At 38.9% G+C, this 72,089-nt stretch overlaps 3 protein-coding genes across 3 annotated transcripts; all 3 read left to right on the top strand.

Annotated features, from left to right (window-relative positions):
• Positions 1-36,044: 36,044 nt before the first annotated feature.
• On the top strand, positions 36,045-36,872 carry LOC148563929 (uncharacterized). The gene is made up of 3 exons (XM_088487578.1): positions 36,045-36,341; positions 36,483-36,582; positions 36,664-36,872. Exons 1-3 carry the CDS (start codon positions 36,045-36,047, stop codon positions 36,870-36,872), a joined length of 606 nt encoding a protein of 201 aa, XP_088343704.1.
• Positions 36,873-43,447: 6,575 nt separating this feature from the next.
• On the top strand, positions 43,448-44,275 carry LOC148563928 (uncharacterized). The gene is made up of 3 exons (XM_088487579.1): positions 43,448-43,744; positions 43,886-43,985; positions 44,067-44,275. The coding sequence occupies exons 1-3, from the start codon at positions 43,448-43,450 to the stop codon at positions 44,273-44,275; spliced, it is 606 nt and encodes a 201-aa protein (XP_088343705.1).
• Positions 44,276-51,003: 6,728 nt separating this feature from the next.
• On the top strand, positions 51,004-51,831 carry LOC148563927 (uncharacterized). The gene is made up of 3 exons (XM_088487663.1): positions 51,004-51,300; positions 51,442-51,541; positions 51,623-51,831. The coding sequence occupies exons 1-3, from the start codon at positions 51,004-51,006 to the stop codon at positions 51,829-51,831; spliced, it is 606 nt and encodes a 201-aa protein (XP_088343789.1).
• The last annotated feature ends 20,258 nt before the right edge of the window (positions 51,832-72,089 follow it).

Genomic DNA, 72,089 nt, shown 5'->3' with positions numbered 1-72,089 from the left:
CCACGCGTACGCGTCACTTGAAACTAGCGCTAACCACGCGTCCGCGTCGCATGCGACGCACAGTTTAACTAGACCTGCGCCAGAATTCCTATCTTTTCTTCCCTAATCCTAATTTTTTCTTTTCCTTTCTTAATTCTTTCTTCCTTCTTCTTTCTTCTTTATTCCTTTTCACTTTTTACTTTCTTCCTCCTTATTTTTCACATCCATTATCAAGGTTCTTTTCTTTTCTTCTTTCCTTTTTACTTTTCTATTATTATTTTTAATTATGTTTTCTTCTTCTTTTTCTTTTTACTTTCATTATCTATGTTTCCTTTTTCTTTCTTTTTCTTTTTACATTATTTTACTTGGTGTTAGAAATTTAATTGGGTGATTATTTTCTTCTATATTTTCTTGTGGATTATTAAGTAATTGTTTGACAATTATTATTAATTATCTTAGGGTTGCTTGCATGTTCAAATTTAATACTTTCAATAACATATTTACCATGCATGCTAAGTGTTTGTGAAAAAGCCCGTATGGCATTGTGCATATTTAAATACTCTATTCTTCTACTCTAATACCTGTTTTTTCACAAAACCCCTTTTTATATATTATTCATTGAATATAATTGTCAATACAAACAGATTGTTAGTTTGAAACACTTGATAATCAAATTGGGCATTTAATGCTTGATCTATGCTACTCATGCCTTTGCCAGCATGCCAATAAATATCTTGCATCTAATTTCCAGAATATGCACTTGCTATATTTCCATTGATGAACTTTTCACATATATTCGCGACCATGTGTTAACGACATCCTTCTTAACCGTGCATTGATTATCACTTGTACCATCCTCTTCCTTGCTCTATATAACGACCCAACTCCCAGTATGCCATGGTCATACAAGAAGCCAAGTGTTACCAACTTGTTCTTCCTATCTATTAACTATTACTTAATATATGAGCCTGTTCCTTGTTAGAACGTTGCCAATTTTACAAGTAACTTTTTTTTAACTTATATCGTTGCGAGCAAGGAAGTAAAATAAATAAGCACACACTGATAGAAATAATAAGGAAGCATAAAGAAACATAGAAACACAACTGATAATATACATCATGTACACTATAACAAAATATGTAGCGTTCACAAAAGATCAAGTCAGTTTACATCCTCGTCATCCTAGGTAGTTAATATATATACGACACTCCCAGGGCCTGGCCCATACAAAAAGCCGCTAAACTGGCGCACAGGCTAGCCAAACCACTATATAGCTCCTAGCTCTCAGGTGTACTAACATAAGTGAGAGACTAACTAATAGATAATATCAGACTAGAGTGTCATCAAAAGAGTACCGCTACGGCTGTCAAACTATATCTACACATGGCCGTTCAGAAGATCATCGTGAGGCTCGCCCATCTCTTCATTCTGCTCTATCTCTATCTCAGGGATCCTCCTCCTCCTCATCGTCTGCGGCTACAGCTATACGCTCAGATCCACTAGAAACACTGCTGTCACTATGTACAAAACCATTCGCGAGCACAGGTCCGTTCGCGTATATCGGAGCTACCCCATCATCCGGTAGTGCCGACTCAGTAGGCTGTGGAAAGTCTAAGATTGGCTCAGGGGAAAGGTCCCACTCTGGTAGAATCACATGTACGTACTCTCCAACTATCTCGGGCTCATCAGAAATGATAGGCTCAGGTGCCACCTTATTCAAGGGTTGAGCTGGTATAGAGTGTCCGTGATCATCGGGAAAATGATGTCCAGGTGCATCAGGGTGTAACCAGGATAAGGGAAAGTCGTAGGGATCATCAGGATCAAAAAGCGGACTATACAAAGGATGTTGGAAGGGACGGTTTTGTAACGCGTAACGTCTCATATGAAGCTCCGCACTCAGAATGTAGTAACCATAGTACACTGGATCCTCGTAAATGTGTTGGTCGTCGACTTCATAGAATATCACGCCCGTTTCCATCTGAAGGGGAGAAAGGGAGAGAAGGGGGTAATAACTGGGGAGTCCTTAGTAGGGTCGGGGTTATTAGTTACGTTGATTTATTTGGGGTCGTTTAGTAGAAAAATAATAGAATATAACGAAGCAGTAAACAAAAGATAAAGATAGAAAGAGAAAGTAGAGACAATAGAAAGCAGAACACAAACAAAAGAATACAAAAAAATAAAACATAGAAATAGCATACAAGCAGACAAACATAAAGAAATAGATCACACACAAAAAGAAATACAACAGAGAATGATGCGCAGACAAGAATGATGCATGTCTAGCCCTAGTGCAGGTAATGAGCTCATCTATCGGTTTCTACCCGCTCCCGACGTAACTCGAAGCAACTGAAACGAGTATGGCTTTCCAGTTTGGCTATACCCCTGTGTATAGGAAATAACCCCTCTGCCACTACAAGGTCCACTGCATGCAGGAAATAACACATCTGCCATTGCAGGGATGTATGTCGATACACCTTCTGTATACAAGAAATAACCCCTCTGCCACTACAGAAATGGAACAGGTGGTCACGGTACTTCTGTAGCAGGAAATAACACCTCTGCCTTACAAAAATGAAATATGGATCTGTACCGCAGGAAAGCATTCTCAGTGGTCGCACCACTATTTATCTGACTGCCTCAATGCAGCAGATGAACAAACAAATAACTCTGGAATTGCCTTAATGCAACAAATGAACAAACAAGCATCTCTTGGGTTGCTTCAAGCAACAAATGACCCTTCAACAGGTCCTCTGTTTTTTATCATACTACTGTTTTCTCATTGTTTCTTTACTCTGCTCTGATTACTCTCTTCTCTGTATCTCTTTACTTTTATCTGATTACTCTGCTTAACGTATGTATTTAAAGCTTATGTGAATTTCGGTATCAATAGTTAGCCTATCCCAAGTATAGGTTCATTAAATCTATACTGAGATATTTTAACTTTTCATATAATACCTAACTCTAGTCGCAACTCAAGGACTAACTATGTTGCCCTAGTTCGTTCATTAGTCTCTGTCTGTTTTTCTGTCATTAAAACTTTACAGACTTTTCTTCGATTTTTATGTTTGCTTCAACTTTTTATATTTATTTTATCTTTGCCTCACTAATATGTTCTTACCACTCCCTAAGTGTTTTATGAAGGTAATTATGAGATTCTGCACTTAAAGTTGTCTTTCTAAAGCTTTTACAGAAAACTGCCTTTTCTGCATTATTTTATTATTTTCATTAAAATATTATTTTTAATTAAATATTATTATTTAATATTTTATTATTATTTATTATTTTATTATTAAATTTTTGAAAATTAACTTTACTTTAACCTTTAACCTTTAAAATTCACTTTTTACCACCCGTAACTTTTAATATTTCTACTTTAACCACCCTAACTTTTAGAAATTACCAAATAACCCCTCAAACACCAAAATATTTACTTCCTTGCCCTCTCTAAGATCTAAAAGGTGTTCTTCAATGTTCTTCATCACACTCAAAGTGTTCTTCGTGTTCTTCATAAATTCTTCAGATTCTTTCTTTGTTTTTACCCGTTTTTCAATCTTTTCAGCAACCGATTTTTACCAAAATTCAAAATAAATTTCCAGCCACTAAAACCCCATCTTTTCTACATGTTTTAAACATAAATTGAACCCCAATTTAAGGATTAGGGTTCGTTTTTCCAGCTCCACTCAAGAACATGTTTCATAGCTTGAATATCATCAAATTTCATCAAATTTTCACCAAAATTTCAACAAGAATCACTCATATAAATCATCAATTTCAAGAACAGCCAAACCATATCATAATCACACAACTAAAACACAATCAATCAAGATTAAATTCGTCACACCCTACCTTGATTTGCTGCTCCAAATCCGGTTACTCTTTGAAGTGTTCTTAAAGCACTTTTTCCTCCTAAAACACATCAAGAACAACTTTAAAACTCTAAACCATCAACTAAACGAACTTCAGCAGCATCTTAGGAAGGTTATCCTCACCTTAAACGTGCAGAAAATCAAAGATCTTTGGCCCACAAGTCAAGCTAAGCAAGAGATCTAAGGAAGAACATCAAGAAAACACTTGTTTAAGCATGTTTCCTTGAAAATCGAATTCAAATGGGAAAGGGACAGCCATCTAACCTTATTTCCAGCCTTGATAAGTTACATGGTTATGTAGGGAAAGAAGAGAGGATCATTTTGGTGAAATCGGAGTTTTGATTTGAGTTTTAGTTCAGAAGAAATCAAGCTTTGAATATTAAGTGTTCATGAAAGTTTCTCTCTTTTCTCTCTTGTTATTTTCGTCCAAAATGTAGAAATGAGACAGCCTTGGAGTGTCTTGGTGGTGTAGGGTGAGTTGTGATTGGTTGGCTTGGAGGTGGATTAAAATAATATTAAAATATCTCAGGTGTATAACTACTAAAACTAGGTGTATCGGAACACTTATAAAAATATCTCTAAAAATTATTTTCTGAGCTACTAGCATAAATGACACTAGTAACATATTTATTATGAGAATAAAACATGTATAATGAGGCCTTAGCATTGCTAAAGTCATCAGAGAGTGCTGGGGCTAAGCTGCACCAGTAAACTGTGAACCCAGTTAAACCGATTTTCTATTTTTAACTAAAACTGACCAGGTAACCTTATAATATCATTCAAGAAGCTTCTAATACTAATATAATGATAATATCATTCTATTATCTCTCTTCTCTCATAAATCGAGTCCGGTTTGTCAAACTGAGACTATTTACGAAAAACCGAATCAAAACTCCTAACCGATACGGTTCAAAAACTAGGTTTTTCATGACCGCGTTATCGAGCTTGCCTCGGAAAAGGTTCTAGCTTAAAGATAACATAATGACAATGAGGATTGAGATGCTTGATGATATAGTAGAGGTTCTCCCCTTAATGATCTTCCGGAGAAATCCATACTTTCAGAAAAGATCTCACGTACCTGAAAATCAGGGTTGTTACACTCTAACCCTTAGCTTTAAAAGTTACTTTCTTTTTCCCTTTTCAGGATGGCCACCAAGAAAGGTAAAGAGAAAGCTACTGCCAAACCACCGGCAAGAAAAGGAACAAAAACAGCACTAGCTGCGGAGCCATCCTCAACAGCAGTAAAGCCCTCAACAAAGCGAGTCAAGAGGATCATTAAGGTCGATGAAAATGAGAAAGCCTTTCCAACAAAGGACACTGTGCGGTTCATTAACCGCTACTGTGAGCAGATGTTCCCCATCCTGGCTGAGCGGAACTATAATAATGAGTACCTTCTCATCCTCTCGACCAACATTGTTGAATTTTTTGAGCCCCGAATTGAACGAAGACAATGGGGATTCCTATGAAGACAGCTACGGCAGGTCAATCTTTCATGGGTAGTTGAATTCTACTCAAACTTTCACATGCCAACCTTGCAGTCTGTCTATGTCCATCAGAAGCAAGTCCCCATAACTGAAGAAGCCATTCAGCGAGCTTTAAATCTTCCGCCTGCTCCAGAAGGATTGGATGCATTCCAAAAAGCCTCTTTCAAGCGCTAGACATACCAATTTGACTGGGACGCTGTTCTCAGAATTATAGCACAACCTGGCAGCAGATGGATCTATGGATACCATCGATCCCGACCTAAGGGAATATTGGCTTCAGCACCCACCTTGGAGGCTCGAGTATGGGCATAGATTATGTCCCATTACGTCTTTTCAAGCACTCACGAGTCCTCCTTCACTGCAGATATGGCTGTTCTACTCTGGTGTATCCTTACAGACCAGCCTCTCAATTTACCAAGACACCTTCAGCATGCTATGGGACACGTACAGATTGCGGGCAACCTACCTTTTCCCACTTTGGTTTTAGATCTAGTCTCAGCAGCCAGAGTCTCCTACAGAGCTGGGGACACCAAGACCATGATTCTACGGGATGATCAGATCGTCCCTAACGGGAAGTACATCAGACCAACAGCAACCCCTACCAGCAGGACTGCAGAATCAGCCGAAGATATTCCTTTTCCTTCCACATCACAAACACCTTCAACAAATCAGCTACTACTACAGATAATTCAGAGGTTAGACCGGCTTGACCGGCAGGGAAAGCAAAGAGAGCGTCGTAACAAGCGCTGATTTACATACCTCAAGGAGCTGCTTGTTGGTAACCACCCACCTGAAGAAGACCCAGACACCCCGAACTCCACTTCATTTACCAGCACAGGGAGCCATGACGGTCCCGAATATGGAGATGCTGCTACCAGCCCTCCTTTGTTCCTGACTGATGGCGCCGAGGACGGTGCCAAGCTTTAAGTGTGGAGAGGTCGGTCAGTACCTGACTTCCGGAGGTAATTTCTCTTTCTTAGCGCCAATAAATTATTTATTTTTCTTTTGTTTAGGATAGGATAGATTGCATAGTAATAGGTATTTGCATGCATGTTCTAATTGGTTGAAAAATAATAAGTTTTCTTTTCAAGACTCTATTTTGAAAATTTTCACTAATTTAAATCAAAACCTTTGTGTTAAAACCTGTTTGAAGACTATAAATTGGAACATAAATGATAGCAAAGAACACACAACCTGTGAGACTTGAGCTTAATTACATGGTTACATTATTTAACCATAATATTTTATTCTTGTGTGTTTGTTTCTCTATAATTGTAAACTATATTTTGTTCCATCCTATATGTCCAATGTTTAATGTGTTATATGCATGCATATGATTGAGGCTATTATTTGATTATTATCTCACTTATCCCAAATAGCTTACCCTTTTATGTCACCTTTGTTAGCCACTTTGAGCCTTTTAATCCTCATTTGTTCTATATTTTACCACATCACCAGCCTTAAGTGGAAAAACAAATTAAATACCCCAATTGAATCTTTGGTTAGCTTAAGATAGAGATTGTGTGTTAACTAAGTGTGGAAAAACTGTGGAAACATGGGTTAAAAAGGGAATATGTTATGTTTTACAATTGATAAAATATTAGGAATTTGGGTACCTACTCATGTAAGACCAGAAAAATTAAAAATCCATATGCATTGATAACGTTATGTTTATTTTTATGCTTCAAAAAAATATTAAATAAATAAGTAAATAAATAAGGGGACAAAATTACCCCAATACAATGTTAAGTTAATGAAAATATCAATGCATATGTGATAAAAATTAAAAGAAGAGTTGATGCATGAGTATGTAATGCAAAAGTGGGAATTTTGGGTAGCTAGGCATGAATTTAAAAGTATGTAGAGTATGTATAGGTGAAGGCTTAGGTTGATCAAGGATTCAATTTATAGCTCACTTAGCCATATATATACCATCACCCTTACCTTGGCCCCATTACAACCTTGAAAAGACCTCATGATGTTTGCATTGGTACATTAAATACTTGTTGATTGGGTAGGTGAAGAACAAAATTTAGAAAGCATGACTAGGGAAGAGTAGAGTGCTTACCCTATACACTTGAGTGATTAGAGTGCACATATACTTTCAGTAAGGGTTCAATGCTTGATTCTATGTTCCCTGCTTTCATGAGCTGTCTTCTTACAAGTTTACTTATTTTTACTGTATGATTTTAATTGGTGATATTTGATTTATATTTGTGTTGATGAACTTATTTACTTTTAAACCAAGTAGGCAAAATCATCTTAGCATATAGTTGCATTCATACATAGGTTGCATTGCATTGCATGAGTCTTACTTTTCCCTACTCATTTATTTTATCTCCTTGAGCTAAGCATGAGGACATGCTAATGTTTAAGTGTGGGGAGGTTGATAAACCACTATTTTATGGTTTATCTTGTGTTTAATTGAGTGGTTTCATCAAGTCTTTACCTACTTATTCATATGATTTGCATGATTTTACAATCCTTTCCTAGTTTTGTTTTATGGTTGAAAACTTGCTTCCTAGAGATCTTTAATTAGTATATTTTAATTCTCCTTTATACCATTCGATGTCGTGATCCGTGTGTTAAGTGTTTCAGGCTTTATAGGACAGGAATAGCTTAAAGAATGGAGAGGAAGCTTGAAAAAATGGAAGGAACACAAGAAACTAAGGAGATAACTAGCGAGCATCGATGCGCACGCATGGCTCACGCGAGAGCGCGGAATGGAGAAATTTGCAGTGACGCGTGCATGTGCCTGACGCGTACGCGTGGATTGGAGTTCTGCAAGATGACGCGTACGCGTGGATTGGAGTTCTGCAAGATGATGCGTGCGCGTGCCTGACGCGTACGCGTGACAAGAAAATTCGCCAAATGACGCACACGCGTGACTGACGCGTACGCGTGACATGCGCGATCTGCAGAAATAACAGAAAATGCTGGGGGCGATTTCGGGCCGAGTTTTGACCCAGTTTTCGACCTAGAAACACAAACTAGAGCCAGGGAACCTGTAGAGACTCAGGAGACATTCTTATTAGCATAGTTTTAGGTTTTTAGATCTGAATCTAGAAGAAAAATTACTCTTCCTCTAGGTTTTCTTTACATTTATAGTTTATTAGTTTTATGCTTTTGCTTTTGGATATTGAAGAGTCATCACCTTCGTTGAAGATACTATTCTAGTTTGTTTCCTTACTCTTTTATTTATTCCATATTCTTATTTCTTGTTTAAAGTTACAATTGGATTATTTTCATGGATTGTTAATGAAGAGGATTACTTTTAGTTTTAATTAAATTGAAGTTATTGTCTATCATGTCTTCCTTTTATTCCCTTTTTAATTCTATGCAAGTAATTTTCATGTCAATGGGGTAGATTCCCAACTTGACATGGGGGTTGATTAAAAGGAGACACTTGAGTTGGAATGCTTAAGTGATTAGTTAAATTGGAAGTTGTTGGCTAATTTTGTATTTACTAACGCTAGACCTTTCCAAGGGAGAGGACTAGGATTTGTGAATAAGAGTTAGCTCAATCATTTAACTTTCCTTTATTTAGTGAGGGTTAACTAAGTGAAAACAACAACCTCTTTATACTATACTTGAGAAAATTCCAACAAGGATAGAACTTCCAATTAATCATTCCTCCAGTCAAGGCTTTTTAATTAGAATATATATGTCTCTTTTAAATTACAATTATTTATTTTCTGTCATTCAACTCTCAAAATCCTCGGAAAACTCCTGATTAATAACTTAGCACCCTTTCTAGCAACTCGTTGGGAGACGACCTGGGACTCATACTCCCATTATTTTTATTCTAAACTTTTGTGACAACCTTTCTAAATTGATGAGGCAGATTTTTGCTGGTTAAGAGCTATACTCACAACGCTGTTCTTATATTATAATCTCTTAATTGGTCTAATTTCTGCCACACATCACTCATGCATTAGCATAGAACTCTTGTACCATTACGATCCCAACCTCTTGGATGGGATTGGTTAGGACTTCCCAACCTCTTCTCCAAATTTCATGTCGGATCTCTGGATACTCATTCTTCTTAAGCCTAAAAGGGACCTCATAGATCACCTTTTTCTTTGCCACTACTTCATAGAAGTGGTCTTGGTGGGCTTTGGTAATGAATCTCTCCATCTCCCAAGATTCGGAGGTGGTAGCTACGGCCTTTCGTTTCCTCTTTCTAGAGGGTTTTCCGACCCTGGCTGCCATAAGTGGTAATGGAAAGCAAAAAGCAAGGCTTTTCCAACACCAAACTTAAAACTTTGTTCGTCCTTGAGAAAAAATAAACAAAAGAGAAGAATGGAGTAGAAGAAGAAGAAAATAGATGGAGATGGAGGGAGAAGAGCAATTCGGCCAAGTGAGGGCTTAAAGGTGTATGAGTAGTGAGTGGGATAAGTGGTATGAGGGAGGTATTTATAGGGAGGCAATGGGTAGGGTTTGGAATGAATGGGGGGGGGGATATGGGTGGAAAAGTTTGAATATTAGTGGGTGGGGTTTGGTGGTAGTTATGATGGTTTGGGGAAGAGGTATGGATGTAATTAGTTGAGGGTTTATAGGGTAGAGTGTGTGGGGAAGTGTGAAAAAGAGAGAGAAGAAAGTGGGGTAGGTGAAGATGCTGTGGGACCCACTGGTCCTGAGATTAGGGAATTCAAATTCCCTGCCCCCTTATGGGCGTTGAACGCCCAGCTTATGCTCCATACCTAGTATTCAACGCCAGCTTGCTGGTTGGTAGCACGAATTGCGAATCACACTTTTCACAACTCGTACCACTAACCAGCAAGTGCACTGGGTCGTCCAAGTAATACCTTACGTGAGTAAGGGTCGAATCCCACGGAGATTGTTGGTTTGAAGCAATCTATGGTTATCTTGTAAATCTTAGTCAGGAAGTCAATTATGTTTATCAATTGAATTGTGAGTAACCAGTAGAGCATAAATTAAAAGTTACTTGTTGTGCAGTAATGGAGAATAGGTTGGAGTTTTGGAGATGCTTTGTCCTCTGAATCTCTGCTTTCCTCTGTCTTCAGATTCACGCACGCACGTCCTCCTATGGCAAGCTGTGTGTTGGTGGATCACCGTTGTCAATGGCTACCTTCCATCCTTCTAGTGAAAACTACGCTCACGCGCTCTGTCACAGCACGGCTAATCACCGGTTGGTTCTCAATTCGGTTGGAATAGGATTTACTATCCTTTTGCGTCTGTCACTAACGCCCAGCCTTCATGAGTTTGAAGCTCGTCACAGTCATTCAATCTTTGAATCCTACTCGGAATACCACAGACAAGGTTTAGACTTTCCGGATTCTCATGAATGCTGCCATCAGTTCTAGCTTATACCACGGAGATTCTGATTAAAGAATCTAAGAGATACTCATTCAATCGGATGTAGAACGGAGGTGGTTGTCAGGCACATGTTCATGGTTTGAGGAAGGTGATGAATGTCACGGGTCATCACCTTCATCACAGTTAAGCGCGAATGAACATCTTAGATAGGAACAAGCATGTTTGAATGGAAAACAGAAATACTTGCATTAATTCATTGAGACACAGCAGAGTTCCTCACCCCCAACAATGGGGTTTAGAGACTCATGCCGTCAGAGAATACAAAGTTTAGATCTGAAATGTCATGAGATGCAAAATAAGTCTCTAAAAGTTGTTTAAATACTAAACTAGTAGCCTAGGGTTACAAAATATGAGTGGACTATGATGGATGATGCAGAGATCCACTTCTGGGGCCCACTTGGTGTGCTGGGGCCCACTTGGTGTGTGCTGGGGCTGAGATTTTAAGCAATTCACGTGCAGAGGCCATTTGTGGAGTTGAACGCCAGTTTTTGTGCCAGTTTGGGCGTTCAACTCCAGTTTTTGATCCTTTTCTGGCGCTGGACGCCAGAATTGGGTAGAGAACTGGCGTTGAACGCCAGTTTACATCATCTATACTTGTGCAAGGTATGGACTATTATATATTGATGGAAAGCCCGGGATGTCTACTTTCCAACGCAATTGGAAGCATGCCATTTCGAGTTCTGTAGCTCCAGAAAATCCACTTTGAGTGCAGGGAGGTCAGAATCCAACAGCATCAGCAGTCCTTTTTCAGCCTGAATCAGATTTTTGCTCAGCTCCTTCAATTTCAGCCAGAAAAATACCTGAAATTACAGAAAAACACACAACTCATAGTAAAGTCCAGAAATATGAATTTTTCCTAAAAACTACTAGAAATAGACTAAAAACTAACTAAAACATACTCAAAACTATATGAAATTATCCCCAAAAAGCGTATAAAATATCCGCTCATCACAACACCAAACTTAAACTGTTGCTTGTCCTCAAGCAACTAGACAAATAAAATAGAAGACTAATAGGTTGAGAAGCAATAATATCTCAGAGTTTTTGATTGAAGCTCAGATTCTAATTAGCTGAGCGGGACTAGTAGCTTTTTGCTTCTGAACAGTTTTGGCATCTCGCTTTATCCATTGAAGCTCAGAGTGATTGGCATCTATAGGAACTCAGAATTCCGATAGTGTTATTGATTCTCTTAGTTCAGTGTGATGATTCTTGAACACAGCTTCTTTATGAGTCTTGGCCGTGGCCCTAAGCACTTTGTTTTCTAGTATTACTACCGGATACATAAATGCCACAGACACTTAACTGGGTGAACCTTTTCAGATTGTGACTCAGCTTTGCTAAAGTCCCCAATTAGAGGTGTCCAGGGTTCTTAAGCACACTCTTCTTTTTCCTTTGGACCTTGACTTTAACCGCTCAGTCTCAAGTTTTCACTTGACACCTGCACGCCACAAGAACATGGTTAGGGACAGCTTGGTTTAGCCGCTTAGACCAGGATTTCAGTCCTTTAGGCCCTCCTATCCACTGATGCTCAAAGCCTTGGGATCCTTTTTATTACCCTTGCCTTTTGGTTTTAAGGGCTTTGGCTTTTTCTGCTTGCTTTCTCTTTTTTCTTTTTTCTTTTTTTTTTTTTCTGCAAGCTTTGTTCTTTGCTGCTTTTTCTTGCTTCAAGAATCATTTTTATGATTTTTCAGATTCTCAATAACATGTCTCATGTTCATCATTCTTTCAAGAGCCAACATATTTAACAGTCTTAAACAACAAATTCAAAAGATATATGCACTGTTCAAGCATTCATTCAGAAGACAGAAAGCATTGCCACCACATTTAACTAATTAGAATTTCTCTTATTAAAACTCAAAATTTTATTGCTTCTTATTCAAAAGATCTACTACTTTATTCATGTTTGCTGATGATGAGAAAAATAAACTATAGCTTAATTGGAGATAAAATCAAAATAGATACTAATTACTACTACATGTCTCCTAAGGTAAAATTAAAATAAGAACAGTTATCACAGAGTTAAGGCTAAGATTAGAACTCAACGACCTTGAGGTTTGGGAAGTGGATGTTCCTCTAGTCTGTGAGGTGCTTGGTCCTTCAAGAGAGAATTTCTGGCGCTTCAGTTCCTTTAAATCATGCCCTTGCTCCTCTTGGAGTGGGTTGTTTTCCTTTAGGGGCCATGATCTTAGTGATCACGGATAAGCACACCAAACTTAGAGCTTTGCTTGTCCTCAAGCAAAAGAAAAAGAAGGAGATGGGTAGAAGGAGAGCTCCTCCCCACCATCCTGGCGTTTGAACGCCCAAACACTGCCTGTTTTGGGCGTTCAACGCCCAGATGTTGCTCTCCTGGGCGTTCAACGCCCAGTTGTTGCCCTTTTCTGGCGTTGAATGCCAGATAGCTATCCTTACTGGCGTTCAGTGCCCATAATGGCCTTCACTGGCGTTTTCTTGCCAGTAAGCTCCCTATCTCTGTTTTGTGTGTAGATTCCTTCTGTAACCCTGTAAACTTATGCAAATGATTCTTTACCTTAGTGTCAGTGAACTTTATATAAACAAATAAAAATAAAAATAAGGCAAAATGCTTAGAGGATTGTTGCCCCATGGCTGGGTTGCCCCAATCCTTTCTACGGGTACTTACTGTCCGTTCCAGGATTCTCTTTAATTCTCTATTAGAGACTTCAGCTTGCCCATTGGTTTGTGGATGATATGGAGTGGCCACTTTGTGGCGAATTCCATACCGAACCATGGCAGAGTAAAGCTGTTTGTTGCAGAAGTGAGTGCCCCCATCACTGATTAACACTCTAGGGACACCAAACCTGCTAAAGATATGTTTCTGGAGGAACTTCAGCACTGTTTTAGTATCATTGGTGGGTGTGGCAATAGCCTCAACCCATTTTGATACATAGTCAACTGCCACCAGAATATAAGTGTTTGAGTATGATGGTGGGAAAGGTCCCATGAAGTCAATTCCCCATACATCAAACAACTCTATTTCCAAGATTCCTTGTTGAGGCATGGCGTAACCATGAGGCAGATTACCAGCTCTTTGGCAACTGTCACAATTACGTACAAACTCTCGGGAATCTTTATAGAGTGTAGGCCAATAGAAGCCGCATTGGAGGACCTTGGTGGCTGTTCGCTCACCTCCGAAATGGCCTCCATATTGAGATCCATGGCAATGCCATAAGATTCTCTGTGCTTCCTCTATGGGGACACACCTACGGATAATTCCGTCTGCACATCTCTTAAAGAGATAGGGCTCATCCCACAAGTAGTACTTTGCATCAGTAATTAGTTTCTTTTTTTGTATTCTATTGTACTCCTTGGGTATGATCCTTGCAGCTTTATAGTTTGCAATATCGGCAAACCATGGTGCTTCCTGAATGGCAAATAGATGCTCATCAGGGAATGTCTCAGAGATCTCAAGGAAGGGGAGGGACGTCCCTTCCACTGGCTCTATCCGGGACAGATGATCAGCCACTTGGTTCTCTGTCCCTTTTCTGTCTCTTATTTCTATATCAAACTCTTGCAGAAGCAATACCCATCTGATGAGCCTGGGTTTTGAATCCTGCTTTGTGAGTAGATATTTAAGAGCAGCATGGTCAGTATACACAATCACTTTTGATCCTACTAAGTATGATCTGAACTTGTCAATGGCGTAAACCACTGCAAGTAGTTCTTTTTCTGTGGTTGTGTAATTTTTCTGGGCATCATTTAGAACGCGACTGGCATAATAAATGACATGCAGAAGCTTGTCATGCCTCTGTCCCAATACTGCACCAATGGCATGATCACTGGCATCACACATTAACTCAAATGGCAATGTCCAGTCTGGTGCATAAATGACTGGTGCTGTGACCAGCTTAGCTTTCAGCGTTTCAAACGCCTGCAGGCATGCTGTATCAAACACGAATGGCGTGTCAGCAGCTAGCAGATTGCTTAGAGGTTTTGCGATTTTTGAAAAATCCTTTATAAACCTCCTATAGAATCCTGCATGCCCCAGAAAGCTTCTGATTGCCTTAACATTGGCAGGTGGTGGTAATTTTTCAATTACCTCTATTTTTGCTTGATCCACCTCTATTCCCTTGTTTGAGATCTTATGCCCAAGAACAATTCCTTCAGTCACCATGAAGTGACACTTTTCCCAGTTTAAAACTAGGTTGGTTTCTTGGCATCTTTTCAGAACAAGTTTCAGGTGATCAAGACAGGAGCTGAATGAGTCTCCATATACTGAGAAGTCATCCATGAAGACTTCCAGAAATTTTTCCACCATGTCAGAGAAAATAGAGAGCATGCATCTCTGGAAGGTTGCAGGTGCATTGCATAGCCCAAAGGGCATCCTTCTATAAGCAAACACTCCAGATGGACATGTGAATGCTGTTTTCTCTTGATCCTGCAGATCTACTGCAATCTGGTTATAGCCTGAGTAGCCATCCAAAAAGCAGTAATAATCATGACCTGCTAGTCTCTCTAGCATCTGGTCTATGAATGGTAAAGGAAAATGATCCTTTCTGGTGGCTGTATTGAGCCTTCTGTAGTCAATACACATGCGCCACCCTGTAACTGTTCTTGTAGGAACCAGTTCATTTTTTTCATTATGAATCACTGTCATGCCTCCCTTTTTTGGGACGACTTGAACAGGGCTCACCCAGGGGCTATCAGAAATGGGATAAATAATCCCAGCCTCTAGTAATTTGGTGACCTCTTTCTGCACCACTTCCTTCATGGCTGGATTTAGCCGCCTCTGTGGTTGAACCACTGGTTTGGCATTATCCTCCAGTAGGATTTTGTGCATGCATCTAGCTGGGCTTATGCCCTTAAGGTCACCTATGGACCACCCAAGAGCTGTCTTGTGTGTCCTTAGCACTTGAATAAGTGCTTCCTCTTCCTGTGAATTTAAAGCAGAGCTTATGATCACTGAAAAAGTGTCACCTTCTCCTAGAAATGCATATTTCAAGGATGGTGGCAGTGGCTTGAGCTCTGGTTTAGGAGGTTTTTCCTCTTTCAGCAGAAAGTTCAGAGGCTCTTTCATGTCCCCTGAATCCTCCAAATCAGGCTGAACATCTTTAAAGATGTTTTCCAACTCTGATTCGAGACTCTCAGCCATGTTGATCTCTTCTACCAAAGAGTCAATAAGGTCAACTTTCATGCAGTCTGTTGATGTGTCTGGATGCTGCATGGCTTTGACAGCGTTCAACTTGAACTCGTCATCGTTGACTCTCAGGGTTATTTCCCCTTGCTGGACGTCAATGAGGGATCGTCCAGTTGCTAGGAAGGGTCTTCCTAGAATGAGAGTAGCACTCTTGTGCTCCTCCATTTCCAGCACAACAAAGTCAGTGGGAAAGGCGAATGGCCCAACTCTGACAATCATGTCCTCAATCACGCCTGATGGGTATTTAGTGGAACCATCAGCAAGTTGGAGACATATCTGGGTTGGTTTAACTTCTTCAGTTAAGCCAAGCTTCCTGATAGTGGATGCAGGTATTAGGTTGATGCTTGCCCCAAGATCGCATAAAGCTGTCTTGGTGCAATCACCTTCTAATGTGCATGGTATCAGAAAACTCCCAGGGTCTTTAAGCTTTTTAGGAAAGCTTTTCAGAATGACTGCACTGCATTCTTCAGTGAGGAGAACTCTTTCTGTTTCTCTCCACTCCTTTTTATGACTCAAGATCTCTTTCATGAACTTGGCATAAGAAGGTATTTGCTCAAGTGCCTCTGCAAATGGAATCTTTATTTCAAGAGTCCTTAGATAATCTGCAAAGCGAGCAAATTGCTTATCCTGCTCCTCTTTCCGGAGTTTTTGAGGATAAGGTATCTTGGCTTTATATTCCTCAACCTTAGTGGTTAAAGAAGCCTTTTTAGAGGGGTTGTTATCAGCACTTGTTTGTGTCTGATCCCTCACTGGCAATTGAATGCCAGAGTCAGAAGCTGGAGTGACGTTAGACGCCAGCTCACTGTCTGTTCCTGGCGCCTGAACGCCAGAAATGTGCCCCTGTTGGGCGTTCAACGCCAGATTCTTGCCCATTTCTGGCGTTGAACGCCAATCCTGCCTTGTTTCTGGCGCTGAACGCCAGTTTCGGGCATGGTCTGGGCATTCAGCGCCAGCCTTCCACCCATTTTCTGGCGTTTTAGTGCCAGAATTATTTTTCCCTGGGCTCTTACTGTCCTCAGGGGAATCTTTGGTGGGTCGCTCATTTCTTGAATTTTTGATGCCTTGAGGTGGGGTATTTAATGTTTTCCCACTTCTTAATTGAACTGCTTGGCATTCTTCTGCTATTTGCTTTGATAGCTGCTGCTTTGTTTGCTTAAACTGTTCTTCCATATGTATATTAGCTATCCTTGTCTCCTGTAACCTGTCTTTGAATTCAGCTAACTGCTTTGTTAGAAAATCTAATTGCTGATTGAATTCAGCAGCTTGTTTTACAGTACTGAATTGTAAGGCCCACATCGGTTGGAGAGGGGAACGAAGCATGCCTTATAAGGGTGTGGATACCTCTCCCTAGCATGACGCGTTTTGACGAGTGAGTGTGGGGGGCTTAGGCTATCATCCCTATCGTCAAAGACAAAACCGTGAGGCCTTGTGTGTGCCAAAGCGGACAATATCGTGCTAGCGGGTGGTCTGGGCTGTTACAGATGGTATCAGAGCCAGAACCCGGATCGATGTGCCAGCGAGGGCGCTGGGCTCCCTTAGGGGGGTGGATTGTAAGGCCCACATCGGTTGGAGAGGGGAACGAAGCATGCCTTATAAGGGTGTGGATACCTCTCCCTAGCATGACGCGTTTTGACGAGTGAGTGTGGGGGGCTTAGGCTATCATCCCTATCGTCAAAGACAAAACCGTGAGGCCTTGTGTGTGCCAAAGCGGACAATATCGTGCTAGCGGGTGGTCTGGGCTGTTACAGACTACCATACAGAGACTTATGCTTAAGTCATAATTCAGAGATGGCAAGGTATTACGACCTCTAAAACAAAAATTTAGTACGTATAGTAGTATGAATGATTGATTATAACTAGGAGCCTTGTAAAAAAAAAGGGGTAAACAAAAACCGCAACTCGAAAGCGCAACACTCCGATCACTAACACAACGAGCAAAGGATAAGCTAACGCAAGATCATATATATAAAGAGTATCAAAAACAGGAATATCAAGACTCAAAATCCGGCTGCAAAGGTAACCGGTTCGAGCATAGCAATATATACATATAATAAAATAAGGAAAACCCCAAGGAAAACCCAAAGGGACACAAATACCGAAAACCTAATCTCCAAAATCCCCTCTAGAAGGAGTCATCACAGTTTGTATTATTTAATGGAGATAAAAGTATCTAAACAAGATATATAAATCAAGATAGAGTCCCGAGAACAAGAATCTTCGCTAATCCAGAAGTCCCCAGCATGCCTCAACGAGAAGCCTCGCGTCCTGCATCTGAAAACCACAAAATCCGCATGGGTGAGAACCAGAGGTCCCCAGTACGGTAACAGCTTCCACATATATAATACATAATAATAGAGGAAAGCCGAAGGCAATCCTAGAACTTCCTCCAGAAAATATCAAAGCTTATAAACAAGCTAAACCGTAAGCGGCAACTAACTAAAGATCCTTCAGTCTAACTAATACTTCCCTTTCTACTTCCTTCAAACCTCCCAACAACCAGCAGGAGTATAATATAGCAAACACAGTTATATCAGACAAGAGATTTACAAATAGGAACAAATAAGGCATTTAGGCAATTAGCAAGTAATATGCAGTCAAATAGGCAATCTCAAACAATTCATGTAGTATGCTTATGATGCATGCCTGTCCCTAGTGGCTGATGATATCATCTGTCGGTTATAGAGCCAACCCGACAAGTCCTGGTAGCTAGCCATTGGACTGTCCCTCTGTCGTGCATCCCCAACTCGAGTTATACTCATCATAAACTTGATCATAATCATGATCCATATCCATCACCCTCACTGGTGAATATTTATCCATCACCATCACTGGTGAATATTTATGGGGGCGAGTTCATCCGGGCCTTTCACAGTGCCCGGCCACACTTACGACATAGGGTCAAAAGAGCTTCGAGTCTCAACCTGGAGCACATGGTGGCTAGCCATTGCTACTACCCAGGGAAACCCTCATCTCCAATGGTAGAAGTGCAAACCTTCACAATTCAATCAACATCATATATGCATTTATACTTGGCCATAAACATGGCTCCGCCGTAACACGGCAATAATCTAGCCATCCGGCTCACGGTTAAATCCATAACCAGCCAATTCATTAACAATTACGGCCCTTCGGCCCATGGCACAACAAGCACTTCCACCGCCATTCTCCGCATCTCACATAATCATCTTTGATACTCAATGATCATTCATTTTTCCCTTGCTTCACTTGCAAGTTACCATATTCACTAGCCCTTTTTCTCATGCTAGGCATATCATAATGATTTAAGACATAAGTGGTGAGATCGGAGGCTTAGAAGTATGAAATTTGGCTTTTAAAACTCAAAAATCAACTTTGGCATGAAAACAGGTCCACGCGTACGCGCACGCGTGGATGGCGCTTTCTCGAAGAACGGCGCGTACGCACCAAGTGCGCCTACGTGCGAGGGGTCATTCTGCTAAAAATTTTCTAAGTTAAAAGCTGCAGAATTTACAGATTCAAACCCCAATCTTCCGACGGACATAACTTCCTCATTTTAAATCGTTTTTCACCCGTTCTTCGAATGGCATGGACATCCCGGATCCAATTTCATTTCTAAACAGATTTGGCACAAATCAGAGATCCGTAGTCCAAGTTATGTCCCGTCAAAGTATGCCCAAAAACCATGTTTTCATACAAAACCACAAGGTGCCATTTTCAAAACAAGCCACTTTCAACTCTTTTCAAAATCAATCAAACATGCCAATTTCAACCCTTCTCTTTGAAATCATTCAAAATGTACCAAAATCAACAACAAGCCATCCTCAACTCACACATTGACACTTTACCAAGGTTTCCAAAACCACATCCAACCATTTTAACACTTCTCAATCAAATGGCTAAAGGACAAACACAATATCATGTCATACATCCTTCCTCATCCCAATTTCCAATAATACCATTTCCAATTAACCATCATTATACATAATCAATATCATACTCACCATCAACATGGTACCACCCATCAATTCAACCTCAATCATCCATCAAGCATATATCACAACATGCATTTCTCATATTTCACACAATCAAGGCATCAATATTCATAATCACATATATGAACACATCATATATTTCAACCATTCAACAACACCAACAATTCAATGCCTATCTTAGGGCCTCTAGCCTAAGTATTTCCTACCACATTACATATTAGATACGGGAAACCAAAACCATACCTTAGCCGATTCCCCAAGCTCAACCGGAGCACTTCCAAACCACTTGTCCACAAGCTCTCAAGGTATCAACACCTCCAAGAACAGATTTTATCACACAAAACCCTCTTCCAAGCTTTCCAAAATCACCAATCAAGCTCCAATATTCACATATACACAACCTAAGCCACAATCATCATACCCATACACAACATCTCAATACCCAAACATCATAGAACAACAAATTATACTAGGGTTGAGAATCTTACCACACCCAAGGTCCAAGGAGACAAGATTAACCTTCTCCTTCAAGAGAGTTGGGTCCTATAACATCAAAGAACCCAAAATCTCAACATTTTTGCTCATGAAACTCGAAATCAAGGGCTGGAATTTCGAACAGTAAAACGTGGATTACCTCAAGATTGATTGTATGGGTTTTGTAGAGCTCTCCGCGGTGAACGCGTGACCGCAAACGGAGCGGCAATCGGAGCTCTAGATCAAAAGTTATGGTGGTTTGAAGATCAAGTGAGAGAAGGAAGTTGAGAGAGTGTTCTTCCCCCTTCCATCTCAATTTTCAGCGTGTTTTGGTGTTGTGTGAGGAGAGAGAGTGCTGAAAACTAGGGTTTTGGTTTAGTTATGTTGGGCCAAGGGCCCACTTTGGGTCCGGTTGGTCCGGTTTGGCCCATTCGGTCCAATCTTGGTCCGATTTCTATAAAATTGGTACCGAAATTCTCGTCTCAATTTCCTCTATCACATTTAGCTATAAAAATAACATTTTTGGCTTTCTAGAATAAATTCTCATTTATGGGTTAATTAACCATTAATTAACCGGGTCTTACATTCTACCCACCTAATTGGAAATTTTGCCCACAAAATTCAAATTCAATTACCTGAGAATAAGTGCGGATAATCCGTTCGTATCTCCGACTCAAGTTCCCAAGTGTGTTCTTCAACACCACCTCGACTCCAAGCCACTTTGACTAATGAAACCTCTTTTCCACGCAATCGTTTGATACTAGTATCGTCAATTCTAACTGGAGCCACTGGAAGCGTCAAATCTTCTCTTAACTGAACTGATTCAGGTTCTAACACATGGCTAGCATCAGGAGTGTACTTCCGAAGCTGTGACACGTGAAACACATCGTGCAGGTTCGAAAGATGAGGTGGTAGAGCCATCCGATACGCCACCGGCCCAATCCTCTCCAGGATCTGAAATGGACCAATGTATCGAGGATTCAACTTCTTTGCTTTAATCGCTCTACCTACTCCTGTGGTCGGAGTAACCTTCAGGAAAACATGCCAATTTCAACCCTTCTCTTTGATACATTGTTCATAAAAGAATCGAAAACTTGCGGAAAAATCACTTCGCAGTTTAGAAGAAAGTCAAGTAATAAACATTCTTCAAGAGAGTAACAAAAGCATAAAGTGGCTTTGCTCTAAATCAATTTCACGTTGAAGTAGATTATGTAGAGTTTTAAAACAAAATGCACACAAGTTTGGCTAAGAGCCAAAATATTTCCTCAAATATTTTAGAAAGATAGTCAGGTGCACAATCTTAGCCAAAAGTAGTTCAGAAGACTCGGAAGAAAACTCAAATGCTTGTTCAAAAATTCTCAAAGTCCATATTCAAACAAGCGTGGATAACATTTATAGTAAGGACAAAAGAGGAAGTTAAACTCTTTTTAGAAAAGAAGTTCCGAGATAAAAATTCGCTTACAATCTGGTAAGGAAATAAGTGGTGTGTTACAAACAAACCGGTTTCCACTAAACAAGGAAGCTTTCCAAAACCTCATTTAAAATAGCGCATGCCAACTTTAAATTAATTTCATCAAAATTGAACAATGGTTCCAATCTCAATCAAGCAACAGAAAGTAAATTCCGTTTAATATTTCTTCAAAGAGAATTCAAAACTTCTTTAAAAGATTCAAAACAAGACTCCAAAAGTGTTCTTGAAATCACCATCTCAGAAGAATATTCAAGAAAATTAGCATTATACTTAAAAGGAGTCAAGCCATGCAAGAAAGAATCTTAAATCAATGTAGTTCAAGCAAGATCCAATAGGTATGAGAAATCAAACAAGCTTTCAATTGATCCAAAAGAATACAAAAGTTATAGGAAAAGGCAACTCAATCATTAGTAGTTTTTTCAAGAATACATCTTTGACTAAAAACTCTGGTAGAGATAATGAGAGGATAAACGATGCACTATTTTGAAACGAATTAAATTGACCCACATAAGGATGAGATTCACAAGAGAGGACAACCCAAGATCAGTGGTAATGTTCACAAGATGTAAAAGATTAGTTAAAAACGGGGTCACGTATGACATTCATAGAGGTGAAAAGCTTAAGAAGGAACGAGTCCGTTCATAAGAAGAAAGCTATGAGTCCAACATTTTCAAAAGAACAACAATGGCATAAACCATGTAGTATGCTAAATCAGGGTCAAATCAAAATAAATTAAGTAAGGTTTATCAAATGAAACTCAACTGGGATAAAAGCGAGAAATTCCCTTTCTTTCCAGAATTTTGAAAAATACCCCAAATACACAATCAAATGAAGATGTGCGTTGGCACTATAGTAAGATTACTAGAAAGTCAAATTGTATTTGAAGTAAATGCAGTTCCGCAAACCAGTAAAAGTACAGGTGATGTATTAGAAATAAATAGTTGTTAAACTGTATAAATAATCTCAAAGTCTCATATATAGAAAAGTATATATCTAATCAACAACAATTTATAAAATCTCAAAATTGGCTGTGATCACTATCAAGTAAGAGAAAAACTGAATCAACAATTTCTCAAAGAATGGACTCAGAACCCGAAGTTAAAAGGCATAGCGCATTAAGACAAATTCAAAGCTATATCAAAGAATACTTGAATCAAGAAGAACTCAAACAGAGGAAGATATACGCAACAAGGATTCCAAACAAGCATATGCAATTAAGATCAAACAAGAATGCATATGAATAGAGGAATAAAGTTGAAAAATCAAACTACTTTTCAAAAGGATTAGAAAACAAGAACTTCAAATTAGGACATGAAGGAACATGTCAACTCGAACAGAATTCAAGACACAACTGAATAGCCTCGAGAAGTAGTTTCCAACTTTTCCAAAACCCGCGATTCGCTTTACTCAAAACTAGGATTTCATCTATGATAACCCATCAGTGCTTTCATATACATATTTCACTAGTATTAAGCCGGCCAAACTTAATACCAAGAATTATGCAATGCAAGACTAACGGTGTTAATCAATAGATCGTCATGTGCATAAAGCTCTAATTCTCGTCATTCGACAAGACCTAATACATGACAAATGCTCAGAGTATGCAACTGAAGCATAGTCAGTCCATTCCTCAGGCTCTACAGGAAGAACTGCTCTGATACCATAATGTAACACCCTAACTACCAAAGCTCACGCTTCCGGCTGCGTAACTCTGATAGCTCGGACATTACGACGACACTTATACTATTTAATACTAAAATATGAGCCTGTTTAAAACTTTAAACCGCAATACCGCTCCCAAAGATACTTTCGTTCGATAACGTACATCCATAAATACCATACAACTTACAAAAACTCATAAAGAGTACATCCATATATATACATACACATATATAAATAATATTACAAACATAATCCAATACAATTCCTATCCCTCTTACAGATTATATCAAGATAAAGGAGAGGGTACAATAAACCATAACTAAAACAATATAGAGCATCACAACAACAATTAAATAAGCTCTTCGTAACTTCTGCGCCCATATCCTGAAAGGGGAAAAATGTAGGGGGGTGAGAACATCATCCTCGAAAGGGTTCTCAGTAGAGGGTTTTTGGGAATTACTGTAATAGGATACATGAAGATAACCGCACCAGTGATTCATAACCGTCTTATGCCTCTTTTCAAAAATAACGGTTTACGATGAAAGTAAAGTCGGAAATCTTTTCAGAAAGAAGAACCGTTCAATTCTCAAAAACTCAAAAGCCTTTCAAAACGGTTTATCTATGCGGAACCAAAATAGCCTTTCATAATTTTATTCCAAACCAGAAACACAAAACCGAAATCAACCATCAGTTCATCTCTTTCCAACCACGGCCCTAGGCCCAAACAATCCAACCAACAACCAATCACCTCAATCCAACAGAGTCCCAGATGCAAACACAGATAGGAAGTTCAAGCACAAACAAACAGTTATTACAAGTAGAACAGTTAGCAATTAATCACATAGGCAAACCAAGTATAATATGCACACCCAACCAATGTCACACAAATGCATATGATGCATGCCTGTCCCTAGTGGCTGATGATATCATCTGTCGGTTATAGAGCCAACCCGACAAGTCCTGGTAGCTAACCATTGGACTGTCCCTCTGTCGTGCATCCCCAACTCGAGTTATACTCATCATAAACTTGATCATAATCATGATCCATATCCATCACCCTCACTGGTGAATATTTATGGGGGCGAGCTCATCCGGGGCTTTCACAGTGCCCGGCCACACTTACGACATAGGGTCAACAGAGTATCAAGTCTCAACCTGGAGCACGTGGTGGCTAGCCACTGCTACTACCCAGGGAAACTCGTATCTCAGATAGTGGAAGTGCAACATTCACATTTATCAATGATTCAGCATAAACATGCAATCAATCCCATCCATGGATCAACATCCATCTCAGCCATCCGGCTCACGGTTCATTCTAGAACCAGCCAATATTCATATCATACACAGCCATTCCGGCTCACGGTTCAATCCAGAACCAATCAATATGTATAAACATACACAGCCATTTCGGCTCTCAATAAAACAACACTTCCACATTCAAAATCATCAAATTCATGAAATTGGCATTTAAGCCATAAATCATTTTCTCGACTCATTTCACTTTGAAATCAAGTTTCAACTCTTTTCAGCCTTGGCTTTAAAGATCTCATTTCTCAAATCATCTCAGGCTCATAAGCCACTTTTACTCAAGGTAAATTCTCCTTTCAAAACAATGCCACTCTCGGCATCCTCTTTCCAAAACTTCCATAATCATGTCAAGTTAAAAGCCTCTTTGAGATATTCAAAATCACCCATCCAACAATGGGATTTTATAACAAAAGTTTCTCGGCAGAGTCCCAAGTCTTTAGGGGAGAATAACATATCTCATTTCACCAAATTCATTTAAAATCATTAAAACATTGGCTTTCTGATTTGAGTAAGAAAATAGGATCTAAGCCAAACCGAGTCACGTAATCTTTACTTCTTTCAAAACCATTTCCTTTACTTAAACAAAACCGGCTTCAATTCCATAACTAAATCTGAAGCGTTTCAAACTGATAAGAGAATCATTTTTGTTGTGTTAAACTAGAGTTCAAAAGATACTTTGAATCTTATTTAAAACGTCAAAATAATGAGGCTCATCAATCGAAATCCAATTCCTTTTAAAATCACGAAAACTCTCCCAAGGGACAATCTTTGTGTTTAATAGAGAAAAACATAAACCCGTTTTACCTTTTAAAACAGCCTCAAAGCAAAATTCTCTTTCAAATGACTTGTACCCAAAGACATACTGTTCTTCTTGGAAAATAAGGAAAAATCATGATTCTCTTTTCAATAATTCTTTCAAAGCATAACTTCATTGCTTTCTTAATTGTTCTAAGTAAAGGTAATAATGAAGCCATAATGTCACAATCCTCAAAATAGATAGGAAAGGCATTAAACTCAAAATTCCCCAATTAACATTTCAAATAAGGACTCGGATTCTATAGAAATTTTGGCAGCACCTCCCCTAAAACTTGGACTTTAGCCACCCGGTTCGGGTCCCAACTAAACCGTTTCTCATTCCTTTTCAGCAGCTCAAAAACAGAAATCAATTCAAAAGCAAGCTAAATCCAACAGTCGCCTCAGTGGCTTATCTCAAGAAAAACCATTTCAAAAATCAACTCAACATCAACCGATTTAACTCATTTCTAAAGCTTTAAAGAATCGGTTCAGCAATAAATCATTTATCAAAACCAAATCAATTAAAGCAACCCAGGCTGAATTTCAAGAGTATTCTATCTTCCACATCATCAAAATAATTGACTCAATTCAAACCAATCCCCAACGGATTAAACTCATTTCAAATCTTTAAAGAATCAACTTCAAACATTACATTTCACAAGCCACACAACAATTCGGCCAAACCAACATCCATAGTCGTTCGAGTCAATCAAATAATACATAAGGCAGATACAATCACCAAATACACAATATCTCACATCAGTACCCATATGTAATAATTCCAATAATAAACTATAGTTTTTGGAAAGCGCCCCTACCTCAAAACACAAATTCATAATCCAAACGCGTCACAGAATCCTTCCCGCCTCAGCCCGAGATCAACAATCGAAATCCCGGCAGCCAAAACCTCGGTTCCAAGCCACTTTCGCAACAGTCTCAACAACTCTAATCGCAACATACAACAACCGAAACTCAATCGTATAGCGATTAATGCCACAACCTCAGCGTATGATAACAGAATAGTAACTAAAGGACTTTCAAATCAAAAACGCTTACCGAACCGAAGGAGGAACGGCTGAACCGACACAGCGGCGGTCTCCGAACCGGCTCGGCGGCAGCCCGGCAGCCACCCCAAGCGGCAGCGGCGACAAATTCCAATCACGATGACTGAAACCACCGCGAGGGTCCTGAGACAGAGGTACTTACTGTAACGACAAAACGAAACAACCGAAACTCCGGATTGACCCGGCAGCAATTGTGGCATCAGTTCTCTCGGAGCAAGAATAACAACGACCTCAGCCTCAATTATGCCTTTTTCGAATGATAAACCAGCAACGACTAAAACAGTAATCCACAGTCCTATAATTAGGCCAGGAAGAAAACAGAGGAACAAAACTGAAACTAGAGCAGGGTTTAAAGTGTTACTGTTCCAAGAATGGAGTTTGGGAACGCAGGAGAGCTGCTGTCGGGTGATATCAATGGTGCTCCCCTTCAGGCTCGGTGGTGATAGAACTGCGACAGCAAGCTCCCGTCGACGACAGCGGTGACGGCACTGGCGGCGACGACTCCATCACGGTAACGAGGATGAAGCTTCTTCTCGGTCAGTGGCTCGCAGCTCACGGTGACGCGCGACACTCCTTCTGTGGTGGTGACTGCTCCAGTCTCATCTGCGGTGGCGCCGAAAATCAATGCGGCGACGCGAGCTCAAGCCCCACAGACAGGACGGTGGTGATGGCAGCGTTAACGAAACGGCGACAGGGACTTCTCCTCCTCGCGACGGTGACGGGTCGGAACGGGCGGATCTGCGGGGACGAGTCAGACCCGCGCCTCCCCTTCCCGCGGCTAAGCTCCCTCACTCCCGTTCTTCCTTCGGTGTGCCATGGCGGCGGCGGCTGGCAACTCGGCGGCGACGGCGATGCCCACCGTTGCTAGCCGTGTCTCTCTTCCTCCCCTGCTTCCCTCTGCGTTCCCCTCCGATCTCCCCTTTCTGTGTTTTCTGTTTCTTTGTTTATGGAGAAGGGGGAAACCATGGGTGTTGCGTTCTATTGGGGAAAGGGGAGAAGATCTGCTGCTGTTGCTGTGTATGGAGATAAGGGAACCGGGTCATGGTAACGGGTTACTGGGTTAGGGTTTCCTTATTTTGAAAATTAGGGTTAGGGGTAAATTGGTAATTTCACATAAAAATAGGAATAATATGGTAATTGAAACCCAAATTAAATCCAACGCTAATTATATATAGAAAATACTATTTAATCATCAATTTTTACAAATTACTTTCAATAAAATGCCCAAATCAAATAATTAGGAGTAATATAATTAAATCCCTTATTTTCCAAAGTAGTAGTATTAATATTGAAAATATTACTTATTTAATTCAAATCATATGGAAATCCTTATTATTTCACAATTACCAAGTTTATACTCTGAATATGGAAAATAATCCAATAATTATAAAATTGGATAATAATCATAGCTTATCTCAAATCCAATAAATCAAAACTTGCCTTAATCATCTTTAATAAAATGATTTCCGAAATTAAGGCTATAAATAACTATATGATTTGAGACTTGATCATAATAAGACTTTTCAAAAGTTCTGGGTCTTACATCCTACCCACCTTATAAAAATTTTCGTCCTCGAAAATTGATACAAAACGAAAGAAATTTCATAACAGTTCATCCTTGAACACATTTAAGGAAGAAGCAAAAATATCTCAACATATAAACATATATACGGTTTTCAAATACTTGGACGGTCGTATGCATAAAGATACAAAGGTAGGAGTGTAACTGCCAGGCAAACGTTACAAGATAGGCTCAATGCAAAAGATAACATGGGTCAATCATGTGATAGCTCAAACCAGAAACACAAAACCGAAATCAACCATCAGTTCATCTTATTCCAACCACGGCCCTAGGCCCAAACAATCCAACCAGCAACCAATCACCACAATCCAACAGAGTCCCAGATGCAAACACAGATAGGAAGTTCAAGCACAAACAAACAGTTATTACAAGTAAAACAGTTAGCAATTAATCACATAGGCAAACCAAGTATAATATGCACACCCAACCAATGTCACACAAATGCATATGATGCATGCCTATCCCTAGTGGCTGATGATATCATCTGTCGGTTATAGAGCCAACCCAACAAGTCCTGGTAGCTAACCATTGGACTGTCCCTCTGTCGTGCATCCCCAACTCGAGTTATACTCATCATAAACTTGATCATAATCATGATCCATATCCATCACCCTCACTGGTGAATATTTATCCATCACCATCACTGGTGAATATTTATGGGGGCGAGCTCATCCGGGACTTTCACAGTGCCCGGCCACACTTACGACATAGGGTCAACAGAGTATCAAGTCTCAACCTGGAGCACGTGGTGGCTAGCCACTGCTACTACCCAGGGAAACTCGTATCTCAGATAGTGGAAGTACAACATTCACATTTATCAATGATTCAGCATAAACATGCAATCAATCTCATCCATGGATCAACATCCATCTCAGCCATCCGGCTCACGGTCCATTCCAGAACCAGCCAATATTCATATCATACACAGCCATTTTGGCTCACGGTTCAATCCAGAACCAATCAATATTCATAATCATACATAGCCATTCCGGCTCATAATAAAACAGCACTTCCACCATTCAAAATCATCAGATTTATGAAATCGGCATTTAAGCCATAAATCATTTTCTCAATTCATTTCACTTTGAAATCGAGTTTCAACTCTTTTCAGCCTTGGCTTTAAAGATCTCATTTCTCAAATCATCTTAGGCTCATAAGCCACTTTTACTCAAGGTAAATTCCCCTTTGAAAACAATGCCACTCTCGGCATCCTCTTTCCAAACTTCCATAACCATGGCAAGTTAAAGATTTGTTTTGAAACATTCAAAATCATCCATTCGACAATGGGATTTTATAACAAAGTTTCTCGGTAGAGTCCCAAGTCTTTAGGGGAAGGTCAACTTACATCAATTCTTTAAAATTCATTGAAACTCTTAAAATCATAGATTCTCGGTTCAAGTAAATAAAATTGAATTTATTATGAAACCGAACCATACAAAATCACAAATTCCAACCCGGTCCAAAAATCAACTCATTTGAAACAGAACCGGTTCATTTGAATCAAACCGCTTTCAGATTTCTTTTTGGAACCCATTATTCCAACTCTTCCAAAATGCCTCAAACTTGATTACTCAATCAAAAGTCTAGGTTCCTTTAAAAATCACTAAAAACTCCTTTTTGTATTGAAATCAATATTAGAGCATCATTATTTCCTTCAGTGATTCAAACGGTAAAAATAGTTCAGTTCTAAATACGCCGAACTCAACGTATAAGGTTCATCAAATAAATTAAGCTGGAAAGCGTAAATATCCTCTTAATAAATCAAATAATACAATTTCTTAAATCCAACCCTTTTAAATAACCTTTCAAACAAGACTAAGATTTTATAGAAATTTCGGCAGCACCTCCCCTAAAACTTGGACTTTTGCCACCCGGTTCGGGTCCCAACTAAACCGTTCCTCATTCCTTTTCAACAACACAAAATCAGAAATCAATTCAAATCAAACTAAATCCAATAATCGCCTCAGTGGCGTATCTCAAGGATACTATTTCAAAATCAACTCAACATCAATCGATTTAACTCATTTCCAAAGCTTTAAAGAATCGATTCAGCAATAAATCATTTGTCCGAAACCAAGTCAATTAAAGTAAACCAGGCTGAATTCAAAAGTGTTCTATCTTTCACATCTTCCAAATAATTGACTCAATTCAAACCAATCCTCAACGGATTAAACTCATCTCAAATCTTTAAAGAATCAACTTTAGACATTACATTTCACAAAGCCGCATAACAATTCAGCCAAACCAACATCCATAGTCATTCGAGTCAATCAAATAATACATAAGGCAGATACAATCACCAAAAACACAATATCTCGCACCAGTATCCATATGTAATAATTCCAATACACAAAACATAGTTTTTGGAAAGCGCCCCTACCTCAAAACGCAATTCTATAATCCAAATGTCTCATAGAGTCCTTTCCGCCTCAACCCGAACTGACGGCAACCAAAACCTCAGCTCCAAGCCACTTTCGCAACAGTCTCAACAACTCGAATCGCAACATACAACAACCGAAACTCAATCCTATAGCAATTAACGCCACAAACCTCAGCGTATGATAACAGAACGGTAACTAAAAGGCTTTCAAATCTAAACGCTTACCGAACCGAAGAAGAAACGGCTGAACCGAAGCAGCGGCGGTCTCCGAGCCGATTTGGCGGCAGCCCGGCAGCCACCTCAAGCGACAGCGATGACCTGAACCATATACAGTGACAGTGAGGTTTCCAGAAACTCAACGGAAAGGAGAACCAACTTAAGACCCTTACCGATAGACTTTTTCGGCGACGGCAAGGGCAGCCAGAAGCTCCGACGGTGCTCCGGAAGGTCACAGAACCACTCCCGGCGGTCCAAAACCCCTTTCTGACAACGGCAGCTCTGGCAGAGGCAGCTCCGGCAGAGGCAGCGCCGGCGACACAAACGGTGGCTGGACACAGTGGTTGGACTCCCAGCCCAGCCTCCATCCCTTCTCACTCATCGAGCGCGCTCTCCGTCCTCCGTGGTGCTCAATCGGCGGCAGTGGACTACGAGGAGGTCAACGGCGGCGAGGCAAGGTTCGGTGATGACACAGCTGACGGTGGCGGGAGGCACGAACGTCGGCGGCTTCTTCAGTGGCACCAGGGAGCGACGGCGTTGCACGAAGCTTCTCCAGCGACGACAACGGCGCGGTGGCGGTGCGACAGAGGCTCCTTCCTCCTCTGCCCCTCGCACGACTCTTCCTTCTACCCTGAACGGCGCCGATGGCGCCCTCCTTTCCCGGCGACAAGGGCAACGGCGACAAGCTCTCGCTCCCCTCTCACTCGCGAGTCACCCCTCTTCTTCGGCGCTGGTGGCATCAGCGGGATGGATCCGATGGCAGGACATGGTAGCGTGGCGCAAGGCGTGGTGGCGACGCCGTTCCTCCCTCCAGATCTCCCTCTTCTCAGACCCCTTTCTCTCTGGTTCTATTCTCCATGAAAGCAACAGGCGTGGTTTTCCTTTTGCCTCTGCGTGTGGGTGTCTAGGGTAGAGGGGGCAGCAGTTGCTGCTGTTGAGTGTGGGTGGAGGGAACCGGGTCGGGTAACGGGTCACTGGGTTAGGGTTTCATTTTTGAAAATTAGGGTTAGGGTTACTTTTGTAATTTCAAATAAAAGTAAGAGTAATATAGTAATTGAAACCCAATTTAAATCCAACGCTAATTATATATAGAAAATACTATTTGCTCACCAATTTCACAAATTATTTTCAATAAAATATCCAAATCAAATAATTAGGAGTAATATAATTAAATCCTTTATTTTCCAAAGTAGCAGTATTAATATTGAAAATATTTTTAATTCAAATCATATAGAAATCCTTATTATTTCACAACTACCAACTTTATGCTCTGAATATAGAAAATAATCCAATAATTGTGAAATTGGATAATAACCATAACTTATCTCAAATCCCATAAATCAAAACTTGCCTTAATTATCTTTAATAAAATGATTTCTAAAATTAAGGTTATAAATAATTGTATGATTTGAGACTTGATCATAAAAAGACTTTTCAAAGGTTCTGGGTCTTACATTCTACCCACCTTATAAAAATTTTCGCCCTCGAAAATTGATACAAAATGAAAGAAATTTCATAACAGTTCACCCTTGAACATATTTAAGGAAGAAGCAAAAATATCTCAAAATATAATCATATATACAGTTTCCAAATACTTTGATTGTCATAAGCATAAGGGTGTAAAGGTAGGAGTGTGATTGCAAAGCAAACGTTACAAGGTAGGCTCGATGCAAAAGATAACATGGGTTAATCATGTGATAGTAGGGCAAAGCATCAAAGGCTATAAAACAGGATGGAGTTAAAACGACGTGCTCAACCTCCGGACACTAATCTCATATCAACCTTAAAGTTTCAACTTTCCAGCTCCATCAAGCACTTTACAAACCCCAAATTTGACCACAAGCCTGACAACCACAACCCGTTCGCAAGGAACAAAACACCCACAACTCATAACGTTGCACCCCTACCGCTTCAACTTCCGTATACACATATCACGTCTTAAAGAACTAACACATCGCGCTACTACGTCTACAAGTCGCACGTGATATCAAAACAATTCTCGAGTCTACTCAGGAGGATACAAGATTTAAAAAAGGAGAGTCAAACGTCAAGGATAGTACTCAAAGATTTGAGAGAATGTATCCAATCCTAGATAACCAAGGATACTCAAGCAATGAAGTTTACTAGACACAATTCAATTGACAACCTCAAAGATAACCCTTGAATCAAAGAAATCCAATAGGTTCAACAAGGAGAAGGATCAGCGCATTAGTTTGAAACAAATTCAAGGTGAGTCGAAGAAGTATGAAGTTTATAGAGGAGAATCTCTCAAACCCAAGACAAAGCTCACAGAACTCAAGAGCATAATTGAAATACTTCCGAATACATTGTTCTTAAAAGAATCGAAAACTTGTAAAAATATCACTTCGCAGTCTGAAAGAGAAGTTAAACAACAAATGTCCTTCAAGAGAGTAACAAAAGCATAAATGTGGCTTTACTTCAATACAATTCCATGTTGAAGTAGATTTTGTAGAGTTCCAAAAACAAATGCACACAACTTTGGCTAAGAGCTAAAATATTTCCTCAAATATTTTAGAAAGATAATTAAATGCACAACTTAACCAAAAGCAGTTCATAAAAACTCGGAAATAATCAGATGCTTGTTCAAAATTCTTAAAATTTCATATTCAAACAAGCATGTATAACATTTATAGCAAGTACGAAAGAGGAAGTTAAACTCTTTTTAGAAAAGAAACTCCGAGATAAAAATTTGCTTACAATCTGGTAAGGAAATAAGTGGTGCGTTACAAACAAACCGATTTCCACTAAACAAGGAAACTTTCCAAAACCTCATTTAAAATAGCGCATGCCGATTTTTAAATTAACTTCATCAATATTGAACAATGGTTTCAATCTAAATCAAGAAACAGAAAATAAATTCCATTTAAAACTTCTTACAAGAGAATTCAAAACTTCTTTAAAAAGTCCAAAACAAGACTCCAAAAGTGTTCTTGAAATCCCCTTCTCATAAGAACATTCAAGAAGTTTAAGATGTACTAAAAAGGAGTCAAGCCTTGCAAGAAAGGATCTTAAATTAAAATAGTCCAAACAAGATCCACTAGACATGAAACATCAAACAAGTCTTAAATTGATCCAAAAGAATACAAAAGTCATAGAAAAAGACAACTCAATCATTTGTAATTTCTCAATGATAAATTTTTGACTAAACTCTTGTAGAGATATTGAGGGAATAAACAATGTACTATCCTGAAACGAATCAAACTGACCCACATAAGAATGAGATTCACAAGAGGGGACAAACCAAGATCAATGGTAATGTTCACAAAATGTAAAAGATTAGTTAAAAACAGAATCACGTATAACATTCATAGAGGTGAAAAGCTTAAGAAGGAACCAGTCCGTTCATAAGAAGAAAGCTATGAATCCAACATTTTCAAAAGAACAACAATGGCATAAACTATGTAATATGCTAAACCAAACTCAATTCAAAATAAGTTAAGTAAAGCTTATCAAACGAAACTCAACCGGAATAAAAGCGAAAAATTCTTTCTTTCCAGTATTTCAGAAAATATCCAAATACACAATCAAATAAAGATGTCCATTGGAACTATAGTAAAATTACTAGAAGGTCAAAATTTACTTTTAAAATAAGTACAATTGCGTAAACCAGTAAAAGTACAGGCAAAGTATTAGAAAGAAATAGTTGTTAAACTGTATAAATAATTTCAAAGTCTCATATATAGAAAAGCATATATCTAATCAACAGCAATTTATAAAATCTCAAAATTGGCTGTGATCACTGTCAAGTAAGAGAAAAAACTGAATCAACAATTTCTTGAAGAATGGACTCAGAATCCGGAGTTAAAAGTCACAGCACATTAAGACAGGTTCAAGGCTATATCAAAGAATACTTGAATCAAGAAGAACTCAAACAGAGGAAGATAGATGCAACAAAGATCTTAAACCAGCATATGCACTTAAGGTCAAACAAGAATACACATGGATAGAGGAATAGAGTGAAGACATCAAATTACTCTTCAAAAGGTCTAGCAAATAAGAACTTCAAGTTAGGACATGAAAGAACAGGTCGACTCGAATAGAAATTCAAGACACACAACTGAATAGCCTCGAGAAATAGTTTTTAACGTCCCCCAAAACCCGCAATTCGCTTTACTCAAAACTCGCATATCATCTATGATAACCCATTAGTACTTTCATTTACATAATTCACTAGTATTAAGCCGGCCAAACTTAATATCAGGAATTATGCAATGCAAGACTAACAGCATTAAATCAATAGATCGTCATGTGCATAAAGCTCTAATTCTCATCATTCGACAAGACCTAATACATGACAAACACTCAGAGTATGCAACTGAAGCATAGTCAGTCCATTCCTCAGGCTCTACAGGAAGAACTGCTCTGATACCATAATGTAATACCCAGAACCTTTGAAGAGCCTTTTTATGATCAAGTCTCAAATCATATAGTTATTTATAGCCTTAATTTCAGAAATTGTTTTATTAAAGATAATTAAGGCAAGTTTTGATTTATTGAAATTGAGACGAGTTATGATCTTTATCCAATTTTATAATTGTTGGGTTATTTTCTATATTTAAATTATAAATTTAGCAGTTGTGAAACAATAAGGATTTTATATGTTTTGGACTAAGTAACTAATATTTTAAATATTAGTACTGCTATTTTGGAAAATAGAGAAATTAATTTTATTATTTCTAATTTTTAGATTTGGGCATTTTATTGAAAATAATTTGTGAAAATGATGAACAAATGGCATTTTCTATATATAATTAGTGTTGGATTTACATTGGGTTTTAATTACTATATTATTCCCAATTTTATGTGAAATTACTAAAATGCCCTTAACCCTAATTTACACAACACAACACTCTTACCCTTCTTCCTCACTCTCAGCCGTCACACCCTACCCCTCTCTTCCTTGCTCAGCGGCACAAGTCAAACACAGTTTTCTTTTCCATGAATAGAAGAACAGACGCAGAGAAAGAAAGGGGGAAGCAGGGAAGGGAGATCCGGAGGGAGGAAGGGCGTTGCCACCACGCCTCGGCGCCGCGCCACTGCGCCCTGCCGACGAATCCATGCTGCTGGTGCCACCAACGCTGACGATGAGGGATGGCTTGCCGGTGAGGGGGTCGCGGGCTTGTGGCCGACATCCTTGTCGCCGAGAAAGAAGGAAACCATCGGCGCCGCTCAAGGTAGAAGAGTGCCGCGAGAAAGCTACCACCATCGCCTGAGGAGAACCCGACGAGAGAGAGAGAGACAGATCGCAGAGAAGAACGCGACCCAGGAGCCTCTGTGTCATGCCGTCAATCTGCCGCCGTGCTGATGGACTGTCGCCGCCACCAAGGGTCCGTCGCCGTGGGCTGTTTTCGCCCTCAGTGCTGCCATTGAAGGGAGCTCACCGCCACCATCGCGTCACCTGCGTAGTCGCCAGCTCGTCCACAGGTCGCTGTGAAGTGCAGTCCGCTGCTGCGATACTGCTGCTATCGTGGCTGTCGCAGTGTTCATCGCGTCCCTGGTCTGCCGGCGCCACTGCTGAGGGTCTTCGCCGATCTACGCGCCGCCGCTGTGCTCCTTGTTGCCATTGCTGTCAGAAGGTACCGCCAAAGCTTCTGGCCGCTTCTGCCGCCGGGAAACGCCATTACCATTGCTGGAAAAGTATGCCAGTAAGGGGTTTAGTTGAGATTTCTGTTCTTTTGAAATTCTGGGAAGATTGTTGATACTGCGTGGTTGTACAGCTGCTATTATCAGAGATTCGAGCTGCCGCCATCGCTCGGAATTTAATGGAGCCGCTGCCGAGTCGATTTGGAGTTGCGGCTGCTTCGTTTTGTTATTTCAGTGAGTATTTCGATTTTCGAAAAGCCCTGAGTTAGTGCTCTGTTCTGTGTAATAAAGTATTTGCGATGTTAATGGTTTTAGGAGTTAGAATCCGGTTTGCTTATGCCGCTTGTAGCTGTTTCTGCTTTCGAGAGAGCAAGCCGAGTCGGGTTCTGATTGCCGGTGATTTCGGGCAGAGCAAAAAGAGTTCAGTTGACACGCTTGGGTTAAGTTTTGCTTGCCGAGGTAGGGGCGCTTTCCAAAAACTATATTTTATATGTCGGAATTATTACATATGGATACTGATGTGAGGTAATGTATTTGGTGATTGTATAAGCCTTATGTGATGATTGATTATCCTAGATGAATGTAATTATATGTTTGAATGGATTATTATTTGGTTTTGATGAACAGATTGTTGTATGGTTTTGTGAAACAGAATGCTTTTCAAGCTGATTCTTTAAAGATTTGAAATATGAGTTTAATCCGTTGAGGATTGGTTTGGATTGAGTCAATTATTTTGATGATGTGAAAGATAGAATACTCTTGAAATTCAGCCTGGGTTGCTTTAATTAATTTGGTCTTTGATAAATGATTTATTGCTGAACCGATTCTTCTAAACTTTGGAAATGAGTTAAATCGGTTGACATTGAGTTGATTTTGAAATGGTTTCCTTGAGATATGCCACTGAGGCGACTGTTGGTTTTAGCTTGCTTTTGAATTGATTTCTGGTTTTGAGCTGTTGAAAAGGAATGAGAAACGGTTTAGTTGGGACCCGAACCGGGTGGCAAAAGTCCAAGTTTTAGGGGAGGTGCTGCCGAAATTTCTATAAAATCCGAGTCTTTATTGAATGTTGTATGGAGAAATGATGGGTTAAAGACTTCTACTATTTTATTTGAATTATCAAGAAAAGGATGATTCATGCTTTTGAAATGAATTAATAAAGAGGAAATTGTGATTTAGTCTTGCTTTTTAAGAAAGGCATTGTATCTCTTTCAGGAGAAGGTTATTTAGATGAAACTTGTGTTTTAAAGCTGTTTGGATGTAAAGAGGGTTTATGCCTTTGAATTTGACTTGGGGGTTTCAATTAAAGAAGTTTCAATGACTTTGAAAGAACCTGAATGTCTATTAACAAGTTTCATTTTGAAATGTTTTGAGAAAGGTTTTAAGTACTCTTTGAATTCTGAATTCTTGCAAGACTAAAACAATTTTGAACAGTTGAAACGTTCTAGAGTTTTAAATGAATTTGGCGAAATAAGTTATGTTATTCTCCCCTAAAGACTTGGAACTCTGCCTAGGAGCTTTTGTTATAAAATCCCATTGTTGGATGGGTGATTTTGAATATCTCAAAGAGGCTTTTAACTTGCCATGATTATGGAAGTTTTGGAAAGAGGATGCCGAGAGTGGCATTGTTTTGAAAGGAGAATTTACCTTGAGTAAAAGTGGCTTATGAGCCTGAGATGATTTGAGAAATGAGATCTTTAAAGCCAAGGCTGAAAAGAGTTGAAACTTGATTTCAAAGTGAAATGAGTTGAGAAAATGATTTATGGCTTAAATGCCGATTTCATGAATTTGATGATTTTGAATGTGGAAGTGCTGTTTTATTGAGAGCCGGAATGGCTGTGTATGTTTATACATATTGATTGGTTCTGGATTGAACCGTGAGCCGGAATGGCTGTGTATGATATGAATATTGGCTGGTTCTAGAATGAACCGTGAGCCGGATGGCTGAGATGGATGTTGATCCATGGATGAGATTGATTGCAAGTTTATGCTGAATCATTGATAAATGTGAATGTTGCACTTCCACTATCTGAGATACGAGTTTCCCTGGGTAGTAGCAGTGGCTAGCCACCACGTGCTCCAGGTTGGGACTTGATACTCTGTTGACCCTATGTCGTAAGTGTGGCCGGGCACTGTGAAAGCCCCGGATGAGCTCGCCCCCGTAAATATTCACCAGTGAGGGTGATGGATATGGATCATGATTATGATCAAGTTTATGATGAGTATAACTCGAGTTGGGGATGCGCGACAGAGGGACAGTCCAATGGTTAGCTACCAGGACTTGTCGGGTTGGCTCTATAACCGACAGATGATATCATCAGCCACTAGGGACAGGCATGCATCATATGCATTTGTGTGACATTGGTTGGGTGTGCATATTATACTTGGTTTGCCTATGTGATTAATTGCTAACTGTTCTACTTGTAATAACTGTTTGTTTGTGCTTGAACTTCCTATCTGTGTTTGCATCTGGGACTCTGTTGGATTGTGGTGATTGGTTGTTGGTTGGATTGTTTGGGCCTAGGGCCGTGGTTGGAAAGAGATGAACTGACGGTTGATTTCGGTTTTGTGTTTCTGGTTTGGAATAAAATTATGAAAGGCTATTTTGGTTCCGCATAGATAAACCATTTTGAAAGGCTTTTGAGTTTTGAGAATTGAACGGTTCTTCTTTCCGAAAAGATTTCCGACTTTACTTTCATTGTAAACCGCTGTTTTTGAAAAGAGGCATAAGACGGTTATGAATCACTGGTGCGGTTATCTTCATGTATCCTATTACAGTAATTCCCAAAAACCCTCTACTGAGAACCCTTTCGAGGATGATGTTCTCACCCCCCTACATTTTTCCCCTTTCAGGATATGGGCGCAGAAGTTACGAAGAGCTTATTTAATTGTTGTTGTGATACTCTGTATTGTTTTAGTTATGGTTTATTGTACCCTCGCCTTTACCTTGATATATATTCTGTAAGAGGGATAGGAATTGTATTGGTTAATGTTTGTAATATTATTTATATATATGTATGTATGTATATATATATATATATATATATATATATATATATATATATATATATATATATATATATATATGGATGTACTCTTTATGAGTTGTTGTAAGTTGAATGGTATTTATGGATGTACGTTGTACGTTATCGAACGAAAGTATCTTTGGGAGCGGTGTTGCGGTTTAAAGTTTTAAACAGGCTCATATTTTAGTATTAAATAGTATAAGTGTCGTCGTAATGCCCGAGCTATCAGAGTTGCGCAGCCGGAAGCGTGAGCTTTGGTAGTTAGGGTGTTACATTATGGTATCAGAGCAGTTCTTCCTGTAGAGCCTGAGGAATGGACTTACTGTGCTTCAGTTGCATACTCTGAGCGTTTGTCATGTATTAGGTCTTGTCGAATGACGAGAATTAGAGCTTTATGCACATGACGATCTATTGATTAACGCTGTTAGTCTTGCATTGCATAATTCTTGGTATTAAGTTTGGCCGGCTTAATACTAGTGAATTATGTATATGAGAGCACTAATGGGTTATCATAGATGATATACGAGTTTTGAGTAAAGCGAATCGCGGGTGTTGGGAACGATAGAAACTTTTTCTCGAGGCTATTCAGTTATGTGTCTTGAATTCTGTTCGAGTCGACCTGTTCTTTTATATCCTAACTTGAAGTTCTTGTTTGGTACTCCTCTTGAAAAGTAATTTGATGTTTCCACTCTATTCTTCTATTCATATGCATTCTTGAATGATCTTAAGTGCATATGCTTGTTTAGAATCCTTGATGCATCTGTCTTCCTCTGTTTGAGTTCTTGATTCAAGTATTCTTTGATATAGTCTTGAACTTGTCTTAATGTGCTGTGACTTTTAACTCTGGGTTCCGAGTTCATTCTTAGAGAATTTGTTGATTCAGTTTTCCTCTTATTTGACAGTGATTACAGCTAATTTTGGAATTTTTATAAAAATTGCTGTTGACTAGATATACACTTATCTATATGTGGAACTTTGAAGATTTCTTATACAGTTTAACAACTATTTATTTCTAATACATCACCTGTACTTTTACTGGTTTGCGGAACTGCATTTACTTGAAATACAATTTGACTTTCTAGTAATTTTACTATAGTGCCAACGCACATCTTCATTTGATTGTGTATTTGGGGTATTTTTCAAAATTCTGGAAAGAAAGGGAATTTCTCGCTTTTATCCCGGTTGAGTTTCATTTGATAAACTTTACTTAATTCATTTTGATTTGAGTTTGATTTAGCATACTACATGGTTTATGCTATTGTTGTTCTTTTGAAAATGTTGGATTCATAGCTTCTTCTTATGAACGGACTGGTTCCTTCTTAAGCTTTTCACCTCTATGAATGTCATACGTGATTCTGTTTTTAACTAATCTTTTACATCTTCTGAACGTTACCATTGATCTTGGTTTGTCCCCTCTTGTGAATCTCATCCTTATGTGGGTCAGCTTGATTCATTTCAAGATAGTGCATTGTTTATTCTCCCATTATCTCTACAAGAGTTTTTAGTTAAAGATTTATCATTGAAAAATTACAAATGATTGAGTTGTCTTTTTCTATGACTTTTGTATTCTTTTGGATCAATTGAAAGTTTGTTTGATGACTCATGCCTAGTGAATCTTGTTTGGACTACCTTGGTTTAAGATCCTTTCTTGCAAGGCTTGACTCCTTTTTAGTACATCTTAAACTTCTTGAATGTTCTTCTGAGATGGTGATTTTAAGGACACTTTTGGGAGTCTTGTTCTGAACTTTTTAAAGAAGTTTTGAATTCTCTTGTAAGAAGTTTTAAACGGAATTTATTTTCTGTTGCTTGATTTAGATTGAAACCATTGTTCGATTTTGACGAAGTTAATTTAAAAGTTGGCATGTGCTATTTTAAATGAAGTTTTGAAAAGCTCCCTTGTTTAGTGGAAACCAGTTCATTTGTAACGCACCACTTATTTCCTTTACCAAATGGTAAGCAAATTTTTACTTCGGAGTTTCTTTTCTAAACAGAGTTTAACTTCCTCTTTTGTACTTGCTATAAATGTTATACACGCTTGTTTGAATATGAAATTTTGAGAATTATGAACAAGCATTTGATTACTTCCGAGTTTTTATGAACTGCTTTTGGTTAAGTTGTGCATCTAATTATCTTTCTAAAATATTTGAGGAAATATTTTAGCTCTTAGCCAAAGTTGTGTGCATTTTGTTTTTGGAACTCTACATAATCTACTTCAACATGAAATTGTATTGAAGTAAAGCCACGTTTATGCTTTTGTTACTCTCTTGAAGGATGTTTGTTGTTTAACTTCTCTTTCAGACTGCGAAGTGATATTTTTACAAGTTTTCGATTCTTTTAAGAACAATGTATTCGAAAGTATTGTAATCGTGCTCTTGAGTTCTGTGAGCCTTGTCTTGGATTTGAGATATTCTCTTTTGTGAACCTCATACTTCTTCGACTCAGCTTGAATTTGTTCAAACTGATGCAATGATTTTCTTCTTATTGATCCTATTGAACTTCTTTGATCCAAGGGTCATCTTTGAAGTTGCCAATTGAGTTGAGTCTAGCAAACTTCATTGCTTGAGAGTCCTTGTTTATCTGGACCTAGATACATTCTCCCAAATCTTTGAGTATTATCCTTGACATTTGACTCTCCTTTTTAAATCTTGTATCCTTCTGAGTAGACTCGAGAACTGTTTTGATATCACGTGCGATTTGTAGACATGGTAACGATGCGTTAGTTCCTTAAGACGTGATATGTGTATATGGAAGGTGAAACGGTAGGTGTACCATGTTATGAGTTGTGGATGTTTTGTTCCTTGCTAATGGATTTGCGGTTGTTAGGCTTATGATTGGCCATGAGGTTGTAAAATGATTGGCGGAGTTGGGAGGTTGAGGTTCTGAAGTAAGAACGAGATTTGTCGGCGAACGTTGTGGCCGTTGTTTTATTACCAACCTGCTTTGGTAGCCTTTATGTCACATTGATACCGCCTTGCTTTGTGAACGCCTATCTTGAATTGCACCCTATTTTGGTACCTCAAGTTTTTGTAAAACTTTGAGATTATATGACCTTGGGCATTGAGCCTATCTTGTAATGTTTGCTTTGCAACCATACTCCTACCTTTGTATCTTTATGCATACGACCGTCCAAGTATTTGAAAACCGTATATATGTTTATATGTTGAGATATTATGTAAGACCCAGAACCTTTGAAGAGCCTTTTTATGATCAAGTCTCAAATCATATAGTTATTTATAGCCTTAATTTCAGAAATTGTTTTATTAAAGATAATTAAGGCAAGTTTTGATTTATTGAAATTGAGACGAGTTATGATCTTTATCCAATTTTATAATTGTTGGGTTATTTTCTATATTTAAATTATAAATTTAGCAGTTGTGAAACAATAAGGATTTTATATGTTTTGGACTAAGTAACTAATATTTTAAATATTAGTACTGCTATTTTGGAAAATAGAGAAATTAATTTTATTATTTCTAATTTTTAGATTTGGGCATTTTATTGAAAATAATTTGTGAAAATGATGAACAAATGGCATTTTCTATATATAATTAGTGTTGGATTTACATTGGGTTTCAATTACTATATTATTCCCAATTTTATGTGAAATTACTAAAATGCCCTTAACCCTAATTTACACAACACAACACTCTTACCCTTCTTCCTCACTCTCAGCCGTCACACCCTACCCCTCTCTTCCTTGCTCAGCGGCACAAGTCAAACACAGTTTTCTTTTCCATGAATAGAAGAACAGACGCAGAGAAAGAAAGGGGGAAGCAGGGAAGGGAGATCCGGAGGGAGGAAGGGCGTTGCCACCACGCCTCGGCGCCGCGCCACTGCGCCCTGCCGACGAATCCATGCTGCTGGTGCCACCAACGCTGACGATGAGGGATGGCTTGCCGGTGAGGGGGTCGCGGGCTTGTGGCCGACATCCTTGTCGCCGAGAAAGAAGGAAACCATCGGCGCCGCTCAAGGTAGAAGAGTGCCGCGAGAAAGCTACCACCATCGCCTGAGGAGAACCCGACGAGAGAGAGAGAGACAGATCGCAGAGAAGAACGCGACCCAGGAGCCTCTGTGTCATGCCGTCAATCTGCCGCCGTGCTGATGGACTGTCGCCGCCACCAAGGGTCCATCGCCGTGGGCTGTTTTCACCCTCAGTGCTGCCATTGAAGGGAGCTCACCGCCACCATCGCGTCACCTGCGTAGTCGCCAGCTCGTCCACAGGTCGCTGTGAAGTGCAGTCCGCTGCTGCGACACTGCTGCTATCGTGGCTGTCGCAGTGTTCATCGCGTCCCTGGTCTGCCGGCGCCACTGCTGAGGGTCTTCGCCGATCTACGCGCCGCCGCTGTGCTCCTTGTTGCCATTGCTGTCAGAAGGTACCGCCAAAGCTTCTGGCCGCTTCTGCCGCCGGGAAACGCCATTACCGTTGCTGGAAAAGTATGCCAGTAAGGGGTTTAGTTGAGATTTCTGTTCTTTTGAAATTCTGGGAAGATTGTTGATACTGCGTGGTTGTACAGCTGCTATTATCAGAGATTCGAGCTGCCGCCATCGCTCGGAATTTAATGGAGCCGCTGCCGAGTCGATTTGGAGTTGCGGCTGCTTCGTTTTGTTATTTCAGTGAGTATTTCGATTTTCGAAAAGCCCTGAGTTAGTGCTCTGTTCTGTGTAATAAAGTATTTGCGATGTTAATGGTTTTAGGAGTTAGAATCCGGTTTGCTTATGCCGCTTGTAGCTGTTTCTGCTTTCGAGAGAGCAAGCCGAGTCGGGTTCTGATTGCCGGTGATTTCGGGCAGAGCAAAAAGAGTTCAGTTGACACGCTTGGGTTAAGTTTTGCTTGCCGAGGTAGGGGCGCTTTCCAAAAACTATATTTTATATGTCGGAATTATTACATATGGATACTGATGTGAGGTAATGTATTTGGTGATTGTATAAGCCTTATGTGATGATTAATTATCCTAGATGAATGTAATTATATGTTTGAATGGATTATTATTTGGTTTTGATGAACAGATTGTTGTATGGTTTTGTGAAACAGAATGCTTTTCAAGCTGATTCTTTAAAGATTTGAAATATGAGTTTAATCCGTTGAGGATTGGTTTGGATTGAGTCAATTATTTTGATGATGTGAAAGATAGAATACTCTTGAAATTCAGCCTGGGTTGCTTTAATTAATTTGGTCTTTGATAAATGATTTATTGCTGAACCGATTCTTCTAAACTTTGGAAATGAGTTAAATCGGTTGACATTGAGTTGATTTTGAAATGGTTTCCTTGAGATATGCCACTGAGGCGACTGTTGGTTTTAGCTTGCTTTTGAATTGATTTCTGGTTTTGAGCTGTTGAAAAGGAATGAGAAACGGTTTAGTTGGGACCCGAACCGGGTGGCAAAAGTCCAAGTTTTAGGGGAGGTGCTGCCGAAATTTCTATAAAATCCGAGTCTTTATTGAATGTTGTATGGAGAAATGATGGGTTAAAGACTTCTACTATTTTATTTGAATTATCAAGAAAAGGATGATTCATGCTTTTGAAATGAATTAATAAAGAGGAAATTGTGATTTAGTCTTGCTTTTTAAGAAAGGCATTGTATCTCTTTCAGGAGAAGGTTATTTAGATGAAACTTGTGTTTTAAAGCTGTTTGGATGTAAAGAGGGTTTATGCCTTTGAATTTGACTTGGGGGTTTCAATTAAAGAAGTTTCAATGACTTTGAAAGAACCTGAATGTCTATTGACAAGTTTCATTTTGAAATGTTTTGAGAAAGGTTTTAAGTACTCTTTGAATTCTGAATTCTTGCAAGACTAAAACAATTTTGAACAGTTGAAACGTTCTAGAGTTTATCATGGGGGTTGAAGTTAGTTTTGCCTAAGTAAAGGAAACGGCTTTGAAAGAAGTAAATGATTACATGACTCGGTTTGGCTTAAATCCTATTTTATTACTCAAGTCGGAAAGCCAATGTTTTAATGATTTTAAATGAATTTGGCGAAATAAGTTATGTTATTCTCCCCTAAAGACTTGGGACTCTGCCGAGGAACTTTTGTTATAAAATCCCATTGTTGGATGGGTGAATTTGAATATCTCAAAGAGGCTTTTAACTTGCCATGATTATGGAAGTTTTGGAAAGAGGATGCCGAGAGTGGCATTGTTTTGAAAGGAGAATTTACCTTGAGTAAAAGTGGCTTATGAGCCTGAGATGATTTGAGAAATGAGATCTTTAAAGCCAAGGCTGAAAAGAGTTGAAACTTGATTTCAAAGTGAAATGAGTTGAGAAAATGATTTATGGCTTAAATGCCGATTTCATGAATTTGATGATTTTGAATGTGGAAGTGCTGTTTTATTGAGAGCCGGAATGGCTGTGTATGTTTATACATATTGATTGGTTCTGGATTGAACCGTGAGCCGGAATGGCTGTGTATGATATGAATATTGGCTGGTTCTAGAATGAACCGTGAGCCGGATGGCTGAGATGGATGTTGATCCATGGATGAGATTGATTGCATGTTTATGCTGAATCATTGATAAATGTGAATGTTGCACTTCCACTATCTGAGATACGAGTTTCCCTGGGTAGTAGCAGTGGCTAGCCACCACGTGCTCCAGGTTGGGACTTGATACTCTGTTGACCCTATGTCGTAAGTGTGGCCGGGCACTGTGAAAGCCCCGGATGAGCTCGCCCCCGTAAATATTCACCAGTGAGGGTGATGGATATGGATCATGATTATGATCAAGTTTATGATGAGTATAACTCGAGTTGGGGATGCGCGACAGAGGGACAGTCCAATGGTTAGCTACCAGGACTTGTCGGGTTGGCTCTATAACCGACGGATGATATCATCAGCCACTAGGGACAGGCATGCATCATATGCATTTGTGTGACATTGGTTGGGTGTGCATATTATACTTGGTTTGCCTATGTGATTAATTGCTAACTGTTCTACTTGTAATAACTGTTTGTTTGTGCTTGAACTTCCTATCTGTGTTTGCATCTGGGACTCTGTTGGATTGTGGTGATTGGTTGTTGGTTGGATTGTTTGGGCCTAGGGCCGTGGTTGGAAAGAGATGAACTGACGGTTGATTTCGGTTTTGTGTTTCTGGTTTGGAATAAAATTATGAAAGGCTATTTTGGTTCCGCATAGATAAACCATTTTTGAAAGGCTTTTGAGTTTTGAGAATTGAACGGTTCTTCTTTCCGAAAAGATTTCCGACTTTACTTTCATTGTAAACCGCTGTTTTTGAAAAGAGGCATAAGACGGTTATGAATCACTGGTGCGGTTATCTTCATGTATCCTATTACAGTAATTCCCAAAAACCCTCTACTGAGAACCCTTTCGAGGATGATGTTCTCACCCCCCTACATTTTTCCCCTTTCAGGATATGGGCGCAGAAGTTACGAAGAGCTTATTTAATTGTTGTTGTGATACTCTGTATTGTTTTAGTTATGGTTTATTGTACCCTCGCCTTTACCTTGATATATATTCTGTAAGAGGGATAGGAATTGTATTGGTTAATGTTTGTAATATTATTTATATATATGTATGTGTGTATATATATATATATATATATATATATATATATATATATATATGGATGTACTCTTTATGAGTTGTTGTAAGTTGAATGGTATTTATGGATGTACGTTGTACGTTATCGAACGAAAGTATCTTTGGGAGCGGTGTTGCGGTTTAAAGTTTTAAACAGGCTCATATTTTAGTATTAAATAGTATAAGTGTCGTCGTAATGCCCGAGCTATCAGAGTTGCGCAGCCGGAAGCGTGAGCTTTGGTAGTTAGGGTGTTACATTATGGTATCAGAGCAGTTCTTCCTGTAGAGCCTGAGGAATGGACTTACTATGCTTCAGTTGCATACTCTGAGTGTTTGTCATGTATTAGGCCTTGTCGAATGACGAGAAATTAGAGCTTTATGCACATGACGGTCTATTGATTAACGCTGTTAGTCTTGCATTGCATAATTCTTGGTATTAAGTTTGGCCGGCTTAATACTAGTGAAATATGTAAATGAAAGTACTAATGGGTTATCATAGATGATATACGAGTTTTGAGTAAAGCGAATCGCGGGTTTTGGAAAAGTTGGAAACTATTTCTCGAGGCTATTCAGTTGTGTGTCTTGAATTTTGTTCGAGTCGACCCGTTCTTTTATATCCTAACTTGAAGTTCTTGTTTGCTAGTCCTTTTGAGAAGTAGTTTGATTTTTCAACTCTATTCCTCTATCCATATGCATTCTTGTTTGACCTTAAGTGCATATGCTGGTTTAAGATCCTTGTTGCATCTATCTTCCTCTGTTTGAGTTCTTCTTGATTTAAGTATTCTTTGATATAGCCTTGAACTTGTCTTAATGTACTGTGACTTTTAACTCCGGGTTCTGATTCCATTCTTTGAGAAATTGTTGATTCAGTTTTTCTCTTACTGGATAGTGATCACAACCAATTTTGAGATTTTATAAATTGCTGTTGATTAGATATATACTTTTCTATGTATGAGACTTTGAAATTTATTTATACAGTTTAACAACTGTTTCTTTCTAATACCTTGCCTGTACTTTTACTGGTTTGCGAAACTGCATTTACTAAAAATACAATTTGACTTTCTAGTAATTCTACTATAGCTCTAATGCACATCTTCATTTGATTATGTATTTGAATATTTTTCAAAATTTTGAAAAGAAAGGATTTACCACTTTTGTCTCGATTGAGTTTCGTTTGATAAGCTTTACCTAACTTATTTTGTATTGAGTTTGATTTAGCATGCTATATGGTTTGTGCCATGGTTGTTCTTTTGAAAGTGTTGGACTCATAGCTTTCTTCCTATGAACAGGCTAAATTCTCTATTTAACCTTTCATCCCTATGGATGTCATACTTTACTTTATTTTTGACTAATCTTTTACATTTTGTGGATATTGCCATTGATCTTGGTTTTTCCTCTTGTGTGAATCTCACTCTTATGTGAGTCAGCTTGATTTGTTTCAATTTCGTGCATCGTTTACTCTCTCATTGTCTTTACAAGAGTTTTTAGTCAAAAATTTATCCTTGAGAAATTACAAATGATTGAGTTGTCTTTTCTATGACTTTTGTACTCTTTTGGATCAATTTAAAACTTGTTTAATGTTTCATGTCTAGTGGAACTTGTTTGAACTACTTTAAATTAAGATCCTTTCTTGCAAGGCTTGACTCCTTTTTAGTGCATCTTAAACTTCTTGAATGTTCTTCTGAGATGGTGATTTCAAGAACACTTTTGGAGTCTTATTTTGAACCTTTTAAAAAGAATTTTGAATTCTCTTTGAAGAAATATTAAACGGAATTTATTTTCTGTTGCTTGATTGAGATTGAAACCATTGTTCAATTTTGACGAAGTTAATTCAAAGTTGGCAAGCGCCATTTTAAATGAGGTTTTGGAAAGCTCCCTTGTTTAGTGGAAATTGGTTCGTTTGTAATGCACCACTTATTTCCTTTACCAAATTGTAAGCAAATTTTTACTTCGGAGTTTCTTTTCTAAAAAGAGTTTAACTTCCTCTTTCGTACTTGTTATGAATGTTATACACGCTTGTTTGAATACGAAATTTTGAGAATTTTGAACAAGCATTTGATTACTTCCGAGTTTTTATGAACTGCTTTTGGTTAGGTTGTGCACCTAACTATCTTTCTAAAATATTTGAGGAAATATTTTAGCTCTTAGCCAAAGTTGTGTGCATTTGTTTTTGGAACTCTACAAAATCTACTTCAACATGAAGTTGTATTGAAGTAAAGCCACGTTTATGCTTTTGTTACTCCCTTGAAGGGTGTTTGTTGTTTAACTTCTCTTTCAGACTACGAAGTGATATTTTTACACGTTTTCGATTCTTTTTAAGGACAATGTATTCGGAAGTATTTTAATTATGCTCTTGAGTTCTGTGAGCTTTGTCTTGGGTCTGAGATATTCTTTTCTGTAACCTCTTACTTCTTCGACTCATCTTGAAATTGTTTCAAACTAATGCGCTGATTCTCCTTCCTATTGATCCTATTGAATTTCCTTGATCCAAGGATTATCTTGAAGTTGTCAATTGAATTGAGTCTAGCAAACTTCATTGCTTGAGTGTCCTTGTTTATTTGGAATTGGATACATTCTCTCAAATCTTTGAATATTACCCTTGACAATTGTCTCTCCGTTCTAAATCTGGTATCCTTCTGAGTAGACTCGAGAATTGTTTTGATATCACGTGCGACTTGTAGACATAGTAATGCGATGCGTTAGTTCTTTAAGACGTGATGTGTGTATACGGAAGTTGAAGCGGTAGGTGTGCAACGTTATGAGTTGTGGGTGTTTTGTTCCTTGCGAACAGGCTTGTGGTTGTCAGGCTTATGATCGAATTTGGGGTTTGTAAAGTGCTTGATGGAGTTGGAAAGTTGAAACCTTGAGGTTGATATGAGATTAGTGTGCGAATATTGAGCACATCGTTTTAACTCCATCCTGTTTTATAGCCTTTGATGCTTTGCCCTTCTATCACATGATTGACCCATGTTATCTTTTGCATTGAGCCTACCTTGTAACGTTTGCTTTGCAATCACACTCCTACCTTTACACCCTTATGCATATGACAATCAAAGTATTTGAAAATCATATATATGATTATATTTTGAGATATTTTTGCTTCTTCCTTAAAAGTGTTCGAGGGTGAACTGTTATGGAATTTCTTTCGTTTTGTATCAATTTTCGAGGGCGAAAATTTTTATAAGGTGGGTAGAATGTAAGACCCAGAACCTTTGAAGAGCCTTTTTATGATCAAGTCTCAAATCATATAGTTATTTATAGCCTTAATTTCAGAAATTGTTTTATTAAAGATAATTAAGGCAAGTTTTGATTTATTGAAATTGAGACGAGTTATGATCTTTATCCAATTTTATAATTGTTGGGTTATTTTCTATATTTAAATTATAAATTTAGCAGTTGTGAAACAATAAGGATTTTATATGTTTTGGACTAAGTAACTAATATTTTAAATATTAGTACTGCTATTTTGGAAAATAGAGAAATTAATTTTATTATTTCTAATTTTTAGATTTGGGCATTTTATTGAAAATAATTTGTGAAAATGATGAACAAATGGCATTTTCTATATATAATTAGTGTTGGATTTACATTGGGTTTCAATTACTATATTATTCCCAATTTTATGTGAAATTACTAAAATGCCCTTAACCCTAATTTACACAACACAACACTCTTACCCTTCTTCCTCACTCTCAGCCGTCACACCCTACCCCTCTCTTCCTTACTCAGCGGCACAAGTCAAACACAGTTTTCTTTTCCATGAATAGAAGAACAGACGCAGAGAAAGAAAGGGGGAAGCAGGGAAGGGAGATCCGGAGGGAGGAAGGGCGTTGCCACCACGCCTCGGTGCCGCGCCACTGCGCCCTGCCGACGAATCCATGCTGCTGGTGCCACCAACGCTGACGATGAGGGATGGCTTGCCGGTGAGGGGGTCGCGGGCTTGTGGCCGACATCCTTGTCGCCGAGAAAGAAGGAAACCATCGGCGCCGCTCAAGGTAGAAGAGTGCCGCGAGAAAGCTACCACCATCGCCTGAGGAGAACCCGACGAGAGAGAGAGAGACAGATCGCAGAGAAGAACGCGACCCAGGAGCCTCTGTGTCATGCCGTCAATCTGCCGCCGTGCTGATGGACTGTCGCCGCCACCAAGGGTCCGTCGCCGTGGGCTGTTTTCGCCCTCAGTGCTGCCATTGAAGGGAGCTCACCGCCACCATCGCGTCACCTGCGTAGTCGCCAGCTCGTCCACAGGTCGCTGTGAAGTGCAGTCCGCTGCTGCGACACTGCTGCTATCGTGGCTGTCGCAGTGTTCATCGCGTCCCTGGTCTGCCGGCGCCACTGCTGAGGGTCTTCGCCGATCTACGCGCCGCCGCTGTGCTCCTTGTTGCCATTGCTGTCAGAAGGTACCGCCAAAGCTTCTGGCCGCTTCTGCCGCCGGGAAACGCCATTACCGTTGTTGGAAAAGTATGCCAGTAAGGGGTTTAGTTGAGATTTCTGTTCTTTTGAAATTCTGGGAAGATTGTTGATACTGCGTGGTTGTACAGCTACTATTATCAGAGATTCGAGCTGCCGCCATCGCTCGGAATTTAATGGAGCCGCTGCCGAGTCGATTTGGAGTTGCGGCTGCTTCGTTTTGTTATTTCAGTGAGTATTTCGATTTTCGAAAAGCCCTGCGTTAGTGCTCTGTTCTGTGTAATAAAGTATTTGCGATGTTAATGGTTTTAGGAGTTAGAATCCGGTTTGCTTATGCCGCTTGTAGCTGTTTCTGCTTTCGAGAGAGCAAGCCGAGTCGGGTTCTGATTGCCGGTGATTTCGGGCAGAGCAAAAAGAGTTCAGTTGACACGCTTGGGTTAAGTTTTGCTTGCCGAGGTAGGGGCGCTTTCCAAAAACTATATTTTATATGTCGGAATTATTACATATGGATACTGATGTGAGGTAATGTATTTGGTGATTGTATAAGCCTTATGTGATGATTGATTATCCTAGATGAATGTAATTATATGTTTGAATGGATTATTATTTGGTTTTGATGAACAGATTGTTGTATGGTTTTGTGAAACAGAATGCTTTTCAAGCTGATTCTTTAAAGATTTGAAATATGAGTTTAATCCGTTGAAGATTGGTTTGGATTGAGTCAATTATTTTGATGATGTGAAAGATAGAATACTCTTGAAATTCAGCCTGGGTTGCTTTAATTAATTTGGTCTTTGATAAATGATTTATTGCTGAACCGATTCTTCTAAACTTTGGAAATGAGTTAAATCGGTTGACATTGAGTTGATTTTGAAATGGTTTCCTTGAGATATGCCACTGAGGCGACTGTTGGTTTTAGCTTGCTTTTGAATTGATTTCTGGTTTTGAGCTGTTGAAAAGGAATGAGAAACGGTTTAGTTGGGACCCGAACCGGGTGGCAAAAGTCCAAGTTTTAGGGGAGGTGCTGCCGAAATTTCTATAAAATCCAAGTCTTTATTGAATGTTGTATGGAGAAATGATGGGTTAAAGACTTCTACTATTTTATTTGAATTATCAAGAAAAGGATGATTCATGCTTTTGAAATGAATTAATAAAGAGGAAATTGTGATTTAGTCTTGCTTTTTAAGAAAGGCATTGTATCTCTTTCAGGAGAAGGTTATTTAGATGAAACTTGTGTTTTAAAGCTGTTTGGATGTAAAGAGGGTTTATGCCTTTGAATTTGACTTGGGGGTTTCAATTAAAGAAGTTTCAATGACTTTGAAAGAACCTGAATGTCTATTGACAAGTTTCATTTTGAAATGTTTTGAGAAAGGTTTTAAGTACTCTTTGAATTCTGAATTCTTGCAAGACTAAAACAATTTTGAACAGTTGAAACGTTCTAGAGTTTATCATGGGGGTTGAAGTTAGTTTTGCCTAAGTAAAGGAAACGGCTTTGAAAGAAGTAAATGATTACATGACTCGGTTTGGCTTAAATCCTATTTTATTACTCAAGTCGGAAAGCCAATGTTTTAATGATTTTAAATGAATTTGGCGAAATAAGTTATGTTATTCTCCCCTAAAGACTTGGGACTCTGCCGAGGAACTTTTGTTATAAAATCCCATTGTTGGATGGGTGAATTTGAATATCTCAAAGAGGCTTTTAACTTGCCATGATTATGGAAGTTTTGGAAAGAGGATGCCGAGAGTGGCATTGTTTTGAAAGGAGAATTTACCTTGAGTAAAAGTGGCTTATGAGCCTGAGATGATTTGAGAAATGAGATCTTTAAAGCCAAGGCTGAAAAGAGTTGAAACTTGATTTCAAAGTGAAATGAGTTGAGAAAATGATTTATGGCTTAAATGCCGATTTCATGAATTTGATGATTTTGAATGTGGAAGTGCTGTTTTATTGAGAGCCGGAATGGCTGTGTATGTTTATACATATTGATTGGTTCTGGATTGAACCGTGAGCCGGAATGGCTGTGTATGATATGAATATTGGCTGGTTCTAGAATGAACCGTGAGCCGGATGGCTGAGATGGATGTTGATCCATGGATGAGATTGATTGCATGTTTATGCTGAATCATTGATAAATGTGAATGTTGCACTTCCACTATCTGAGATACGAGTTTCCCTGGGTAGTAGCAGTGGCTAGCCACCACGTGCTCCAGGTTGGGACTTGATACTCTGTTGACCCTATGTCGTAAGTGTGGCCGGGCACTGTGAAAGCCCCGGATGAGCTCGCCCCCGTAAATATTCACCAGTGAGGGTGATGGATATGGATCATGATTATGATCAAGTTTATGATGAGTATAACTCGAGTTGGGGATGCGCGACAGAGGGACAGTCCAATGGTTAGCTACCAGGACTTGTCGGGTTGGCTCTATAACCGACGGATGATATCATCAGCCACTAGGGACAGGCATGCATCATATGCATTTGTGTGACATTGGTTGGGTGTGCATATTATACTTGGTTTGCCTATGTGATTAATTGCTAACTGTTCTACTTGTAATAACTGTTTGTTTGTGCTTGAACTTCCTATCTGTGTTTGCATCTGGGACTCTGTTGGATTGTGGTGATTGGTTGTTGGTTGGATTGTTTGGGCCTAGGGCCGTGGTTGGAAAGAGATGAACTGACGGTTGATTTCGGTTTTGTGTTTCTGGTTTGGAATAAAATTATGAAAGGCTATTTTGGTTCCGCATAGATAAACCATTTTTGAAAGGCTTTTGAGTTTTGAGAATTGAACGGTTCTTCTTTCCGAAAAGATTTCCGACTTTACTTTCATTGTAAACCGCTGTTTTTGAAAAGAGGCATAAGACGGTTATGAATCACTGGTGCGGTTATCTTCATGTATCCTATTACAGTAATTCCCAAAAACCCTCTACTGAGAACCCTTTCGAGGATGATGTTCTCACCCCCCTACATTTTTCCCCTTTCAGGATATGGGCGCAGAAGTTACGAAGAGCTTATTTAATTGTTGTTGTGATACTCTGTATTGTTTTAGTTATGGTTTATTGTACCCTCGCCTTTACCTTGATATATATTCTGTAAGAGGGATAGGAATTGTATTGGTTAATGTTTGTAATATTATTTATATATATGTATATATATATATATATATGGATGTACTCTTTATGAGTTGTTGTAAGTTGAATGGTATTTATGGATGTACGTTGTACGTTATCGAACGAAAGTATCTTTGGGAGCGGTGTTGCGGTTTAAAGTTTTAAACAGGCTCATATTTTAGTATTAAATAGTATAAGTGTCGTCGTAATGCCCGAGCTATCAGAGTTGCGCAGCCGGAAGCGTGAGCTTTGGTAGTTAGGGTGTTACAAATTCAGTAGTTACTGTTTTAACCTCTTCATTCATGGAAGGGTTGCTGCTTAGATACAGATGCTGATTCCTGGCAACTGTATCAATGAGCTCTTGAGCTTCTTCAATTGTCTTTCTCATATGGATAGATCCACCAGCTGAGTAATCTAAAGACATCTGAGCTCCTTCTGCAAGCCCATAGTAGAAGATGTCTAACTGAACCCACTCTGAAAACATTTCAGAGGGGCATTTTCGTAGCATCTCTCTGTATCTCTCCCAGGCATCATAAAGAGATTCATTATCTCCTTGTTTAAAGCCTTGGATGTCCAGCCTTAGCTGTGTCATCCTTTTTGGAGGGAAATATTGATTCAGGAATTTTTCTGTCAGCTGTTTCCATGTTCTTATGCTGGCCTTAGGTTGGTTATTTAACCACCTCTTAGCTTGATCTTTTACAGCAAATGGAAACAGTAATAGTCTGTAGACATCCTGATCTATTTTCTTATCATGTACTGTGTCAGCAATCTGTAAAAATTGTGCCAGAAACTCTGTAGGTTCTTCCTGTGGAAGACCGGAATACTGGCAACTTTGCTGCACCATGATAATGAGCTGAGGATTCAACTCAAAGCTACTAACTCCAATGGAGGGTATGCATATGCTACTCCCATATGAAGCAGTAGAGGGGTTAGAATATGACCCCAGAGTCCTCCTGGACTGTTCATTTCCACTTATGTCCATGATGGATCTATGGATATAACTTGGACTGATTTATCTTTTTATTTATTTTATTTTATAAGAAGTAAATACTTAAATAAAATAAAATAACTAAAAAGAATTTGAATTTTGAAAATTATTTTTTTTTTCGTAAAAAAAATAAAAATAATTAGTTAAAAAAAACAGAAATTTTTAAAAAAGAGGGGAGATATTTTCGAAAATTTTGAGAGAGAGAGAGTTAGTTAGGTAGTTTTGAAAAAGTTAAGAAACAAACAAAAAGTTGGTTAGTTAGTTGAAACAAATTTTGAAAAGATAGGAAGTTAGAAAAGATATTTTGAAAAGATATTTTTGAATTTAGTGAGGAGAGAGAAAAATAATAAGATAGTACAAGATTTAAAATTTTTAGATCTAATGCTCCTTGTTTTTGAAAATTTTGGAGGGAAAACACCAAGGAACACCAAACTTAAAAATTTTAAGATCAAGACACAAGAAAACTCAAGAACACTTTGAAGACTCACAAGAACACAAGAACATGAAGGAAGAACACCAAACTTAAAATTTTTAGAAAACCAAACCAAAATTTTCGAAAATCAAAGGGGAATCAACAAGAAAACACCAAACTTAAAGTTTGGCACAAGATTTAATAGAAAAAATATTTTTGAAAAAGAAGGTTTTGAAAAGAGTATAAAAGATTCTAACCCAATCAAATTAATGTTCTAGCCAAATGAGTTATGGGACCTTATTAAAGTTTGGCACAGGATTTAATAGAAAAATTATTTTTGAAAAAGAAGGTTTTAAAAAGAGTATAAAAGATTCTAACCCAATCAAATTAATGTTCTAGCCAAATGAGTTATGGGACCTTATTAAAGTTTGGCACAGGATTTAATAGAAAAATTATTTTTGAAAAAGGTTTTTTTTTTTTTAAAATATGATAGCCAATTACCATGAACATAAACACCACGTTCTAATTAACTGAGCTATAAATTTAAAGTGTTTTAACAAGGGATAAATAATAAAAGACTCTAAACCAAAAAAAGAGAAGATTTTTCCTAATCTAAGCAACAAAATAATCCGTCAGTTGTTCAAACACGAACAATCCCCGGCAACGGCGCCAAAAACTTGGTAGCACGAATTGCGAATCACACTTTTCACAACTCGTACCACTAACCAGCAAGTGCACTGGGTCGTCCAAGTAATACCTTACGTGAGTAAGGGTCGAATCCCACGGAGATTGTTGGTTTGAAGCAATCTATGGTTATCTTGTAAATCTTAGTCAGGAAGTCAATTATGTTTATCAATTGAATTGTGAGTAACCAGTAGAGCATAAATTAAAAGTTACTTGTTGTGCAGTAATGGAGAATAGGTTGGAGTTTTGGAGATGCTTTGTCCTCTGAATCTCTGCTTTCCTCTGTCTTCAGATTCACGCACGCACGTCCTCCTATGGCAAGCTGTGTGTTGGTGGATCACCGTTGTCAATGGCTACCTTCCATCCTTCCAGTGAAAACTACGCTCACGCGCTCTGTCACAGCACGGCTAATCACCGGTTGGTTCTCAATTCGGTTGGAATAGGATTTACTATCCTTTTGCGTCTGTCACTAACGCCCAGCCTTCAGGAGTTTGAAGCTCGTCACAGTCATTCAATCATTGAATCCTACTCGAAATACCACAGACAAGGTTTAGACTTTCCGGATTCTCATGAATGCTGCCATCAGTTCTAGCTTATACCACGGAGATTCTGATTAAAGAATCTAAGAGATACTCATTCAATCGGATGTAGAACGGAGGTGGTTGTCAGGCACACGTTCATGGTTTGAGGAAGGTGATGAATGTCACGGGTCATCACCTTCATCACAGTTAAGCGCGAATGAACATCTTAGATAGGAACAAGCATGTTTGAATGGAAAACAGAAATACTTGCATTAATTCATTGAGACACAGCAGAGCTCCTCACCCCCAACAATGGGGTTTAGAGACTCATGCCGTCAGAGAATACAAAGTTTAGATCTGAAATGTCATGAGATGCAAAATAAGTCTCTAAAAGTTGTTTAAATACTAAACTAGTAGCCTAGGGTTACAAAATATGAGTGGACTATGATGGATGATGCAGAGATCCACTTCTGGGGCCCACTTGGTGTGCTGGGGCCCACTTGGTGTGTGCTGGGGCTGAGATTTTAAGCAATTCACGTGCAGAGGCCATTTGTGGAGTTGAACGCCAGTTTTTGTGCCAGTTTGGGCGTTCAACTCCAGTTTTTGATCCTTTTCTGGCGCTGGACGCCAGAATTGGGCAGAGAACTGGCGTTGAACGCCAGTTTACGTCGTCTATACTTGTGCAAAGTATGGACTATTATATATTGATGGAAAGCCCGGGATGTCTACTTTCCAACGCAATTGGAAGCATGCCATTTCGAGTTCTGTAGCTCCAGAAAATCCACTTTGAGTGCAGGGAGGTCAGAATCCAACAGCATCAGCAGTCCTTTTTCAGCCTGAATCAGATTTTTGCTCAGCTCCTTCAATTTCAGCCAGAAAAATACCTGAAATTACAGAAAAATACACAACTCATAGTAAAGTCCAGAAATACGAATTTTTCCTAAAAACTACTAGAAATAGACTAAAAACTAACTAAAACATACTCAAAACTATATGAAATTATCCCCAAAAAGCGTATAAAATATCCGCTCATCACTGGTCCGCTCAGGGGCTTGAACGCCTAGGAGGGACCTCCTTCCTGGTGTTCAACGCTAGGTCTACTGCCTTTGTTGGGCGTTGAACGCCCTGCCTCTGCTCTAGGGCTTGCGTTCAATTCCAGTAATGCTACCCTTTGTGGCGTTGAACACCCATTCTGCCTTCTTGTCTAGTGTTCAATACCAACAAGACATGTTTCCATGGTATTCTGTTTTCGCTTCTGAATGTTTCTGTCTCTGTTCTAACTAATGCACATGATCATGAACCTAAAGAAAATAATTAAGAAAAACAAATTCAAATAAAAACATAAATAATAACTATGGTTGGGTAGCCTCCCAACAAGTGCTTCTTTAACATCACTAGCTTGATGGTTAGCTCCTTACGGAGATAGATATGGGCTCAGAATTTCGCTACTTTCTTCCTGTCTTCTCATGGATGAGCTCCACATGCTGTAGAGATAAGACACAACTCACTATAAGTGGTATGACTGGTTTTTTGGTGAAGACAACTCTCATGCCAGGTGAGAGGCCTTCAGTAGGGATCTTTTTGTCCCTCCAGTCTTTAGATACTTTTTTCTTAGTACCTTTGGTCTCAGTGCTTGTTAATGGCTGCCCGACACCAAACTTAGAATTGGTGTTTGGGGGCTTAGTGAAGCTCTGCACTGAGAGAGATGGTTGGAATACTAAGTGTTGCACAGTTATCTCTTTTTTCTCAGAGGGAGAGTTGGGCTGAGGTATCTTGAACAAAATGTGCTCCTCCCCTATTTGTAAAATCAATTCTCCCTTTGCTATATCAATGATAGCATTGGCAGTGGCTAGGAAAGGTCTTCCAAGGATGATGGATTCATCCTCATCTTCCCCAGTATCTAAGATTATGAAGTTTACAGGGATCTAAAGGTCTTCAACCTTCACCAAGACATCCTCTACTAAGCCATATGCTTTTTTCATTGACTTGTCTGCCATCTCTAGTGAGATATTTGCAGCTTGTACCTCAAAGATTCCCAACTTCTCCATTATAGAGAGTTCTATGAGGTTTATACTAGACCCTAGGTCACATAGAGCCTTCCCAAAGGTCATGGTGCCTTTGGTGCAAGGAATTAGGAAGCGTCCAGGATCCAGAAGCTTTTGTGGTAGCTTCTACTGAACCAAAGCATTAAGTTCTTTGGTAAGCACTGAAGGTTCTTCCTCCAATGTCTTTACTCCAAATAACTTGGCATTTAGCTTCATGAGAGCTCCTAGGTACTGATGACAAGTCATCTTATGCTAGTTTCACAAGCATTTTTCAATTATTTTATTAGGTTTTATGCACTTTCTTGCACAATAAGTAAGTGGTTGGAGTGGAATTTCATGATTAATTTGATTCAATCAAACATCATTTATTTTATACAAAATCATGAGATTTATGCAAGAATTAAGTGATTATTATGAATGATGCAAATTCTTATGACTTTGGTGAGACTTTCATTGCTTGTTTGGTTGATTTCAGGTGAGAAAATAAAGAAAAGAAGAAGCCATGTAGTATAGCGTTGCGTTCAAATAATGAAAGCCACGCACACTTGCGACGCGCATGCGTAACGGATGCTTACGCATCAGCGATGGATTTTTGAAGATCCACACGTACACGTTAATGACGCGTACGCATGGTAGTGGTTGGCGCTTGTTTTCAAAAAGAACTCTACGTTCATTTACTCAGCGTTTTCGGGCACGTTAAAATTTGGAGGCAAAGTTTTAAAATTAACGCACACGCGTGCATGATGCGCACGCATCGATAAAGCACTTGTGATGAAGCACGCGCACGCGTGATTGGCACTGAAGCCTGGAATTGAGATTTTACTACCCACGCACACGCGCAGAGGACGCACACGCGTGGGCAGCGCTCACTAAGCCAATGTAGCGATCACTAAGTTAACGCCATCAACGACGCGAACGCGAGAAAGGGACGCGCGAGCATGTTTAGAGTTAAAGATTGATAGTGACGCGTACGCGTACATGATGTGTACACATCGGTGAGCAAAAAGCGTAAAAGGACGCGCACGCGTCAGAGACACGCACGCGTGGATGAATGCACCCTACGCTCACTTTGAGAACGCAATGTTCCCCTGGAAGCAGCAACCAAATGCCACTTTGATCCACTTCATACAAGGCCACAAAGCCCACTCCAATTACTTGAAGGCTAAACTGGAAAGTGTATAAATAGGATAAAATTTGATTTCACAGGGAGCTCTCTTTTAATTTTCATTTTAGAATTTCAGAATTGAGATCAGATCTGAGTTTTTCCTTCTGTTTTTGTTTTCTTTCTTTTGCTGTAATTTTTGGTATTCTGCTTTGGTTTTGGAACTCTAATTAGAGAATTCTTCTGAATCTCTTCACCTTGGAGTGTTCTTTTATTTTTTCTGTTTCTAGCTTTAAGAATTGGATATCTGATCTTAGTCTTCTTTCTATTTTTATTTTCTCTGCAATTTCTTCTTCTTGTTTTGTTATTCTTCTGCAATTGTCAATTTTTTTTAGGATTTTAGAATTGATCTAAGTTTTCTTTCTGTTTTATCTTCTTCTACAAAGTCTTCATTTCTGTTTTGGTACTAAAATCCTGATTGATCTATTTTTTGCATTTCTTCATCTAAAAGTTCTCTAATTCACTGTAATTTACATTTTCCAGTTCTGTTTTGATTCCCAATACCCAAATCCCTTTAATCTTCATGTAATTTAAGTTTCCTAGCAGTTTAGATTCTATAATTTAACTTTCTTGCACTTTAAGTTTCAGTTATTTACTTTTCTTGCAATTTAAGTTTCTGTAATTTACCTCTTCTGTACTTTAAGATTCTGCCAATTTTCATGCTGCACTTTAGTTTACTTGAAATTTAGTTCTTGTAAATAGAATTTCACCAAAATTATCAAATATTCACGTAACTAAATTCATCACCATACTAAAGTTTCTCAATCCATCAATCTCTGTGGGATCGACCTCACTCTTGTGAGTTATTACTACTTGATGCGACCCAGTGCACTTGCCGGTGAGTTTGTGTGGAATCGTCTTTCCCTCATCAAGTTTTTGGCACCATTACCGGGAATTGATTTAGATTGACAATGATTAAGTAGGTGATAATCTAGATTAAGCACTTTTTCTTTGTTTTTGTTGAGCATTTTAATTGTTTGAGATTTTGTTTCAACTAACCTTAACAACGCTCTATCAGTAGAGTGTTTTATTTTAGTTTTTATGGTTTCGCTTGTGTTGTATGCCAGGAGGGAGAAGAGGTGAATCCACCTCCTTTGATTCTGAGCCAGAGAGAACACTCTTGAGAAGAAGAAGAGAAGCAAGAGGGAAAGGAGTTATTGGGGAAAAAGAATCAGAAGAAGAGGATCAAGGGATGGAGGGTAACATCCCAAATCCACCTGAGGATGTGGCCAACAACAATGGCCAGCCTCAGAGAAGAGTTTTGGCCTCTTACACTATCCCCAACCCAAGGAATTGTGGGAGCAGCATCCTAACCCCCAATGTCTATGCTAATAACTTTGAATTCAAGCCTCAATTGATTACCCTGGTTCAGAATAATTGTCAATATGGAGGAAGTGCTGCTGAAGACCTAAACCAACACCTCTCTGTGTTTTTGAGAATTTGTGACACTGTCAAAACCAATGGAGTCCACCCTGACATCTATAAACTCTTGCAATTCCCATTTTCATTTAGAGACAAAGCCATATATTAGTTAGAAACCTTCCCTAAAGAAAGCATCACCAATTGGGATGATTTGGTTAGCAAATTTCTAGCCAAATTCTATCCACCCCAAAGAGTCATTAAACTAAAAATAGATGTGCAAACCTTCAGACAGCTAGAAGGAGAATCATTGTATGAAGCCTGGGAGAGGTATAAGGCTTTGATCAGAAGGTGTCCAGAAGGAATGTTCAGTGAATGGGTGGAGTTGCAGAATTTCTATGAAGGCCTGACCTTGCCTTCAAGGAAAGCTTTGGATTATTCATCAGGATGATCTTTGCAAATGATGAAAACTGCTCAAGAAGCGCATAATCTTATAGACATGGTGGCCAACAATGAGTACTTCTACTCCTCTGAAAGGCAAGCAGCTCCAAAGAAAGGTGTATTTGAACTTGAAGGAGTTGATATAATATTAGCTCAGAATAAACTCATGTACGAGCAGCTTCAACTACAAATTAAAATGATGACAAAGAGGATGGATGGATTACAACTTGTAGCAGTGAGCACAACTAACCAACCACCAGTAGTATGGGGACAGTAGGAGGGAAGCTATGAAGAGCAGCAGCCTGAAAAATTATAGTACATGCACAATCAAGGTTCTGGACCAAATGATTTTCATGGAGACACTTACAACTCATCTTGGAGAAACCACCCCAATCTAAAATGGGGAGAGAACTAGAACCAGCAACTTTGGCAAAGAAACTCCAACCAAAATAACTTTCGCAACACAAACCACCAAAACCCATACAGAAAACCACAAAATAATCAACCACAATCCAACTTCTATCCACCCAATAACTCATCAACTAACCAAAACAATTTTCATTCCCCATCTACATCCTACACTCAACCACAACCGCCCCAAGAATCCCAAAGAATCTCTAACTTGGAGATGATGATGGAGAAAATGATCAAGCATCAAGAATTGGCCAACAAGAACCATAAAGCTTCATTAAGGAACCTGGAAAGACAAATTGGACAATTGTCCAAGCAAACAGCAGCTGAAAGACCAACCAATGCACTTCCAAGTGACACTATTCCCAACCCCAAAGAGGAATGTAAAGCAATTCAACTTAGGAGTAGAAGGACATTGGAGAACAAGAAGCTAACAAGAAGCCAGCAGAGGATGATAAGGCCAACAGCAAGGAAGAAGTGACAATTAAAGAGAATGACCAGGAAGAGCTTCGAAAGAAGGATGAAGAATCTCAAGCTTCAAAGAAGGGAAAACAAGTCATGATAGAGCCTCCACAAGAACAGAGGAAGGAAGTTAAACATTACATCCCTCCTCTGCCATACCCTCAAAGATTGCAAAGAGAGCTCAAGGATCAACATTTTCCCAAATTTTTGGAAGTTTTTAAGAAGCTGGAAATCAACATCCCCCTTGCTGAAGCATTGGAGCAGATGCCTCTATATGCAAAATTCCTCAAAGAGCTCATCAATAAGAAAAGAAGCTAGAATGAGAAAGAGACAGTGATTTTAACACAAGAGTGCAGTGTAGTGATTCAAAGAGGTCTCCCACCAAAACTTAAAGATCCTGGGAGTTTCATCATATCCTGCACCATAGGCAACATGACCTTGGAAAAAGGTCTCTGTGACTTAGGAGCCAGCATCAATTTGATGCCCCTCTCACTAATGAAAGAGCTTGTAATAGAGGAAGTCAAACCCACCAGAATGTCACTTCAAATGGCTGACAGGTCACTCAAGATACCAAATAGAGTTGTAGAAAATTTATTGGTGAAGATTGGAGAATTTATCTTCCCTGCCGGCTTTGTCATCTTGGATATGGAAGAAGAAGGACAGAACTCAATCATCTTGGGGAGACCATTTCTAGCCACAGCAAGGGCTACTATTGATGTGGAGAAAGGTGAAATGACCCTCAGAGTGCATGATGAAAAAATGATCATCAATGTCTTTAAAGTCATGTAACATCCCCCTGAGAAGGAAAAGCATATGAGGGTGGAATTGGTAGAAGACTTGGTGGAAGAAGTGTCTGAAATCAATATCCAGGAGAAACAAGAAGAAGACATGGGAACTGATCAAGATGTCACAGAGAAATCAGCCTTTGAAATCTCCCTTGAAGGCAAGACGGAGGAAATGCCAAAGCAAGAATTAAAGCCCCTCCCTTCTGATCTCAAGTATGCATTCCTTGGAGAAGAAGAGACCTTGCCAGTGATTATCAACTCCTCCTTAAACATGGAAGAAGAAACAAAGCTGATTAAAATATTGAAAGCTCACAAGACAGCTTTAGGATGGGCGATTGATGATATCAAGGACATAAGCCCTGCCATCTACATGCATAAAGTTTTGCTAGAGGAAGACTCAAGGCCTGTGGTGCAGCCTCAAAGAAGGCTTAACCCAGCCATGAAGAAAGTGGTTCAAAAAGAGGTGATGGATCTATGGAATGCTGGAATTATATACCCAATCTCTGATAGTACCTGGGTAAGTCCGGTCCAAGTTGTACCAAAGAAAGGGGGGATGACTGTCATTTCCAATGAGAAGAATGAGTTAATCCCTACAAGGACAATGATTGGGTGGAGGATGTGCATAGATTATAGAAGACTGAATGAGTCTACAAGGAAATATCATTTTCCTCTCCCATTCATTGATCAGATGCTGGAAAGATTGGCTGGCCATGCCTATTACTGCTTCTTGGATGGGTATTCTGGGTACAATCAAATAGTAGTAACCCCAAGGACCAAGAAAAAACCTCATTCACCTGTCTATTTAGAGTGTTTGCTTACAGAAGAATGCCTTTTGGGCTCTGCAATGCTCCAGCAACATTCCAAAGGTGTATGCTCTCCATATTCTCTGACATGGTAGAAAAATTTTTAGAGGTTTTTATGGATGACTTTTCTGCCTTTGGTAACTCTTTTGACACTTGTCTGCAACATCTAACCCTTGTATTGAAAAGATGCCAAGAAACAAATTTAGTTTTAAATTGGGAAAAATGCCATTTTATGGTACCAGAGGGCATTGTTCTTGGGCATAAGGTTTCAAGCAAAGGTATAGAAGTTGACAGAGCAAAAATAGAAATCATTGAAAAGCTTCCTATACCTGTTAATGTGAAAGCAGTGAGAAGTTTTCCTGGACATGCTGGTTTTTACAAGAGATTCATAAAAGATTTTTCAAAAATAGCCAAACCACTGAGCAATCTGCTAGTGATTGACAACCCTTTCATCTTTGATGACAATTGCAAGCATGCCTTTGAAACTTTAAAAAGAAAACTCACTACAGCACCAATCATCACACCCCCAGATTGGGAATTGCCTTTTGAACTCATGTGTGATGCAAGTGACTTTGCCATTGGTGCTGTATTGGGACAAAAGAAAGACAAGCTGTATCATGTTATATACTATGCCAGCAAGGTGTTGAATGAAGCACAAAAACTATACCACCACTGAGAAAGAGCTCTTGGCAATTGTATATGCATTTAATAAATTTAGACAATACTTGATTGGTTCAAAAGTTATAGTATATACTGATCATGCTACTCTCAAGTATCTCATGTCAAAACAGGATTCAAAGCCAAGGCTTATTAGGTGGGTGTTGCTGCTACAAGAATTTGACATTGAAGTGAGAGATAGGAAAAGGAATGAGAACCAAGTGGCAAACCATTTGTCAAGACTACCACAAGAAACCAACCAAAATACACCACAACCAATGAATGAGAAGTTTCCAGACGAATATCTTCTTTAAATCCAGCAGGCACCTTGGTTTACTGACATTGCAAACTATAAGATGGGAAGGAAGATTCATCAAGAGTTTACCAAGCAACAAGTGAAGAAGCTGTGTAATGAAGCCAAGAAATTCTTGTGGGACGAGCCATTCTTGTTCAAGAGGTGTCCAGATGGGATGATTAGAAGATGCATTCCTGAGAATGAGATGAGAGACATACTGTGGCACTGTCATGGTTCAGCTTATGGTAGACATTTTGGGCTAGAAAGAACAGCAGCTAAAGTGCTTCAAAGTGGGTTTTATTGGCCGACTATATTCAAGGATGCCAGAGAATTTGTGCACCAATGCAATGAATGTCAAAGAGCCGGAGGGTTGACAAAGACGAATGAAATACCTTAAAACTTCATCTTGGAAGTGGAACTGTTTGATTTATGGGGTATAGATTTCATGGGCCCCTTTCCTCCATCCTATCCTTTCAAATACATTCTAGTAGCAGTAGAATATGTCTCCAAATAGGTGGAAGCCATAGCAACAACTACCTGTGATGCACCAATTGTTCTTCAATTTCTTAAGAGACACATCTTCACTAGATATGGGGTGCCTAAAGGCCTTATTAGTGATGGTGGCAGCCACTTTTACAACAGACAGATGGAAAAGCTACTTCACAAATATGGAGTAATTCAAAAAGTAGCCACACCATATCACCCTCAGACTAATGGCCAGGCTGAATTGGCAAATAGGGAGCTGAAGAAAATCCTAGAGAAGACAGTGGGGATCACAAGGAAAGACTGGGCAAGAAAATTGGATGATGCTCTGTGGGTATACAGAACAACATTCAAAACTCCAATTGAGAAGACACCATTTCAGCTAATCTATGGCAAATATTGTCACCTTCCTGTGGAGTTAGAACACAAAGCTTACTGGTCCACTAAGCTCCTCAATCTTGACCCTCAAGTAGCAGGAGAGAAAAGGCTATTGCAACTCAATGAGCTAGAGGAATTCAGATTAGAAGCTTATGAGAATGCAAAGATATACAAGGAGAGAGCTAAGAAGCGGCATGACAAGAAAATCTTGAAAAGAGAGTTCAAACCAGGACAGCAAGTGCTCCTATATAATTCCAGGCTCAAGATTTTTCCTGGCAAACTCAAGTCCAAATGGACTGGCCCTTATCTGATAACCAAGGTTTTCCCACATGGAAGCCTTGAACTTTGAATGAAGCAACAAAGGACATAATCACAGCAAATGGTCAAAGAGCTAAGCATTATCTGGGAGGATCTTGGAACAAAGAAGAGAGTGTTTAGGAGTTAGGATGAACAAAGAATGGAAGATGTCAAGCTAATGACGATAAACAAGCGCTTGTTGGGAGGAAACCCAACCAAAGGTAGTTTTCTTTTCCTAACTATTTCAATAAAAAGATTAAGTAGATTTATCTATATTACAAGGAGCTAAGTTTGGTATTGCACACCAAAACAATTTAAGGGTGAATGAAGGGTGCTAAGTTTGGTGTTTCACCAAAAATTTCATTTAAAAACACATTTCAACCCTCTGCATAAATGGTTATTAGCTCCAAACAATCAGGGAAACTACTCAACCATTGTCTGTTTTCTAGTTTTTAGTTTTTGCTCCCTTTAGCAAAGGCACAAAGTTTCATGTATATGGTTGATTTATTACATAAGAGGTATTGGTAAGGGACTAAGTTTGGTGTTCACTGATGAGTCCATATTTTACTATATCTTTTGGTTTGATTTGAGTGGATTTCATCACAGAAACCCACATTTATTCATCCAAATAGCATGCTTTTGAGTTTTCTTCCTAAATTGTGCTTAAATGTGAAAACATGCTCTTTTGTGCTTAGTTCTAGTTAATTTTATTCACTTTAATCCCATTTGGTACCTTGATGTATTTGTTAAGTGATTTTAGGTTTCCAAGGCAAGCATGGGTTGGATAAGTGAGGAGAAGAGCTTGCAAAAGGGAAGAAACCATGAAGAAATGAGATTTGGAAAGCTGTCCATCCTGACCTCTCTGTACTAAATTGGTCATAACTTGAGCTACAGATGTCCAAATGAGGCGGTTCTAGAGGCATTAGAAAGCTAACGTCCAAGGCTTCAAAATGAGATGAAAATTGCTATAGTGGACAAAAGTCTACTTGTGCATCCGTACAGGTCAGAATTCAGCATGTGTACGGACGCACGGGTCTGTGCGTCCGCACAGGTCCCTGCACGTGAGCTCATTAATGTAAATCGCTGGGGGTGAATTCTGGGCCTCCAAAACCCAATTCAACTCATTATTTTGAAGCTATTTAAGGCCAAAGTGAACAGGAATGAAGGGGGGCAATTAGGTTTAGTTTCTATTAAGTTTTCTCTTAGTTTCTAGAGAGAGAAGCTCCCCCCTCTCTCTAGAATTAGGGTTCTTTAGTTTAAATTCTTGTAATTTCTACTCTTAATTCTTGTTTTCATTTACTTTTCCTTGTCAATTATTGTTATTGCATCTTTGTTCTTCTTTATTTCTCTTGTATTTCCTTTATTTTTCCACATTTATGTTATGAGCACTCTTTTGTTATTTTAATTCCAATTAACGCAAATTTATGTTTCCATGTCATTTATTGCATTCTTTAGTTGTTATTGTCATTTTCTTGCTTTTGGTATTTTAGCATTTATTTTAATGTATTTTAATATTATTTTATTCTCATGCACACCAAGTGTTTGATAAAATGCTTGGCTTGAAATTGTTGACTTTGGTGATCCTTGAGTCATTGATGTCTAATCTTGTTTGATATATTAGAGTAGTTAGTTGATTTGGTCTTCTTTGACTCTATATGACCCCTTAGTGTTGACATAGGACTTAGGGATTGAAATTAACTATGCCTATTTGACTTATCTTCGATGTAAGGTTGACTAAGTAGGATTAACTCTTCATAATCATCATATGTTTGTGGTCAATGACTAGGATAGGTAGCCTTAGCCTTCAATTACTTGCCAAGAGGTTTCTTGCATTTTAAGTTTCCTTTACTTGCATTTAATTGTTTTGACTTTTATTTTCCTTGATGTTTAATTTCTTGCATGTTTAATTTTCACCCTCTTAGTTGAGAAATTAGGTGTTTGGGTGAAATTGACTTGTGGATGTCCATTCCGCATTGTGCGAGAATAGTTAATTGTTTTAGTTTCTATTGAAGCTAGTCTGTCACTAAGCAATTAGTGAGTTGACTAGGACTTATGGATTGAGATCAATTATCCTTTTGACTAATTCTCAAGGAGGATTGATTAATTTGAATTTATTCCACACAATTACCATGTTTGTGGTCCACAACTAGGATAGGAATCCCAAATTCCCCAATTCTTGCCAAGAGTTGTCATTTACATTCCTTGCATGTTTATTTGCTTTCTTGATATTTACATTACTTGATTGCTCTTGCTTTTATTCCCAATCCCCATGCTCTTGCTCCCTCATAGCCAATAATTGTACATTTCATTGCAACTCCTAGGGAAGACGACTCGGGAGCTAAATACTCTCGGTTTATATTTTGTTTTGTGACATTCATTATTTGATTGTGAGGATTCATTGTTGGTTTGGACTATGCTACCAACGAATTGATTCTTGTTTTGATCGATTCCGAACCATACAAGAATTCTCTCTCTATCAAATTTGGCGCCGTTGCTGGGGAGTTGCAATGGTGTAATGTTAATGGCTATTGTAAATATGTTAATATGTAAATAGCTTGGTTTTTGATTGTCTTTGTTGATGGTTAGGATTGGGATCCTAGAGGACATTGGACATTCAAGCCATTGGTGGAGAAGTCAAGCACAAGCCACCATAGCAAGGGCTCTCCCGATTGTCTAACTTAAAGACATTAAATAAAAGTTTTTGGTAACATTGTTCCTTGATTGCAAGAATTGTGTTGGTTAGGAATTTCTCTTATAGAAAGAAGAATTTCGTTGAAGCATAGCTCCAAACCAACAAACAACTCTCACATCAAATTAAAATTCGGTTTTGTCACAAGTACAAACCCCAATAAGAATTAACCGAAGTATTTAGACTCCGGGTCGTCTCACAAGGAATTGCAATGAAGTGCTCAATTATTGGCTATGAAGAACAAGGGGGGATTTGATTTTATTGTTTGACAAGAAAAGTAAATGACAAGAAGGTAAAATGACAAGAACTAATAAAATAAAGGAAAAGAGCTCTTGGCTAGACATAGGTAATTGAGATCACCATCCTTGTCTACAAACCATATATTGATAATTATGAGACGCCAACCTATTAAGTCTACTTCCAAAGCCTTAAGTATGTAATATCTACTCCTAGGCTTGAAGTACGTCAAATAGGCTTGATCACATCAACCCATAAGTCCCAACCTACCTACTAATTAGATTAGTAGTGGGTTGGCGTCAATGAGTATCAAATTGATCACCAAGGGTTCTCAAATCACCAATTCAATGAGACCCAATGACTCAAGGTCACTCAATTCCCTTAGCCTAGGCCAAGAGTCAAGAAAACTACTCAAAAACTAGAAGAAACATTTTAACAAACACTTAGAGTGCAAGAAAAGTAAACATCATAAAATGCAAAAATTAAAGGAAATCCATAACTAACATGACCAAGAAATCAACAATAGCAATCAAGATCAACATAAAAGAGACATGGAAACATAAAATTGCATTAAAAGAAGTAAAGATTAAACAATGGTTCATAAAAAAATGGCAAAATAGGGAAATTAAGAACAAGAACTAGAAGAACAAAGGTGTAACAACAAGAAATCAAAAGAGAAAACTAAATCAAAACAAGAATTGAGAGATGAATTTAAGAAAAGTAAACCTAAACTACCCTAAATTCTAGAGAGAAGGGAGAGCTTTTCTCTCTAGAATTCTAGCCTAAAACATGATGGAAACTAAACTATGACTACTCGGTTCATTCCCTCTTCAAATGAGTTGGATTGGACCCAAAATGAGCTAGAAATCGCTGGCCACGATTTCACTTTTAGTGAATCACGTGCTCCATCGGCACGCATGCGTACATGGTGCATGCGCGCCCCTATAAGCGAAGAAATATATGGTAAATTTTAAATCATTTCGAAGCCCTAGATGTTAGCTTTCCAACACAACTGGAACTGCCTCATTTGGACCTCTGTAGCTCAAGTTATGGTCATTTGAGTGCGAAGAGGTCAGGCTTGACAGCTTTACGGTTCCTTCATTTCTTCATGAGTTCTCCCACTTTATATGTTTTTCTCATCACTTCTTCCATCCAATACTTGCCTTATGTACCTGAAATCACTCAACAAACATATCAAGGCATCGAATGAAATTAAAGTGAGTTAAAATCACCAATTTTAGGGCCTAAAAAGCATGTTTTCACTTTTAAGCACAAATCAAGGGAGAATTGCAAAATCATGCTATTTCATTGAATAAATGTGAGAAAAGGTGATAAAATCCCCCAAATTAAGCACAAGATAAACCACAAAATCGGTATTTATCATTCTTACTCTTCTCTTTTTGTATATATTTTGGTTTATTGCATGTTTGTTTGGTTGGTTAGCTTAGAATTAGTTTAATTTTGAGTTAGTTATGTTAATTTTGGTTTGGATCATGAATTTATGGGTTCTTGCATATTTTGGTGTTTGGTTTTGATTAAACTAACGCTTGGTACCTTAGAATTTTGAAGAAAAATTTTTGAAAAATAGGGCATTTGTGCGTACGCACGTACCTGTGCCTGCGCACAAAACTTCTATTTTCTGCGACCTGTGCGTGCGCACCGACCTGTGCGTCTGCACATGCATGATTTTGCCCTCTGTTCGCAGAGCTGGCACAGCCTATGCGCGTGCACCCATACCCCTTTTCGCTTACGTGCGCGCGCACGGACCTGTGTGCGCGCGCACACATGATCCTTCAAAAAAATGACCACCCGTGTGCGCCCGCACAGGCTGCATTCCACCTTCTGCTCGCAGCGCTCGCACGACCCTGTGCGCGCGCATACCCTTTCTTTCTCCCCTGTGTGCATCCGCACAGGTCTTTTACCTCTTCTCCATTTCTTTTCTTTCTTCTTTCTCCTTTCTTTTTCTTCTTTCTTTCTTCTCTTCTCCGGCGAAACTTCGTCGCCGTGAGCCTCGCAGTGGCTAACACAAGTGCCACTGTTGCCCATTCCTCTCTTTTCTATTCTTTTTCTTTTTAATTTTCTCGTTTTAATCTTCTTTGTTATGTTTATTTGCTTGCTTAATTTTTGTTTTCTTTATTTAACTTTGGTTATTTAGCATAACTTTTGTTTAAGTGCTTGTTTGTTTCATTGCAAGTGTTCAAATTTTTCATTTTTGAGTTGCTTCTTGCTTGAATTTGATTTCAAGTTTGATAAATATGTGCACTATGTATCAAGTTTTTGTTGATTACCTAGATGAATTGCAAGTTTAACGCATGTGCTGTAGCTACCATATGTGTTAGACTATATCCTTGTTTGGCATCTTAATCTTCAATTGTGCACTTTTACTCTAGTGACTTGAGTTGAGCTACTTAGTCATCATGGTTCTTAAGTGAATATAATCACATAATAAGGTATTTGTTCCTTGTTAATGCTTTGCTTTTTTTTTAGTTGACTTGACTTGATTCCTCTCAAGACTTGTCACTTTTTGTAATAAGCACCTTATACATGTGATTATTTCATTATTCC

Source organism: Arachis ipaensis, chromosome B5 (assembly GCF_059453495.1).
Source record: "Arachis ipaensis isolate K30076 ecotype BB chromosome B5, ASM5945349v1, whole genome shotgun sequence".
NCBI classification, from domain to species: Eukaryota; Viridiplantae; Streptophyta; class Magnoliopsida; order Fabales; family Fabaceae; genus Arachis; species Arachis ipaensis.
Note: the sequence above shows the minus strand (reverse complement) of the source record. Positions and strands in the feature narration are given on the sequence as shown.

Bases quoted from the DNA above. Each gene is read 5' to 3' on its own strand.
- LOC148563929 (XM_088487578.1), top strand. From the start codon at position 36,045: ATGCCGTCAATCTGCCGCCGTGCTGATGGACTGTCGCCGCCACCAAGG. The intron at 36,342-36,482 runs GTACCGCCAAAG...GTGGTTGTACAG, and splicing joins GTTGCCATTGCTGTCAGAAG to CTGCTATTATCAGAGATTCG. The intron at 36,583-36,663 runs GTGAGTATTTCG...TAATGGTTTTAG, and splicing joins TGCTTCGTTTTGTTATTTCA to GAGTTAGAATCCGGTTTGCT.
- LOC148563928 (XM_088487579.1), top strand. From the start codon at position 43,448: ATGCCGTCAATCTGCCGCCGTGCTGATGGACTGTCGCCGCCACCAAGG. The intron at 43,745-43,885 runs GTACCGCCAAAG...GTGGTTGTACAG, and splicing joins GTTGCCATTGCTGTCAGAAG to CTGCTATTATCAGAGATTCG. The intron at 43,986-44,066 runs GTGAGTATTTCG...TAATGGTTTTAG, and splicing joins TGCTTCGTTTTGTTATTTCA to GAGTTAGAATCCGGTTTGCT.
- LOC148563927 (XM_088487663.1), top strand. From the start codon at position 51,004: ATGCCGTCAATCTGCCGCCGTGCTGATGGACTGTCGCCGCCACCAAGG. The intron at 51,301-51,441 runs GTACCGCCAAAG...GTGGTTGTACAG, and splicing joins GTTGCCATTGCTGTCAGAAG to CTACTATTATCAGAGATTCG. The intron at 51,542-51,622 runs GTGAGTATTTCG...TAATGGTTTTAG, and splicing joins TGCTTCGTTTTGTTATTTCA to GAGTTAGAATCCGGTTTGCT.